Raw genomic sequence first — 57,287 nt, 5'->3', positions numbered from 1 at the left:
CCGTGCCTTCAAAGCAGAGGTTAGGGCAGATTTTTTTTTACCAGGTCAGCCCCACACAGAGTAAAAGCTAGCAGAAGAGCATGGATTGTCACATTACAGAAGTGGCGTGGTTTCTTTTTTTTTCAAGATTTTTTTATTTTTAAGTAATCTCCACACTCAACATGGGGCTCCAACTCGAACCCAGATCAAGAGTCCCACGCTCTACTCACTGAGCCAGCCAGACGCCCCCAAAGTGGGTTTTTTTTTTTTAAGTACTATATTCACGATAATTTTTCCAGTCGTTTTCAAGCTCACCAGCCCTTAAATAACAGAACAGGCAACCTCTACCATTAGTTTCTTGCAATTTTCCAGAGTTATTTATTTACTTATATTTATATATTTATGTATGTTTGTATGAACTTGTAAGCATGTGTACTTACATCCCCCTCACTGGCATACCTCACACATGTGTTCCACTCAGATCATGGGGACCGTCCCACAGCAATACATGTATATCTTCCTCTATCATTTTAACAGTTATTTATTATGCTGTCATACCGGTTCCCATATGTTATTCAAGCAGACCCCTATCTACTGACATCTCAGTTCATTCGGCCTTTTGTCATTAAAATAATGCACCAATGAGCATCCTTGAACTATGTGTTTGGACATGTTTATCTATTGAGTAAATGCTTGGCAGCTAAATGCTGGGTCTTAGTAAGATGCCTTTTTAAATTTTAATGGATCTTGCCAGATTGCTCTCCAAGGAGGCAATTCCAAGTTGCACTCTGACCAGCAACATGTGAAAGTATCTATTTCCCTATACCCCCGCCAATCAAGTCACCATCTAATTTTTCATCTTTGCCAATCTGATTTATTCAACAAATACTTAATCAGCATCTGTTATGTGCCAAACTTGTACTAGGCGCTGGGGAAACTGCAGTGAACAAAAGAAACAAAAACCCCTATTCTCTTCGAGCGAACATTCTAGGAGGAGAGTTAGACAAACAAAACAAGTGTGTTCTTTAGTGTGTTAGAAGGTAATGCATGCTCTGGGGATAAATAAGGCAGGGAAGGAGACAAGAAGTGCCAGGGAGGGGTGTGTGTGTGTGTGTGTGCGCGCGCGCGCGCGCGCGCGTGCTGCGGAGAGGGATGGTGCCTGCAGTTTTAAATGGGGTGGTCACAGAAAGCCTCCTAATATGGTGACATTTAAGCCAAGACTTGAAGGACATAAGCAAGGTAGCTATGATATCACAGGGAAGAGCATTTCAGGGAGAGTGAGACTCTGTGCAAAATCCCAGAGGACAGAGAATAAACTATAGGGTGCATGAAAGAAAATTCTAGGGTCCCTGGAGAGGTGTAGGCCAGGATGAAGAGTAATAGGAAATGATGGAATATGGTACCTTGTAGGATTTTGCAAGGATGCTGGATTTCGCTCCAAGTTAAGCTCCAGCTTGGAGGTGTTTGAGTGGAGGGAGTGATATGGTCTATCTAGATGGCAGTGGGATCCACTAGCTGCCATCTTGAGAAGAAACTGGATGCCAAGGGCTGTTCAGGGAGATGCAAATGGAGGCCATTCTAATGATCCAGGTGACAGACCAGGGAGGTCACCGTAGAACTGGTATGGACTCTGGATGGAAATTGAAGGTAGAGCCAACAAGATTTGCTAAAGGATTGGAAATAGGGTGTGAAAAAAGAAAGGAGTGACTCTAAGGGTTTCAGGTTGACAAGCTGCAACAGTTGACTTGTCATTGATTGAGATAGAGAAGAATGTGGGGGGAGCAGGTTTGCAGGGGTGTGGAGGAAGAGCAAGAGTTTATTTTCAGAAGTGTCAATTTTCATGGATAGTGTATTAATTTTTTAAATGTGTTCCTACACGTGAGTGTGTCCTATTCTGGCTACATCATGAAGCTGAAGGCACTTACCAAATGCATGTTCCCTGACAGGCTGGCTACGGAAGGACAGGAAGAGGGAGGTCCCCTTTGACTTTGACTTAGTTGGGGAGACTGGATAAGGACCCGTGACATAAAGTCAACATTACAGAATAGCTGCTGCTGCCAGGCAGCGCGGCGCTGTGGCATCAAGCCCAGCACCGCATCATTCATCGCTTGCAACTATGGCAGGATGGAGGCTGAGTGCTGTTCTTGACAGCAAACTTCCTACTGGCTGGAAAATCCCTTTGGGAGAATGCACTAGGTTCTAAAATTGGATTTTGAATGTAAGTCAATCCACTTAGGTTCAAGTAGAGAGTGGGTAGAGAGGGCTGCCAAACGTGAGCTCAGCCAGCAAGAAGATGTAGTTCTAGCAGCTACTATTAACTACTGGAGTGGGATTTATTGAGTGGATAAATGAGAGAAGGCTTTCTGCTCTTGGAAAATATAGGTGCTCTGCCCCTTTACTTGCTTTGCTCTTAGACAAGTCACTTAATTTTTCTGAACCTCAATTTTCTAATCTGTGAAATGGAGATGATGAATCTGGCCCTACCAAACCAGAAGATTCAAATGAGATAGTTTGAAAACCATAAAGTTCCTTAGAAATCAAAGTTCAACACTATTGATCAAATCCAGTATAAGCCTGTTGGGCAAATGTTGGTTCCAATATTACTTGGCTTGTCCCTGACAATATTTTTTTACCTCTGCCATGTGTGGGCATCTTTTATGTGGTCTGTTTCAGACAAGATACTTCTAGAAAGCCATGGAACCACATCTGCTTAACAAACATGATCAGGAGGTTAATGCCCTGACTTACTAAGAATCGTGTATACTGTTTGCCTGCTCTAACAATTCTTAATATTTTTCCTTTAAAGTTAAAGTTTTAAAGCTTATAAGTGAAACATTCCTCTAAAAAAGTTTAAATATTACAGCTTAAGTGCCTTTTGGCCATGACCCGCACTCCTGTTCATTTTCTACCTCCTCCAGGGTAAACTTGTTATGAGTACAGTACCAACCTTTTTCCAGACACACTGCACCTGGGTGCCCCTGTGATGTATATTTAGCATCATTGTGTGTGTCGTTATTTTGGGCAGTGTTTTGTTTTAATATAAAAGGTGCGTGTTAATCTGCCAGTTTTTTCCACTTAATAATATGTCTTGGATGTCTATCCTTATTAGCACACATAATACTACCTCATTCATTTTAACTGATGTGAGTATTCTATTTATCAATTTCCTAAGGATTATTATATCTGTGTTCTTGTAGTGCTCATCTTCCTGGAAATTAAATACCCTCATGATTTCCCTGTTTTTTAGTAAATTGGACCTTGGATAGGAAGAACAATATTACCAAACCCTCCAGCTGCAGCTTCCAGGTAGCTGAGACCACGTTTCGGTTGACCCTGTTTCCTGTTTCAGACCTCATTCGCGGGAGAGCAGCGAGCCTTCCTTTTTTTAGAGTGATGCTAGATTGTTTCTACCACCTGAGTTGATGCCAACACCACCCACCACAGACAGCAACATCTGACATTTACCAAGATCCCCTGGGCATCTGATGTCGGGGGAGTAGGCAGTCTCCTGGGGCACATAATGACTCACAGACCCATCAGCTGTTTGTTTTCAAGGCAGAACTGGGGGCCCATGTTGTCAGCTTTCTCCATGGCAGCAAAAACTCTAGCACCTGCTTTGAAAACAACTATCTTCTTTAAGAATTTATTGATGACTCCTGTGAGTTAGAGGCAAAGGCATATGCAGGGCAGGAAAGATTAGAAAATCAAATTCTTAAGCTCCAACAGCACATCATGAGTACATTCCACAGAAAAGCTAGGCTTGCAATGACATAGTTTAAGCTGATGTCATTCATATAGTCATTCAACAAATATTTATTGAGCCAGGTCCTGGGGATGCAATGGTGAACTAGAATGTGGGCTCCATCCATGAAAACAAGGACTTTGTTTTGTTCTTGCAATATCCCCAGCACCTAGAACCGTGCAGATCCAGGTTAGGGACTCAATAAACAGAAGGGAATTCTGTAAGACAGCATCTAGAACAGTGCAGGCACATGGTAGGCACTTAACAAATGTGTTAAAGAAATGTGTGAAAATAGAAAAAGAGCTATTTAGTGAACCCAGAGTTTGCATGAAGTTATGTTTGATTTCTGAAGAGCCCGTTTACGAGCTAACCGTATCCAGTAGAGAGCTAAAGGACACTGTCTTCCTTATAGAAAACAGGTATCTTCTGAGACAAGCCAGTATTCCAAGCTGACGTCAGCATCATCACTCACTCTGAGTGACCCAAGATGGACAGCTAACATGCCTCCTGTCTCTGGAGAAGTCACATCAGGGAGTGAAATCACCAAGGTAAAAGTCAGCCAAGGGTCTCCTTTGGGTCTCTTGTTTCTGTCTCCACAGCATGCCTCAAGTCTCCTCCTCTTTTTCTTTAAGGAAGACCCCCGCTCCGATCCCATGGGTTGGGGATGACAATGAATGTACTGCCCCCATCCCTCAGACCTTAACCTCCAATGAGGGATGGGTGTGTGACCAAGATGGGCTGATTAGACACTCTTCCTGAAATTTACATCTTAAGGACAAGGAGCCAAAGATAGAAAATGGCTGGAGTTGAGACATGTACTATTTTCAAAACAGCATCCTAAAGAAGAGGTCCAACAGCAATTACTATTTAGATGTCTGGAGCTTGCCTGTTCCTGGATTTTCCAAAATTCAGTTGTTGTAGCTGTTTAGTTTGCCCATCATTCTGTGGGTTACTCCATCACTTGTCAAATCAATACTTCTTTTTCTTTTCTTTTTTTTTTTTGCTTAAAGTTAATGAGGGTCAGATTCCATTGCTTTCAGAGCTAAACCCACACAGTCCCACTGAAGAGGGTTAAGAAACAAAAAAGGGGTGTTTGTGCTCCGAGAGAGATTTATGAAAGAACGACTATCTTTTGGGCCATACACAACAGTCCAAAGTTTGATTAAGTCAGGTGAGATTTTTGTCTGTTTCTTTCCTTGATCTCTCCTCCTTGAAGAGAAATAAAGATCCGCCACCCGAGAATCCTTCAGTCATATCACTCTGTGGTTCTCCACAATGCAAAATACTTTCCTTTTTTTTTTTGGTCACACTATTTTTATGTGGTGCCGTCTGCTGATCAATTTCACTTCCTTCCCTCCCCCATAATGTGGACTCTAAGAAAACCTTACTAATCAGTCTTTGCTCCTTCTTCAGTTTCAAGCAACAAACATCTTGGCTCTGTCAAAGTTTAGTAGAGACTCTTGGAAACAACTTCGTACTTAGAATCAGTGTAACCTGCACTCTGTAATGGCAGTGGCTGATGCTCTGGTTCACACATGCTTGTGTGTATCCAAGGAGCTTCTGCCTTCTGGAACAGACCGAAAGGACCCCCCCAAAAAAAGAGCCAGTTCGTGGTCCTCTCAAGGTCAATGCCCGGCAACTCAGACTACAGGGGCTTTCTGCAGGAGGGACTTCAGAATCCCACGCCACCCCCTAAAAACTCAGAGAGGTAATTGATGAGTTCAGCCACATCTACTCCCAGACCAAAGAAGAAGAGAGAAATTATTGCACTGGATGTAAAGGAGCTCTCTCTGAGGCTGAGGGATGATCCTGAACCCCTGCATTAGAATCCCTGGGGATGCTTATGGAAACTCCAGATTCCAAGGCCCTACCGGAGACCCTTCTGAATTGTAAGCTCTGGGCTGGGGCCCCGGACCCTGCTCTTTTACCAGGCTCCCCAGCAAGGATGGTACCAGGCGGAGGTTCATGAGGTGCTTATGGCACAGTAGTTAAAAGAACACTCACTATTGGTGCAGACTCTGTACTTGTACAAACAGACCTGAGAGTGAGCATGTCCTCACTGTTGCATCCCACGCCCCTCACTTCCCAGACCCTAGTCCCGGCCCTACTTCCAAGGCTTGGGAATTCTGAGGCACACTGTTACGGACTGAACTGTGTGTCCCCCTCCAAAATTCATATGTTGAAGTCCTAATCTCTCGTACCTCAGAATGTGACTGTATTTAAAAACAGAGCCTTTAAAGGGGTAATTAAGGTTCAATGAGGTCATTAATCCATTATGACTGGCCTCCTTATAAGAAGAAGAGATTGGAATGCAGACATGGAGGGAAGACCTGGTGATGACAAAGAAAGACCACCATCTACAAGCCAAGGTGAGGCCTCAAAATGATATCAGCCCTGCTGACACCGTGATCTCACAGCTTCCAGAACCGTGAGAAAGTAGATTTCTGTTGTTTCACCCACCAAGTGTATGGTATCTGTTAAGGCAACTCCAGGAAACTGACGCACATAGGACATTTGAGAACCATGAGCAGAGTGGTTAAGAGCATGGGCTCTGGCATCACAGCGCCCCCGTGTGGCTACAGTCGGGATGAGGTGAAATAATACACCGCACAGTTTCACAGAAAATAGGAAGCACTTTGTAAACGTCAGGTACAATTATTGATGTTAAAAAATATACGTACTTATGGGCGCCTGAGTGGCTGGGATGGTTAAGCGTCTTCCTTCGGCTCAGGTCATGATCCCAGAGTCCTGGGATGGAGCCCTGCATCAGGCTCCTAGATCAGCAGGGAGTCTGCTTCTCCCTCCCTCAGCTGCTCACCCTGCTGGTGCTCTTTTGCTCTCTCTCTCAAATAAATACATAAAATCTTTAAAAATAAATTAAAAATTGTAAAAAAATACATACTTTCATCAGATTCTACACCATCCCCTTACACAGCTAATCGTGACCACCTAATTTAACAAATATTCATTGAATGCCAACTTTATAAGCATGGCACTGTGCTAAACCTCTTGTGGAATACAAAGATGAAAAATAAACAGTCCTCAGACTATTACTCAGAGCAAATCTACCCAGAACGAAAATTGCAGAATTATGACACTGAAGTCTTCGGTATTTATCGGTGCCCCAAGGCGCTCAACATTTTGATTCCTACAGTGTGTCCTTCCTTCCTTCACCCCCATCTTTTTCATGTTTAACTATCCTGTACTGCTCCCACAATGTTCCCATCATAACTATATTCCTCTCTCTACTCTACTGTCATTAACTACCCCGCTGTGACACACACTGTTTAGACGCCCAGTCTCAATCCTCACATCTTCAGGGATGAAACTGTTTCACATCTCGGAAGACCCTCCCCTGTAATCCGAAGTGCTCTACAGCCTGCCAAGTCTCCCCAGTATAGCCAACTAAAATTAAACATCAGCCTGGATCCATTAATTATACCACATTTGTTCCTAATCTGATTAAACTCTACTTAATAAACATGTATTAAGCACTTGCTACATGCAAGGTGACACAAAGATACAAAACAGGAGAAGGCATTCATCGTAACTGTAATATTGGAGAATACATGAGCACCATCCTTGGCTGTGCCCAGATCCTGCCAATCTGAGTGTTCATAGATAACCAAATTTATCACAGTAGGTTTTTAGTTTTCCATTCATTTATATTACTTCTTTCTCCATAACACTCACAGAGATACATAAACAGGCTAGAACCCTGCAACTTTTCCACGCAAGTTGTACCCAAGCAAAAGTACCAGCTAAGGGGCGCCTGGGTGGCTCAGTCGCAGTGCGTCTGCCTTCGGCTCAGGTCGTGATCCCAGGGTCCTGGGACCGAGCTCCACATCGGGCTCCTTGCTCAGCGGGAAGCGTGCTTCTCCCTCTCCCACTCCCCCTGCTTGTGTTCCCTCTCTCGCTGTGTCTCTCTCTCTGTCAAATAAGTAAATAAAATCTTTAAAAAAAAAAAGTGCCAACTAAACCTCCCCATAAAGATTTCACTTAAGCCCTCCTATAGTTCTCTGTGCTGCCACCTGGTGGCTGTCCATTGTAAATGAATCGCAGTTTTTTGGGAGATGGACTAGGGATCTGAAATGGGTTCCAAAGATTTCTTTCGCTCAACAGATGGTAAGTTGCTACAGCTACGCCACCTATGTAGACTTAGATCTTAAAGGACCATCTCAGTATTCAAATGCGAGGCTCCAACTGGCTCTAGCCAAATTCTGAACCTGCTAGGGCACTGCTGAACTGCACAATAAGTCCTCTCTTCTTACCAGCATGTGCCACAGATGATTGATCATTGTTTTTCTATTTCATTCGATCTGATTATTGCTACTTGATTTATTAGCTTGATTTACAATCTCATATAAAGGAAGTAATTTAAATAAGTGGCTGAAACTGAAGAGTTTTTGTTTTCCAAGTTTATTATTTATTTTGTTTTTTATCCACTTGGAATAAAAAGTACTTCCAAATCTATCTTGGAAACAACTTGACATAAATTAAAGGGAGGGTGGAAGCAAAATTCCCCAGAAAAAGAACAGTCCTTGGTGAAATGTGTCGATGGGCCATTTTGGCTGTGTAAAAATTCCCTCTGATGAATGAGCTGGAAGGATCTTGTTCTGCATACCAATGGGGGGAAAGCAGGAGTTGGTGTGGGGAGCAAGGATTGGAGAGAAGCCAGAAGGAAGATGAAGCAGGAAGGAGGGAGGACAGTACCAGAGAGCATCCTTTGTGAGCTGTGTGTGAAGGAAGGTGGTAGTGAACCCTTCTGGAACAGGACAGCACCACGCACCAGTACTCTGAAGAGGAGAGAGTCGGACTCTCAAAAAAAACTGATGAATGCTTAATTTCTAAATGACCAAAGCTGAGGCCCCTTTAAATATAGGTTATGAGGGGCCTTTTCAATGGCTTTGTGAAGTTTGCTAGCTTAAGTCTGTAAGCAACACTCCCCCTTCCCTTGCTGAGCCCCACAAGGGTCTTCTCTCCATTAGCTCTGTCTGGGCTGTTTTCAGTACAGAAAGGCCTTTGTCACCAAGGTAGGGATTTGACACAGAGCCACCTCCCTTATCCCTCACATCTTCCCTATGTACCCCATAAGAAGGCAAGGTCTCCTGTTTTTTGTCCATAGGCTATTGTGATTTATCACAAGGATTCTTTAGTCCAAGGGAGACCCATCCTTGTCCAGTTTATGTTAAACAATGATGGTTTCAGGGCACCTGGGTGGCTCAGTTGGTTAGGTGGCTGCCTTTGGCTCAGGTCATGGTCTCAGGGTCCTAAGATCAAACCCCACATTAGGCTCCCAGCTCAGCAAGGATCTGCTTCTCCCTCTGCCCCTCCCCATGCTTGTGTTCTCTCACTTGTGCTCTCTCACTCTCTCAAATAAATAAATAAAATCTTTTTAAAAAAACAATGATGGTTTCTGGTTCATAGAAAATGCATTATAAATATGAAAAGCTGGTATAACAATTTAACCTGAAATTTGAGTATATCTCTTTCATGATTCCTGGCACCACTGATATCCTTGAAAAACGGGTGCATCTTGGCCTGATGGGAGAATGATTTCTATAGGAAAGTGAGACTTACAAATAAAGGCAAAATCCCGAATTGTAACCCAGCGCCCCCCCCCAACACAGGTACCTAGAAAAGGTTACTTTGAAGACCAAGAGAGGAAAAAATTTTTAAACTTGAAGAGAAGACCTCTGGTACCCTTAGCAAGAAAGCATCTGGCAGCAAAAGGGCAAAGCTTCTCAGCTTAGAGAAGGAGCAGACCCTCATCCCTCCACTTAGACACCTCATGTGGCCATGCAAGAAATCTGGTATCACCCATTAGGTCCCCGGGGAAGCAGACTCTGAGATGGAGTTAGCTCTCAGGAGGTTTAGCAGGGAGCAACATGGAATCAACACCTGTAGAAGAGAAGGGGGAAAAGACAGCAGGACCGGGCGTCAGCCCTGTGGGGACTTCACGGGGAAGCCGTTCTGGGTTGGTAGGAGAGGTCTGAGCCTTTGAACCCCTGTGATAATCAACTCTGGATGAGGGCCACTGAGGAAGAGGACATGACCTTGGATGAGGCCACGCTCTCCGGCTGGGGTTGTCCAGGCAGGGGGCTGATAGCTGAGGACTGGCCTCATAACTCCTTTCTTCCTGAGGTAGGATCTGTGTGGCACACCATAGCATCTTTTCCCTGGCAACCCCAACACTGTCCCCGTGCGTGGGTTGTTTTGCAAGCTCAGAATTGCCTCCCTCTGGAAATGCCAGGAATTCTTTTATCAGATTACTTCAGTATAAGATAGGTAGATTTTTTTTTTTTTAATTGTGGGACAATATAGTAAGTCTGCCAGGCATTATCCCTAAAGCCTTCTACTCTTAGAAGGGAACATTCTAGAAATAAGGTTCAAGGAATTCTGTTCACCAAGGGAGGTAATCCCATCCATATTAAATTTATTAAAAATACAAGCTACAATGTAGGTGAACTTCAAATACATTATGGTAGGTGAAAAACAGCCAGACACGAGAGGTCACATATTATATGATTCATTTACACGACGTATCCAAAATAGGTAAATCCAAAAAGACAGCTCATGTGGTTGTTGCCAGGGCTGGGAGGAGGGGAAATGGGGAGCAAGTGCCTATTGGATATGGAGTTTCCTTTTGGGAATGTTTTCGAACTGGACAGAGGTGGTAGGTGCACAACATTGTGAATGTATTCAATGCCACTGAATTGTTTATTTAAAAATTATTCATTTTATGATATGTCAATTTCACTTGAATTTTAAAAAATGAGTTAAAAAGACCTCCTCCCTGAATGCAGTCCGTTGTATTCAAGTTAACCCTTTATTGTAGAAGAAGCCTTTACTTCTAAGTACCTGGATGTTATTAAAATATTGTTACTCTGGGGCGCCTCGGTGGCTTCGTCGGTTAAGCATCTGACTTGATTTCAGCTCAGGTTATGATCTCAGGGTCCACACTGGGCGTGGAGCCTGCTTAAGATTCTCTCTGTCCCTCTCCCTCTGCCCCTCCCCCCATATATATATATAGTTACTCTGTCCTTGGGGTAACTTCATATTATACAAGGTGAGTCAGGTGAAACTATTTGTTTTTAAAATCAATCTCCCTATTCAAGTAGTAGACACTAAATGGGAACAAAATTATACATAATTATACATAACAATAAGCAACTCCTTTAAACATGGGAGACAATTTCTGTTTGTAAGAGTATTTTCCTTCAAAAGGTGTTTGGAGCACCGTGATTCACACGCCATTAAAAGTATGTTGAAACAGGGGCGCCTGGCCGGCTCAGTCAATGGAGCATGTGACTCTTGATCTCCGGGTTGTGAGTTCGAGCCCCACCTTCAGTGTAAGAGACTACTTAGAAATAAAATATTATAAATAAATAAATAAATAAAATAAAAATAACTGATGAAAACCATTCATCTTTTCCTGGTAAAACATGAAGAACTGCATCTGAATATTTTGCTTTAATGTGTTTGCTATTTGGTGACAGAAAGCATAACAATGTGAATATATTTGTTTGAAGCTAAAACGCAGGTGACTTAACTATATTGAAACAAATAACATCCCTACCACCACTCCACCACTATGACCCAGCATCATCTGGAATTCCAAGAGAAATATAACTTTGAAGTAAAAAGAACAGTCCAAAAGCCATGAAACAGTTAAGATACCAGAACCTTCAAAGAAGGAAAGAAAAAAGAGTCAGTTTAAAATATGCAAATTAACAAAAATCCCTGTTTTAGACAACTGAGAGCCAAATCACTACCCCTCCCCCACCCTCTCTGATAAAAAACCACTTCTAAATGTCATTTTTTTTCTTAAAGATTTTTTTATTTTTTATTAGAGAGGGAGAGTACAAGCAGGACCAGCGGCAGGCAGAGGGAGAGGGAGAAGCAGGCTCCCCGCCCAGCAGGGAGCCCGATGCGGGGCTCAATCTCAGGACCCCAGGATCATGTCCCGAGCTGAAGGCAGATACCCAATCGTCTGAGCCACCCAGGTGCCCCAATGTCATTGTTTTTCTAAAGCATTCCAAATTTGAGAATTTTGTATAAAACACTTTCTAAATTTCAAAACACATTTAAGACTTATTACATAACAAAATTAAACTTTTACTGTTTACCTTAATTTTCAAGAATGCAATTTTCTTAATTTTTTTTTATTCATTTGAGAGAGAGAGCAAGCGAGAGCATGGGGGGGGCAGAGGGAGAAGCAGGCTCCCCGCTGAGCAGGGAGCCCCACACAGGGCTCTATCCCGGGTCCCTGGGATCATGACCTGAGCCAAAGGCAGATGCTTAACCAACTGAGCCACCCAGGCGCCCCATGTTCAATTACTTCAGATTGAAAAATTTTAAATTTGACTCATAGCATTTTGAATTCCATACCAGAATTTGGATTTCTGCACCAAAACTAAATAGCTGAAGCTTCATGTAAATAGGATATAAAATAGTGCTTTAAATGGAAATAAGCTACATTTGAAGTGTGTCACATTTATAAAACAAAGATCTATGTTAGGGGCGCCTGGGTGGCTCAGTCGGTTAAATGTCTGCCTTCGGCCCAGGGTCCTAGGATCGAGCCCTGCGTCCCGGCTCCCTGCTCAGTGGGGAGCCTACTTCTCCCTCTGCCTTAGCCTGCCATTCACTCCTGCTTGTGCTCTCTCTCTCTCTGTGTCAAATAAATAAATGAAATATTTAAAAATAATAATGATAAATCAAAAAAAAAAAAAAAACTCAAACTTATTATTCCTCTCTCCAGAGTTCTCAGAATTCAAGGATGCTGGGTCATGCTCATGAACTCACAGGGAATTGAAGTACATGGTCTAGACTTACACAAAACTCTCACAGTGGGTCAACATTCCAATGCTCCAGAGAAGCTCATTATTTCCTCCTAGGCAAAGCTGCACAGAAAATCAAATTTTTAGACTCCTTTTTGGACATGGACTTGGAGGGAAGGCAGTTGGTTTAATGAATTCAGTTCTGAAAGTCTGATGCATCCTCCAAAACAGGTATGTACACACCAAGCAAAGCAAAGGTTTGTAGCCCTTGGGTGGGGCGTGTGTCTTATGACCAGTGGTCAATGGGCCCTGCCATGGTGGCCATGTGGGTTTTTCCTACACTGCCATGATGGACCACTCTCCCACTTTTGAGGGCTGCATGTTTTTCTGCTCACATTCATATTTTAAATCAGATTAAAAGGACCTCTTGCTGTGAAATGACAGGAAATTTGGAATTTATTCTAAGATACTTAGAAATCAAGTAGGGGAGATAAAATTTGGAAAAACATAGATCATTATTAAATCTGGGTAATGGTATTATTATACTATTCTCTTTTAGTGTGTGTTTGAATAGTTTCATTAAAAAATGTTTATATTATCTCTTGATGTCTTGGTGAGATAGTCTGTCTCTCTCAGGATATTGTATTGGTCACAGGCTCTATAGTTAAGACTCTTTTAACTCAAATCCCTCTTCTGCCATTCACTAGGTGAGATCTGGAACAAGTTACTGGGCCTGTTTGTGCCAGTTTCCCCAACTGTAAAATGCTGGTAGTGATGAAACCTACCTCACATGGTTTTTGTAAGGTTAATTTGACATCATGCATGGAAAGTGTTTGGCAGTGTCTGGCATATAGTAATCACTCAATAAATGATTGCTATTGTTATCTACTACATATTGATTCTATAGCTCTGTGAGCAATGTATTTCTGCTCTCCAATTTGAACTCCCAAGTCAACCACAAAGCCCATTTCTATACACACATGCTTTGCTTGCTCAACAAATTATTCTCTTCTGTATCTCACTGAAATCTCCTCAGTTTCATTCCTCCAAATAAAATAGTAAGAACTCATTAGAATTCAATAAAGGCATCCATCCCCCCCAATTCCCTTAAACTCCACCCCAACAACATAGAAGAGAACGGTTGCTCCTTCTCCCTCCCACCAGTCAATCCCACCAACCCCAAATCCAGACTCAATGCTTCACATGGGAATCTTCCTTCAACAAGAAGTAGATTAGTCCTCCCTGTTCAATTCATCTGAAAACAAGAAGCCAAAGAAATTTAACAAAATCAGCTTTGCTACATACAGCCTTCACTTCACAAGGTTAAAATTAAAGGGTAAAAAATTCCGACTAATAATTACTCTGAATTACCCATAGAAATGAGTTCTTTTTTAAAAAGAATCTTTACTACTTAAGTTTCTAGTAATTATTAGCATTTGAGAAAAAGTAATTCTGTTGAGTCATACTTAAAACTACAAATTCTAACTAAATTTGTGACTCAGTGTATACAGATGAAAACAGAAGCTTAATGGTCCAAATAGTCAAGAAAATCAAGGAATATTGTTTTTACTTTCCTTATTTGATTTGTTTTCCCCAAATTTACCTATTGGATATCATTTCCCCATTTAAGCATATGAACTCAGGTATATCAATGTCACTGGAATAATTGGACTATTGTCCCTTTCCTGCAACTCTACATGTTTACCCAACTGGCTTGTGCTAGGGCTGACTGGTAATGCTAAATAACCAGTGTGGGAGGCTGGCCAGGAGCTTGGGTTATGCCCAGTGCCTGCAGGGCAGAATTCAGGCTAAGAGGCAACAGCTTTGTACCACCAAATACATATTCCATTTGGAACCGGCCTTTCAGTCCCTCTACCACACCCATGTACCCCCATGAACCACTGGAGGTCAAGTGCAAACTCTCTCCTGTTTCTCCCAAGTAACCTTTATTTATAACCAACTAATTCTTCCCCATGTTACCCACTAGCCAAGTAACAAATGAGACCATTTTTTATTTTGCAATTTTTTTTTATTTTAGGAATTTCCAAACTTACTCAAAGGGGTAGAGAGAATAGAATTAACCATCCAACGTATAATGTATCTGTCACTGGTCTAAACAATTATTATCATGCTTCCAATCTCATTTCACCTGCTCCCCTCTGCTCCCCAACTTTTCTTTAAACTGGAGTATTTAAAAGCAAATCCTAAATATCATTTCTTTCCTAATAGGGAAGGGCATTTTTTTAAAAAAAGTAACTGCCCTGCTATCATCACATCTAATGACAAGTAATTCTTGAATAATATCTGCTAATACCCAATCCATATTCAAATCTCTCAACTGTCTTGAAGCTGTGACAAGAGTAGTGGTAGAAGCTGGGATTCGAAACCAGGCAGTTGGACTCCAGCAGAGTCTAAAAGCCATAACTCATGGAAGGAGAAAGTCCACCAAGAGCTCTGCAGGAACACACAGGAAAGGGCAAAATAAGCAGGTGGATAAGGTGTAAGGGTTCCCTAAGCAGACAGGTTGTTTGTAACCTCAGCAAAGTGGCCTCAATCAGAAGAGGTTTTCAAGAGGTTTCCTTTTAGGGAACTGACAAGCTCCAGAAGAGCAAGTTTGGAGGCTGCAGATGAAAACGAGGGGAGGACTCACTCGATGAGAGGAGTAAGGAGACCTCCAGGAATGCAGCTCTGATGCAGGTCCCCACCATCTGACTCCCACTGAGGAAGACGTGCCTCTCACTCCAGCCACAGCTGAGAAAGCTGAATGGTGATGCAGCTTGGCGGGGGGCGGGGGGGGAGCAGACACTAACCGACAGGGGGTGCTGGTTACCAAACAAATCATAAATAGCATTGTCCTCAAGATTCAAAATGTCCCTTTGGATACCCTTTGGGGAGGAGAGGTCCTCACCCGAAGATGGAGGTCCCTATGGCTGCAAAAAAGGCCACCCCTCGCCTGACAAGAAATTGATGGAATCTTTGAACATCTGCTACAGGAAGAGAGTGAAACTAGTCATTTGGGGTGGTAGAAGAACCCATGGGAGGAAGTTTCACTTGGTCTCTTCTGATTTGTTTAGTGTATATTTTTCTGGGGTCGTTGTTACCCTGTAAGCATTTTGTTCTTTAATTCATCTATTCTCCTCTGGACAAAATGACAAGATGGAAAAACTCACCTCAAAAAAAAAAAAGAACAAGAGGCAGTACCGACTGCCAGGGACCTAATCAATACAGACATTAGTAAGATGTTGGAACTAGAGTTCAGAATGATGATTATAAAGATACTAACTGGGCTTGAAAAAAGCATGGAAGATACTAGAGAAACCCTTTCTGGAGAAATAAAAGAACTAAAATCTAACCAAGTCGAAATCAAAAAGGTTATTAATGAGATGCAATCAAAAATTGGGGCTCTAATTGCTAGGATAAATGAGGCAGAAGAGAGAATCAGTGATATAGAAGACCAAATGATGGAGAATAAAGAAGCTGTGAAAAAGAGAGATAAACAACTACTGGATCACAAGGGCAGAATTCGAGAGACAAGTGATACCATAAGAAAAAACATTAGAATAATTGGGATCCCAGAAGAAGAAGAAAGAGAGAGGGGGGCAGAAGCTATATTGGAGCAAATTATAGCAGAGAACTTCCCTAATTTGGGGAAGAAAACAGGCATCAAAATCCAGGAGGCACAGAGAACCCCCCTCAAAATCAATAAAAATAGGTCAACACCCCAACATCTAATAGTAAAACGTACAAGTCTCAGGGCAAAGAGAAAATCCTGAAAGCAGCTTGGGACAAGAAGTCTGTAACCTACAATGGTAGAAACATGAGACTGACAACAGACCTATCCACAGAGACCTGGCAGGCCAGAAAGGACTGGCATGATATCTTCAGAGCACTAAATGAGAAAAATATGCAGCCAAGAATACTATATCCAGTTAGGCTGTCATTGAAAATAGAGGGAGAGATAAAAAACTTCCAGGGCAAACAAAAACCAAAAGAATTTGCAAACATGAAACCAGCCCTACAAGAAATATTGAAAGGGGTCCTCTAAGCAAAGAGAGAGCCTAAAAGTAACATAGACCAGAAGGGAACAGAGACAATATACAGTAACTGTCACCTTGCAGGCAATACAATGGCACTAAATTCATATCTTTTAATAGTTACCCTGAACATAAATGGGCTAAATGCCCCAATCAAAAGACACAGGGTATCAGATTGGATTACAAAAAGCAAGACCCATCGATATACTGTCTGCAAGAGACTCATTTTAGACGCAAAGACACCTCCAGATTGAAAGTGAGGGGGTGGAAAACCATTTACCATGCTAACGGACATCAAAAGAAAGCTGGTGGCAATCCTTATATCAGACAAATTAGATTTTAAACCAAAGACTGTAATAAGAGATGAGGAAGGACACTATATCCTACTTAAAGGGTCTATCTAACAAGAAGATCTAACAATTGTAAATATCTATGCCCCTAACACGGGAGCAGCCAATTATATAAGCCAATTAATAACAAAATCAAAGAAACACATCAACAACAATACAGTAATAGTAGGGGACTCTTTACATGTCAGTGGGGACCCTTTAAATGTCAGAGGGACCCCCCCCTCACTGAAATGGTCAGATCATCTAAGCAAAAGATCAACAAGGAAATAAAGATTTTAAATGACACACTGGACCAAATGGACTTCACAGATATATTCAGAACATTCCATCCCAAAGCAACAGAATACACATTCTTCTCTAGTGCCCATGGAACATTCTCCAGAATAGACCACATCCTAGGTCACAAATCAGGTCCCAACCGGTACCAGAAGATTGGGATCATTCCCTGCATATTTTCAGACCACAGTGCTTTGAAACTAGAAGTCAATCACAAGAGGAAAGTCGGAAAGAACTCAAATACATGGAGGCTAAAGAGCATCCTACTAAAAATGAATGGGTCAGCCAGGAAATTAAAGAAGAATTAAAGAAATTCATGGAAACAAATGAAAATGTAAACACAACTGTTCAAAACCTTTGGGATGCAGCAAAGGTGGTCCTAAGAGGAAAGTATATAGCAATACAAGCCTTTCTCAAGAAACAAGAAAGGTCTCAAATACACAACCTAACCCTACACCTAAAAGAGCTGGAGAAAGAACAGCAAATAAAGCCTAAACCCAGCAGGAGAAGAGAAATAATAAAGATCAGAGCAGAAATCAATGAAATAGAAAACAAAAGAACAGTAGAACAGATCAACGAAACTAGGAGCTGGTTCTTTGAAATAATTAATAAGATTAATAAACCCTGGCCAGACTTATCTAAAAGAAAAGAGAAATGACCCAAATAAATAAAATCATGAGTGAAAGAGGACAGACCACAACCAACACCAAAGAAATACAAACAATTATAAGAACATATTATGAGCAATTACATGCCAGCAAATTAGACAATCTGGAAGAAAGGGATGCATTCCTAGAGATGTATAAACTACCAAAACTGAACCAGGAAGAAAGAGAAAACCTGAACAGACCCATAACCATTAAGGAAATTGAAGCAGTCATCAAAAATCTCCCAACAAACAAGAGCCCAGGGCCAGATGGCTTCCCAGGGGAATTCTACCAAACATTTAAAGAAGAATTAATACCTATTCTTCTGAAACTGTTCTAAAAAGTAGAAATGGGAGGAAAACTTCCAAACTCATTTTATGAGGCCAGCATTACCTTGATCCCAAAATCAGGCAAAGACCCCATCAAAAAGGAGAATTACAGACCAATATCCCTGATGAACATGGATGCAAAAATTCTCACCAAAATACTAGCCAATAGGATCCAACAGTACATTAAAAGGATTATTCACCACGACCAAGTGGGATTTATCCCTGGGCTGCAAGTTTGGCTCAACATCCACAAATCAATCAGTGTGATACACTACATAAATAAAAGAAAGGACAAGAACCATATGATCCTCTCAATAGATGCAGAAAAAGCATTTGACAAAGTACAACATCCTTTCTTGATCAAAACTCTTCACAGTGTAGGGATAGAGGGTACATACCTCAATATCATAAAAGCCATCTATAAAAAACCCACAGCAAATATCATTCTCAATGGGGAAAAACTGAAAGCTTTGCCCCTAAGGTCAGGAATATGGCAGGGATGTCCACTATCACCACTGTTATTCAACATAGTATTAGAAGTCCTAGCCACAGCAATCAGACAAAAAAAGAAATAAAAGATATCCAAATTGGCAAAGAAGTTAAACTCTCACTCTTTGCAGATGATATGATACTTTATGTGGAAAACCCAAAAGACTCCACCCCAAAACTGCTAGAACTCATACAGGAATTCAGTAAAGTGGCAGGATATAAAATCAATGCACAGAAGTCAGCTGCATCTCTATACAACAACAGCAAGACAGAAGAAAGAGAAATTAAGGAGTCGATCCCATTTACAGTTGCACCCAAAACCATAAGATACCTAGGAATAAATCTAACCAAAGAGGCTAAGAATCTGTACTCAGAAAACTATAGAATACTCATGAAAGAAATTGAGGAAGACACAAAGAAATGGAAAAATGTTCCATGCTCATGGATTGGAAAAACAAATATTGTGAAGATGTCAATGCTACCTAGAGCAATCTACACATTTAATGCAATCCCTATCAAAATACCATCAACTTTTTTCAAAGAAATGGAAAAAATAATCCTAAAATTTGTATGGAACCAGAAAAGACCCTGAATAGCCAGAGGAATGTTGAAAAAGAAAAACAAAAGCCGGTGGCATCACAATCCCGGACTTCAAGCTCTATTACAAAGCTGTCATCATCAAGACAGTATGACACTGACACAAAAACAGACACATACATCAATGAAACAGAATAGAGAGCCCAGAAATGGACCCTCAACTCTATGGTCAACTAATCTTCGACAAAGCGGGAAAGAATGTCCAATGGAAAAAGGGGGGGAAATCTGAGGGGGAGACGAACCATGAGAGACTATGGGCTCTGAGAAACAAACTGAGGGTTCTAGAGGGGAGAGGCATGGGGGGATGGGTTAGCCTGTGATGGGTATTAAAGAGGGCACGTTCTGCATGGAGCATTGGGTGTTACACGCAAACAATGAATCATGGAACACTACATCTAAAACTAATGATGTAATGTATGGTGATTAACATAACATAATAAAAAAATAAAAAAAGAAATAAAAATGAGCAAAACTCCACATATCCAACAAGCTGTTTGGTTTTGTATTTCAGGATAATGTGCCCATTGTAGAAAGGAATTGTGAAATAAGATAGGTGAACAGAACAAAGAGAAAAAAACAATCTTCAACGTCTGCAGTCAAGACTGGTATAAGACTCAATATTTGTTTATTTCGTGCTGCCTACTTGGCTGTACGGTCTGCCAAATTGTTTCCCTTACATTCTAAGGTCATGTCCCTTTGATGTCCTCTGAGGCAAGTCCCAGCTACCTCCTGAGGTAGGTGTCCAGACTCAAGAAGAGCAATAATTGCAGGTCCACATTTGATTGGGGAGTTATGGCTTGATCATAATCTCCTTTCTTTCCAAATTGCCACGTGGGATGTAGCACTATGGGGTCAGTATAAATATTAATTTTTAGGCCTTTTGCCAATTGAAGAGCACGGGTGAGTGCTATTAATTCAGCCTTTTGGGCAGAAGTATTTATTGGAAGGGCTTTTACCTCAATGGTCTTAGTTAAACTAACTATAGCATATCCGTCTTTTCTTTCTCCCGTATCCACGAAGTTACTGCCCTCAGTAAACCAATTGTGGTCTGCATTTTTTCTTTCTTTTTCTTCTTTCTTTTCTTTTTCTTTCTTTCTTTCTCTTTCTTTCTTTTTCTTTCTTTTCTCTTTCTTTCTCTTTCTCTCTTTCCTTTCCTTCTTTCTCTTTCTTTCCTTCTTTCTTTTTTCTTTCTTTCTGTCTCTTTCTTTCCTTTCTTTCTTTCAAGATATTTGTTTTATTTATTTAGTTATTTGAGAGTGAGAAAGAGCACGGGAGCAGGGGGAGAGTGACAGAGGGGGAAAGAATCCCAAGTAGACTCCCTGCAGAGCATGGAGCCTGATGAGGGGCTCGATCCCACACCACCAAGACCACAACCTAAGTGGAAACCAAGTCAGAAGCTCAACTGACTGAGCCAGGCGCCCCTCGTCTGCATTTTCTTTCTTTCTTGTTTGAGCCAAGCCTTGGGGTAGTGTTGAAAATAAAAGGGGCCAATGGTAACTGTTTTATAGTCACGGGATATAGGCACGGGGCAGCCGTGAAATGCACCCCTTAGGCCTTGGGGAACATAGTTAATTGCTTCTCGGCCCTAGTAGATTAGTAGTTGCTCTTTATATCTGCTATTCCCATATTTTTTTCTTAAGTAAGCTCTATGCCCAACATGGGGCTTGAACTCAGCACTCTGAGATCAAGAGTTGCATGCTCTATTGACTGAGCCAGCCAGGCACCCCAATTCCATTATTCTTTACAAAATTCTCCTTACTTCCTATTAGCCAATCTCTCATTGCTCCCACCCCCTGTGATAGCTCATAGTGACAGATACTGATTCCAGGCAAGAGTTTACCATTCCTGCTCGCAGGGACTCAGGTACTGCCACACTCCAGGGGCTTATACAAAGCCTGATCCATAGGCACAGAATCCCACACAACAGCATCCAATCAGGTGACCCACTTCCCAGTAAAAGGTGTGAGAATGGGTCCCTGACCGTGAAACCATCGATGGTTGCACACACAGTGCTTCTAGAGGGAGCCAGCCCCACAGAGGACTAGAACAACTAGTGCACGCCTGAAGTGCCAGCAACCTTCTGAGAGGATGCAGTACCATCTGTCAGGACGCATTTCCCCCAAGGCTTTGGAAACACTTCTGGGAACCAATGAGTGGAAGAGGGAGTGGTCCTACTTACTATCACTTCCAAAGCTCCACCACGGGACTTGGTGCTTCGATCCATTTCTGGATTCTGCAGCATTGGAAGTCCTGGTCCCAAAGGAGGCAACTCTTGCTGGGGGACCCAGGAAGGTCCCATTGAACTACGAACTATGGCCGAGTCTGGGGCCCATTGGCACTCAGGCACGAGCTGATGAAACAAGGAGTCTCCCTCGCCAGTAGGAGGAGCAGAGCTACTTTTAGACAGTGAGGACCTGAACTAACACAAGCCATGGACGAAAAGAGCAGTGTGTGGGTGGGGGAGAGGTAACGTCCACAAGGGCCACTTGTATCAACAAATTCTTTTAACATGATTAATAATTAGAGTTGTTTTTTCCTCTAGATGTCTTTTTCTTCTTGTTCCATGCCTTTAGCACCATAGTCTTACCTTTTATGGCACTTAGAGCACTTAGGGAGGTTTAAATTTGTATGTGACTTGATTAAGGTTTTTCTTTTTTTTTGTTATTTATTTTTTATTATGTTCAGTTACCACTGTATAGTACAGAATTAGTCCTTGATGCCATGCTCAGTGATTCATCAGTTAAGTATAACACCCAGCGCTCTCTCTCTCTCTTGCTCTTGTAAGCTCTGTGGGGACAAAGTCCATGTGTTTTTTCCGAGTATTGCACACCCAATTCCTACCATAATGCTGAGTACATAGGGGCTCAGAATTATTGAGTGATTAAACTTATTCAGGAATATTTAGTCTACAGCAAAATTTACTAAGTGTAGTAACAAGAGAACATTATTGACAGGACACTATCACGAAATGTATAGAAGTCCTCGGGAGTAGACTTATGATTCTAGAATTACAGATGACAGTCAGCTGTCCAATAATTGGTCTAACAAGAAGATCTAACAAGGAGTGGTAGCTAAGTCTCATGCTATGTGGGGTGGCCTCCACTCCTTAAGTAGAAACAAACACGTGACAACACTGTGGAGATTTATGGGGTTGTTTGTGGTCATTGGCATGAGGTAATTTGAAAAGCAAGCCCTGCCTCTTCCATCTTCCTCACCAACCTATGTTAGGGTTAGCCTGCTCTCTAACGTGGCTTGTAATTCTTAGCAACTATGATATTACCATGTCCAGAAGGTCATTTTAAAGTGTTGTCTAGAAGGAAAAGATTTCTGATCTGAATAGCATGAATAGCATGGACACAAAATATACAGCTGTGCGTGTCCTCTCAGGGGTGACTCTGTACTTGGGCAAATCCAAGAGTGAGCTCCTCTTTTCATGCTGCTCCCCAGGCATATCATTAGCCTCATCCTGGTCCCGCACCCCTCCCCACCACTGTGGGAGCCTGATAAAATGGCAGATTCATGGGTCCCTTCCCAGAGCATGGTAAATTACATACAGCTGTTGCCAACTTAACGATGGTTTGACATGATTTTTCAACTTTACTATGGTGCGAAAGTGACAGGCTTTCAGCAGAAACTACTTCGAATTTTGAATTTATCCCGGGCTGGTGATATGCAGTACATATTCTCTCGTGATGCTGGGTAATGGCAGACAGCCATGGTTCCCAATCAGCCACACAATCAAGAGGGAAAATAACCGATACACTGACAACCATTCTGGTTTTCACTTTCAGCACAGTATTCAATAAATTACACGAGATATTCAACACTTTAGTATAACGTAGTCTTTGTGTGAGATGATCTTGCCCAACTGTTGGCTAATGTAAGTGTTCTGGGCATGTTTAAGGGAGACTAGGCTAAGCTACTGATGTTCAATAAGTTGGGTTTATTAAATGCATTTTTTAAATTTAATTTAATTTTATTATGTTATGTTAATCACCATACATTACATCATTAGTTTTTGATGTAGTGTTCCATGATTCATTGTTTGCATATTAAATGCATTTTTGACTTAATGCTATTTTCAACTAACAATGGGTTTATCAGGACATAACCCCTTTTTAAGTCAAGGAAGATCTTTACTTTGCACTGAGAATTACTGATAAAGAAAAGAAAATATCTACTTGACTTCAAGAGGGAATAAGTCAATTGAAAGAGGTTTAATTAAGACAAAAAATGAATGTACATAATTTATAAAAGACATTTCAGAAGTCAGGACCATTGCCCAAAAAAATCAACTGAAGGCAGAATACTGGACCCTAATACATTTGCATAACTTTTAATTTAAAAATTTCGTTTTGCATTCAAAGGGAGAAACATGAAGAAAAGGGAATACTTTAGATTGGAAATCAAGACACAAATCAAGTACTACCAAGAAATACTGCACATAACTTCATTTTTCTTTTGAATCAAGAGGTTTTATACAAATCTAACTTCATGAACAAAACAAATCATGCATTGATAATTACCATAAAGCTTTATGGATCCAAAAGCATGATATCTACCATAAGATAGGAGTCATTATATATCTCTAGTTTTAAGAATCATCATGATGCCATAATTTAGATTTATGGCCCACCTTTACAATTAAATATTAAAACCTTTTGGGAGATCATGATACCTCTATTATTAATTTGAAATTATTTCATTTTCCAATTATCTTGCTCAGAAATAAAAGGCATAATCATAAAGTAATTTAAGCCCCATTCCTAAAAGAGAAATCTTTAATCACAGGATAACCAGTGTTGTTTGGGGCTTAAACACGCATTATTTCAAGAACAGTTTTTGCATAAGCATAGTTGATAACATTAAAAAGGCAGAAAGTGATTATTCCATTCATATTATCAGCTCCTGGAAAGTACCAAAGTGCGTTCTTGAGATATTAAGGCATTTGGGGACAAAAGACACCTCCAGTTTCCTTAGCTCAGAGCTTGCCTTTAGTCTTGAAAGTCTCCTTCATCTGTTTGACAACAGAAAGGTCCCCTGCCCCGTCAGGCCAGTTGTCATGATCTGGTAAGTGGAAAACCTCATGTCAGTTGCAAATCTATTAACCTCCTTCATCCTCTTAGTTTCCAACAGACCCTCTTCTTATTTTCCCTAATTCACCCCTTTTCTTTTCTCAGCAAAAAAAAAAAAAAAATCATTAGGACAACTAGCAAAGGTCTTGAGAAAATCCTGGTTTTGAATCCCAGCCCTGCCACACATACCAGCCTTTCCAAATTTGGAGAAGTTCCTCCTCCTGAGCCTGTTTTCTTCAGGGGGGTAACAACATCTGTTCTTCTAAAGTTGTGAAAATGAAATGTGACGGCCTATGTAGCGTGCTCGGCATACTGCAGCCACTGCATACATACTATCTTAGGAAGCAGGATGACTTGAAAGCCATGTGCTTACTTTGTACCGGGCACACATAACTGCCTTTCCAGCATCCAGTCCCTCATCCTCTTTCCAAGAGCCTCCAGCTGCACTTGAGAATCCATGAGGTTCTGGGGAAGTGGCCCCACTTTGATCACCAACTGAGCTAAGTCAAGCAGTGCACTCCACTCCTCTGGCTCTGGTTACTGCTTGAGGACGGCCACGCGCATCAGCTCGTCCAAAACAGAGTAGGTCTCAGAATTCTGCTAGAAATACTGTAACAATGTCATTCCCTCCCCTCTCTCTGTCCAGCTGGGTGGGGACAAAGAAGCATGGGGCTTTCGGGTGGCAGGCAGCTGTTCTACAACCAGAAGAGTCTGTCTTAAGATAAAGCCAACACAGCAGAAGCAAAAATAGAGGGAAAAGAAAAAAAAATTGTCCCTGATGAGCTAGTGAACAGATGATTCAAGTCTGACTTGCTGTTCAGTTATGCGGGCCAATAAATGCCTTTCTTGCTCAGGCAAGTATGAGCTGCAGCTAAAAGCGTCCTATGTGATACAGGGCTTTAAATGTTTGTTATCTAATTTAATGCTCCCAACTGTTTACTCAATAAATGCCATAAGTAACCCCACTTTACAGAAAAGAAAATGGAAGCATACAGAAATTAATTTTCCCAAGATCACACAGCTAGTAAGGGTCTAGCAGGGCTTCACCCCAGGCTTTGTCACTCCAGGGCTGGCAATCTTCAAGAAAACACAGGACAGAAAGGCTCAGTAAGTGCTCCCACTCGTTATTTGGGTGGGTGGGGGGGTGTACATATTCTTTTTTTTTTTTAAGATTTTATTTACTTATTTGTCAGAGAGAGAGCAAGAGAGAACACAAGCAGGGGGAGCGGCAGGCAGAGGGAGAAGCAGGGTCCTCGCTGAGCAGGGAGCCAGATGCGGGACTCAATCCCAGGACCTTGGGTTCATGACCTGAGCCGGAGGCAGATGTTTAACTGACTGAGTCACCCAGGCATTCCGGGGGCGGGGGAAGGGAAGGAGTATATTCTTTGAAAAATCGCTGTAGCTGATTTCACCAAAAGCTTATCTTTACACTAATAAATACAGTGTTTGGGGTACTTGGGTGGCTCAGGTCATGGTCTCAGGGTCGTGAGATGGAGCCCTGCATCCGGGTCAGCGGGGAGTCTGCTTGGAATTCTCCCTCTCCCTCTGCCTTCCCCCTGCTCTCTTTCTCTAAAATAAATAAATAAAATCTTAAAAAACAAAACAAACAATGTTGGAATTACAAAAGAGAACTGTTTCACTGGAGTCCTGGAGAAGCAGCTGCCTGGAGTCACTTTCCCTTTCTAAAGGAGAATCGACAAATACCCTCAACACCACCGATGAGAGAAGTAGAAAGTATCCCTTCCACCTTGGCCACTTTAAATACTATCTGAAAACAGTATTGCATAACACGTAGGCATTTCTGTCTTTCTAACCAGGAGCCTTAAAACCATGGTTATCTTCTGCACATCACTACATTGATGTTATTAGTAAAGAAATTAGTAAAGAAATCTAGATGGGAGGGGGCAATAACAAATAATATTAAAGTCCCAGACTAATCATTTATTAATGCAAAGGTCTGAAGCCATGAGCAGACTGTTAGTACACAAAAGAGCAGGGTGAACCTAGGTCCCTGATAGGAAATTGAAATACATGTGCAGGGGCGCCTGGGTGGTGCAGTCAGTTTAGCAGCTGACTCTTGGTTTCAGCTCAGGTCTGATCTCAGGGTCGTGAGATCGAGCCCTGCGTCGGACTCCATGCTCAGTGCAGAGTCTGCTTGAGATTCTCTCTCCCTTTCCCTCTGCCTGCCCCTCCTCCTGCATTCTCTATCTCTCTCACTGAAATAAATAAATAAATCTTAAAGAAAAAAAGAAAGAAATACACATGCATTACATCAACCACATTTTAATTTGCTAGTAGCCACTTCACACTCTTCAGCAACAGTGAAAATACCTTTGAATTTTGTATTTGTGGGCAACATCTATATTTGGTTGAGCCTTATAAAACTGCTGGTTTTGTATATTAAAAATGGTTGAATACAGCTAATTCATATGGTTTCACTCAATATACATCCCAAAGATCATGTAAAATAGTACCACAGCACCCCTCCCCACCTAACAGGTCTGAGTCTTCCGCTGAGATATATAAACCACTTATTAGAGGAACAAAGAGGAATTAAATCTTAAAAATACAGCAACCTCTTGCCTCTTTTCTGCCTCCTCCTTTTACTATATACTCATATTAAGAATATTTTTCAAGCTTAAACTTCCACCAACCTATACACACAAGGCAATTTTTTTTTAATATATAAAGCTATGTGCTATGATAAAAAATATTTAGATATTTTCTTTGGGAACATTTCCTTTAAAGATCCTATCAGGAATATAAACATTTTGTACGTTTTTGATGTTCTGTTAGAGAAAACCCTAATCCTTTATGTAACTGCTTAAGAAATTCTGTGAACTTGGACACCTGGGTGGCTCAGTCATTAAGCGTCTGCCTTCGGCTCAGGTCATGATCCCAGGGTCCTGGGATCGAGCCCCGCATCGGGGGGGTGGGGGGGTCCCTGCTCAGCGGGGAGTCTGCTTCCCCCTCTGCCTCTGCTGCTCCCCCTGCTTGTGCTCTTTCTCTCTCTCTCTCTCTCTCAAATAAATAAAATTTTTTTTGAAGATTTTATTTATTTATTTATTTGAGAGAGGAGAATGAGAGAGAGAGAGAGCACACGAGAGGGGGGAGGGTCAGAGGGAGAAGGAGACTCCCCACTGAGCAGGGAGCCCGACGTGGGACTCGATCCCGGGACTCCAGGATCATGACCTGAGCCAAAGGCAGTCGCTTAACCAACTGAGCTACCCAGGTGCCCCCAATCTTTTTTTTTTTAAGAATTTATTTATTTGACAGAGAGACACAGCAAGAGAGGGAACACAAGCAGGGGGAGTGGGGGAGGGAGAAGCAGGCTTCCTGCTGAGCAGGGAGCCAGATGTGGGGCTTGATCCTAGGACCCCGGGATCACGACCCAAGCCCAACGACTGAGCCACCCAGGTGCCCCAAATAAATAAAATCTTAAAAAAAAAAAAGAAAGAAATTTTGAAAACTTGAACCTGAAAAGGCATAAAGTTAGTGACTGCTCATTTCTTGAGGGCTCACCTGGTACATCAAATATGTGCGTATACAAAGACTGGCCCCCGTCCACATCCACCAACTGTCCAGTAATAAAGGAAGCTGCAGGGGACAGCAGGAAGCAGACCAGCGGGGAGATCTGGAAACAGAAGCACACACATGCACACAGAAAAGCAGATGCTCCCCATTTGGGGCTGCTTCCCTGCCCAAGAAAACACATCTCGAAACATACAACTGTAATATGCATTCTACAGTCTGTGTGTACCATCACCTAACAAAACACAACCAACTGCCTTTTTCTATTTGAGCACCATTAAAAAAAATGTGACTAGTGTGGCAAGATGTGAAGGAGCCTACACCGTGTCAAATAAGCTACACACAGTGAATAAGCTGAAGGCGAACACAGTGCTTGATTTTTCCCACAAACTACCCAGTTCCTTCCACATCTTTCAGTGCCTACCATAACTCACTGTTCCATGCCATCATGTGCCTTTTATGCTTTTGTCCCTGACGTAGTCAATGTGTCTATGGAACAATAAGCTGGCATTCAGCCAGTGGTCCTGCAGGCTGCAAGGCCAGGAACTGAGACTACAGGAGCTTTCTACGAGAGGGGCTGCAGAATCCCGCCGCACCCCCTAAAAATTCAGAGGTAATTAGATGACTGCAGCAACATCTACTCCCAAAACCAAAGAGAGAGAAATGATTTCACTGGATATCAAGGAACTCTCTGAGGCTCTTGGCACAGCCAGATTTTCTCAAAGGGAGATCCCAAACACTGGCATTAGCATCCTTGGGTCCGTTTATGGAAACTCCAGATCCCTAGGTCCTCCTTGAGACCTTCTGAATTTAAAGCTCTGGGGTTGGGTCCCCAGAATCTGCTACTTGAGGAGACTCCCCAGCTGGAGGGAGACTAGGGGGAGGCTAATGAGGTGCTTAGGGGGCAGTATTTAAGGAGGCACTCACTCTCGGGGCAGACCCCGCACTCGTACGACCCTGAGAGTGAGCGCATCCTTAAGTTTTATGTCCATGCCTAGCTTGCTTCGCCCCATTTAGAGTGTTCACTTACATGTCTGTGCCTCATTGAGGCTGTGAGACCCTGGAGGCTAGGCATAGCCTTCTGTCTGTCCTGGTGTCCCTAGAAGCTAGTGTAGACGTGCACTAAACAGAGGCACTAGCCATACGACACAACCCACCTTCTGCACGGCTAGTCAGAACTGAGATGTGCTGTAAGTGTAAAATACACACTAGATTTTGAAGACTTGGTATGGAAAGAAGGCAAACGTATAGAAGAATGTAAAATGATGTTTTAGATATATTGGGTTGCATAAAACCTTATTAATAATAATATATATAATTATTTCTATTATCTATTATATATTAAATTACTACAGCAATATTAATTTCATCTTTTTACTTTTCTTAATGTGGCTACTGGTTAGCTTACAATTACATATGTAATGATTATGATATTTCTATTGGATAGCACTAGTACAGAGAGTTAATCGTTGAAAAGATCCCCCATCCCTGAGGAAACGCAGACAGTTCTGAGCGATGACTGAAAGTAACTACCAGAACTGGTATTAGCCTGTCAATGACAACTCACCGTGTGCACCAGGAAGACTCACCCCAATAAGCTCCTTTCTGAATGCCAGCCGAACAAGAACCCTCTCATCCCAGTAACCGTGACCTACAAAAGTCTGCAAACCCCTAAAACTACACTTGTTCCAGAACAAGAGAAAGAGCCATAGTCTGCTCTGTTCAGGGAGACTGTGCCTGACTAATATTAATGTGACTTTGTGCTGAATTTTGTTTGAAATATTGACTGATGGTCTCCCGTGTTTAGGATAAAATAAGCGCCTAATAATTGTTTACAGAATGAAGGATCTTTATGCATCTCTTCCCCTAAAATGAAGGGATGTTGCATGGCCCAGCTCCTGCTACAGCGTTTTGCCCACAAACTAGGGAACTATGAAATGATACTGAATTGAACTGAAACTATCTGCTAGATAAAAGATAGATAAATATTCATGATACCTGGTTTACTTCGGGAGCTCAACACGGAGCTAAACTGAACTAATACAATTTTTATAATTACCAAATTAACTAGGCACTATTGTGCTATCTCAGATAGAGTCTTCTTAACTTTCATTTTAATGAAATCCATTTGATGGATGGACTTGAAGAACCAAGCCACTCACAACAGTTTTATCAATCAGTAAACACAATTCAAGACTAGCAACTTGTATCCATTTTCTATGTGGGTAACACCTCTTTTATCTGTTTACTTTCAGTTCTGTTTATTAAAGATCACAGGGATTTTAAATAGGCAAGCTGGGGTTTGAATTGCAGTACCATGAGCCATGTATAGCCTTAGACAAGTTATTGCGCCTCTTTGGCCCTTGGTTTCTTAACTTTGTAAAGTGAGTAGGGCCTGCCAAGTGCTGCATTCCTTTCCGAGAGATGTTGAGGGACATCGTGCGGGCTCTGGCTATTCCTTTTAAAACTACAGCTACGGGGCTCCTGGGTGGCTCAGTGGGTTGATCCCTGGAGTCCTGGGATCGAGCCCCGCATGGGGCTCCCTGCTCAGTGGGGAGTCTGTTTCCCCCTTCCTTCTGCCACTCCCCCCTGCTCATGCGCACTCTCTTCTTTCTCTCTCCAATAAATAAATAAAATCTTAAAACAACAATAAAAACTACAGTTACGTTCTGACCCTCCTGTCTCTACCCCAGGGACTGTCACTTATTGTCACTTATTGTCAGCTCATTGATAAGCAGTTCAGCCAATGGCCTGGTGTGAATGTGCTCCCACTAATGATGATTAGCCAGGGTAATAAGAATATCTTGGAAACATGACCAAGGGATGCTAGGACAATCAGGCAGAGGCATCCCCTTGCTCTGCATCTCACAAAAGCTCCCAGCCTCTCTCCTTCCCTTCACAAGCAACTATTGGAAGGCTGCACCTCCAACAGTCAAAGCATGGTCAGTAAAACTCTTGAGCACACCTAAAACCTTTCCAGGTGATTTGCAAGAATAAAACTATGTTCATTATAATACTACCTCTTTGTTTGTCTTTCTCACTGTGCTGACATTTGCAGTAACGGTGCCAGAGCAATGGTGGGCAAAATTGCTGGAGCCTCAGCGCAAATCACAGCAGGAACATGAAACGGAACTAGCGGTCCTTACGGTAGCGGTCACTATCTTCTTCACCAGCAAGTACACATGGGGGGAAAGCCTGTTTCACTTTAGAATGTCCTCAGTGAAGCAGCAAAAATTAGTCATCATACTGATCTTGACCACTGGGTACAATATCCTTTTTAATATCTAGTGATATGAAGTGGGAACTGCACATCAAGCTTTTCTGCTTCATACAGAAGTAACTGTTGTGAACTGAACTAGTCACTCTCTTTGTGAAATACCATTTGTTACTTGAAAGAACGACTAACACACTATGGTTACTCACACCGGGGTACCTGGCAGAGTTTTTTTCACAAACGAACAAAGTGAGAATGTCACTTCAGAGGAAAACAACTTTGGTTTTTGTATTTGTTGTCAATGAAAAGATCTGAGCTTGCAAGTGAAAAGCAGAATTTCGGAAAACTTGCGCTTGTCAACATGAGCTTGACAGTTTCCTAACATTTCAAGATTTTTCTGAAGAGATCAGTGGTGACATTAAAAATGTGACCATTTATTTATTTTTATATTCTTTTATTTAAATTCAGTTAATTAACATACAGTGTATTATTAGTTTCAGAGGTAGAAATCAGTGATTCATCAGTCTCAATATAACACCCAATGCCCATTACATCACGTGCCCTCCTTAATACCCATCACCTGGTTACCCCATTCCCCCACTCCTTCAGCAACCCTCTGTTTGTTTCAAATGGTTAAGAGTCTCTTATGGTTTGTCTCCCTCTCTGATTTCGTCTTGTTTTGTATTTCGCTCCCTTCCCCTATGATCCTCCGTTTTGTTTCTTAAATTCCACATATGAGTGAGATCATGTATTTATCTTTCTCTGACTGACTTATTTCACTCAGCATAATACCCTCTAATTCCATCCACGTTGTTGCAAATGGCAAGATTTCATTCTTTCTGATGGCTAAGTAATATTCCATTGTGTGTGTGTACAGACACACACACACACACACACCACATACCCTACATTTCTTTATCCATTCATCTGTCGATGGACATCTGGGCTCTTTCCATAGTTTGGCTATCGTGGACATTGCTGCTATAAACATTAGGGTGCATGTGCCCCTTCGGATCACTATGTTTGCATCCTTTGGATAAATACATACTAGTGCAATTGCTGGATCATAGGGTAGTTCTATTTTTAACTTTTTGAGGAACCTCCATACTCTTTTCCAGAGTGGCTGCACCAGGTTATATTCCCACCAACAGTGTAGGAGGGTTCCCCTTTCTCCACATCCTCGCTAACATCTGTTGTTTCCTGAGTTGTTAATTTTAGCCATTCTGACTGGTGTGAGGTGGTTATCTCATTGTGATTTTGATTTGTATTTCCCTGATGATGAGTGATGTTGAGCATTTTTTCACACATCTGTTAGCCATTTCTATATCTTCTTTGGAGAAATGTCTGTTCATGTCTTCTGCCCATTTCTTGACTGGATTTTTTGCTTTTTGGGTGTTAAGTTCTTTATAGATTTTGGATACTAGCTCTTTATCTGATAAGACATTTGCAAATATCTTCACCCATTCTATAGGATATCTTTTAGTTTTGTCAATTGTTTCCTTTGCTATGCGAAAGCTTTTTATCTTAATGCAGTCCCAATAGTTCATTTTGCTTTTATTCTCTTGCCTTTGAAGATGTGTCCAGCAAGAAGTTGCTGTGGCCGAGGTTGAAGAGGTTGCTGCCTGTGTTCTCCTCAAGGATTTTGATGGATTCCTGTCTCATATTTAGGTCTTTCATCCATTTTGAGTTTATCTTTGTATATGGTGTAAGGAAATGGTCCAGTTTCATTCTTCTGCATCTGACCGCTCAATTTTCCCAGCACCATTTGTTGAAGAGACTGTCTTTTTTCCATTTGATATTCTTTCTTGCTTTGTCAAAGATTAGTTGACCATAGAGTTGAGGGTCCATTTCTGGGCTCTCTATTCTGTTCCATTAATCTGTGTGTCTGGTTTTGTGCTAGTACCATACTGTCTTGATGATTACAGCTTTGTAATAGAGCTTGAAGTCCGGGATTGTGATGCCACCGGCTTTTGTTTTTCTTTTTCAACATTCCTCTGGCTATTCAGGGTCTTTTCTGGTTCCATACAAATTTTAGGATTATTTTTTCCATTTCTTTGAAAAAAGTTGATGGTATTTTGATAGGGATTGCATTAAATGTGTAGATTGCTCTAGGTATCAAAGACCTTTTAACAATATTTGTTCTCCAATCCATGAGCATGGAACATTTTTCCATTTCTTTGTGTCTTCCTCAATTTCATTCATGAGTATTCTATAGTTTTCTGAGTAAGATCCTTTGCCTCTTTGGTTAGGTTTATTCCTGGGAATCTTATGGTTTGGGGTACAATTGTAAATGGGATTGACTCCTTAATTTCTCTTTCTTCTGTCTCATTGTTAGTGTATAGAAATACAACTGATTTCTGTGCACTGATTTTATATCCTACCACTTTACTGAATTCCTATATGAGTTCTAACAATTTTGGGGTGGAGTCTTTTGGGTTTTCCACATAGAGTTTCATGTCATCTGCAAAGAGTGAAAGTTTGACTACTTCTTTATGGATTCGGATGCATTTTATCTCTTTTTGTTGTCTGATTGCTGAGGCCAGGACTTCTAGTGCCATTTTGAACAGCAGTGGTGATAGTGGACATCCCTGCCGTGTTCCTGATCTTAGGGGAAAAGCTCTAGGTTTTTCCCCATTGAGAATGATATTCGCTGTGGGTTTTTCATAGATGACTTTTATCATATTGAGGTATGTACTCTCTATCCCTACACTGTGAAGAGTTTTAATCAAGAAAGGATGTTGTACTTCGTCAAATGCTTTTTCTGCATCTATTGAGAGGATCATATGGTTCTTGTTCTTTCTTTTATTTATGTAGTGTATCACACTGATTGATTTGCGGATGTTGAACCAAACTCGCAGCCCAGGGATAAATCCCACTTGGTCGTGGTGAATAATCCTTTTAATGTACTGTTGGATCCTATTGGCTAGTATTTTGGTGAGAATTTTTGCATCCATGTTCATCATCTTGTTTCTTGAGAAAGGCTTGTATTGCTATATACTTTCCTCTTAGGACCGCCTTTGCTGCATCCCAAAGGTTTTGAACAGTTGTGTTTTCATTTTCATTTGTTTCCATGAATTTTTTTAATTCTTCTTTAATTTCCTGGTTGACCCCATTCATTCTTTAGTAGGATGCTCTTTAGCCTCCATGTATTTGAGTTCTTTCCGACTTTCCTCTTGTGATTGAGTTCTAGTTTTAAAGCATTGTGGTCCAAAAATATGCAGGGAATGATCCCGATCTTTTGGTACCGGTTGAGACCTGATTTGTGACCTAGGATGTGATCTATTTTGGAGAATGTTCCATGGGCATGTATTTGAGTTCTTTCCAACTTTCCTCTTGTGATTGAGTTCTAGTTTCCAAAGCACTGTGGTCTGAAAATACGCATGGAATGATCCCTATCTTTTGGCACCAGTTGAGACCTGATTTGTGACCCAGTATGTGATCTATTCTGGGGAATGTTCCATCAGCAGTTGGGAAAAATGTGTATACTCTTACTTTAGGATGGAATGTTCTGAATATATCTGTGAAGTCCATCTGGTCCAGTGTGTCATTCAAAGTCCTTGATGATCTTCTGCTTAGATGATTTGTCTATTGCTGTGAGTGTAGTGTTAACAACCCTTACTATTATTGTATTATTATCAATGCGTTTCTTTGCTTTTGTTATTAATTGCCTTATGTAATTGGCTGCTCCCATGTTAGGGGCATAAATATTTATAATTGTTAGATCTTCTTGCATTCAGTTCTGGATAAAGACTGCTCTGAGTGTATAAGGCACAGAGCCAGAAAGTGCAGGGGGCATGGGCTGGTGGCAATGGGAGCGCTCATCTCTATCAGCTGTTGGATAGACCCTTTAATTATGATATAGTGTCCTTCCTCATCTTTCATTACAGTCTTTAGTTTAAAATCTAATTTGTCGGGTGCCTGGGTGGCTCAGTTGGTTAAGCGACTGCCTTCGGCTCAGGTCATGATCCTGGAGTCCCGGGATCGAGTCCCACATCGGGCTCCCTGCTCAGTGGGGGGTCTGCTTCTCCCTCTGACCCTCTTCCCTCTCATGCTCTGTTTCTCATTCTCTCTCAAATAAATAGAATCTTAAAAAAATAAAATAAAATCTAATTTGTCTAACATAAGGATTGCTACCTCAGCTTTCTTTTGATGTCCATTAGCATGATAAATGGCTTTCCACCCACTCACTTTCAATCTGGAGGTGTCCTTAGGTCTAAAATGACTCTCTAAAATGACCAAATATCATATGAGCAGGTCTTGCTTTTTTATCTGATCGGATACCCTGTGTCTTCTGATTAGGGCATTTAGCCCATTTACATTCAGAGTAACCATGGAAAGATATGAATTTAGTGCCACTCTATTACCTGTAAAGTCACTGTTTCTTTATATTGACTCTGTTCCTTTCTGGTCTATGTTACTTTTGGCTCTCTCTCCGCTTAAACGATCCCCTTTAATATATCATACAGGGCTGGTTTAATGATCACAAAGTCTTTTAGTTTCTGTTTGTCCTGGAAGCCTTTTTTCTCTCCTTCTATTTTGAATGACAGCCTTGCTGGATAAAATATTCTTGGCTGCATATTTTTCTCATTTAGCACCCAGAATATATCATGCCAGTCCTTTCTCGCCTGCCCCGTCTCTGTGGATAGGTCTGCTGCTAGTCTCATGTTTCTACTCTTATAGGTTATGGACCTCTTGTCCTGAGCTCCTTTCAGGATTTTTTTTGTCTCTGAGATTTGCAAGATTCACTGTTATATGTTGAGTTGTTGACCTATTTTTATTGATTTTGAGGGGGTTTCCCTGCGCTTCCTGGACTTGAATGCCTGTTTCCTTCCCCAGATTAGGAAATTCTCAGCTATAATTTGCTCCAGTATACCTTCTGCCCCCTTCTCTCTTTCCTCTTCTCCTGGGATCCCAATTATTCTAATATTGTTTTGCTTTATGGTATTACTTACCTCTCGAATTCTCCCCACATGATCCAGTAGTTGTTTATCTCTCTTTTCCCCTGCTTCTTTATTCTCTATCATTTTGTCTTCTATATCACTAGTTCTCTCTTCTGCCTCATTTATCCTAGCAGTTAGAGCCTACATTTTTAATAGCCTTTTTTTATTTCAACTTGATTAGATTTTAGTTCTCTTATTTCTCCAGAAAGGGATTCTCTAGTGTCTTCTCTGCTTTTTTCAAGCCCAGCCAGTATAATCGTATTTTGAACTCTAGTCCCAGCATCTTACTTATTATATCCATACTGATTAGGTTCCTGGCAGTCAGTACTGCCTCTTATTCTCTCTTTTGGGGTGAGTTTTTCCATCTTGTCATTCTTGCAGAAAGTGGTCGCTTTTCTATTTGTAGGATCTAGCAATTCTTCTCTTAGATCTCCGGTTTAGTCTGCAGGTGCTCAGAATGATTTGATAGCTATCTAGCTGAATTCCTAAGGGACCAGACAAACTAAGGTCTCCTACTTCTCACCATCTTGGACTCCTCACAAATGTGATCTTTTGATATTGTATAATGGACTGTGTGTCAACATCTAGAAGATTTCCATAACTCAGTGGACAAGTGATTCCCAAAAGAACAATAACTATGTCACAAAATCATCTGTGGGTGAAAGATGCAGTCAAAGTGCAAGAAAGACCAGTGGATTTTATTTTATTTTTTAAGATTTTATTTATTTATTTGACAGAGAGAGAGAATGAGAGAGACAGAGCATGAGAGGGGAGAGGGTCAGAGGGAGAAGCAGACTCCCCGCAAAGCAGGGAGCCTGAAGTGGGATTCGATCCCAGGACTCCAGGATCATGACCTGAGCCAAAGGCAGTCGCCCAACAAACTGGGTCACGCAGGTGCCCTAGACCAGTGGATTTTAATGTAACAGAGTACAACAGATTCACTGACATGGTTTGAGATCAATCCACATTGCAACCTATCTTTACGAAACAGCCACTTGTCAAATATCAAAGAATATCATCCCCAATTATCTAAAAAGACTGTTAAAAATGTTCCTCCCTTTTCCAACTGTGCATGTACATGAACCTGGATTTCTTCATATGCTTTAAACAAAACAACATACAGCAGTGTATGGAATGCAGACACAGAGGTGAGCATCCAGCTGTATTCTGTTAAGTCATCCATTTGAGATTTAGGAAAGTGTAAAGCAAATGCAAAAATGGTTTTCTCTTGCTTTTTAAAGCACAGCAATTTTTCATTCAAAATGTTATTTATGTTAACATGTAATGCCTTTTTACTATTATTTTAAATGAACTGATAACTATTTCTTAAACTTCTCAATTTTGATTTCTATACAGTAAATAGAGATAATATACTCTCTCTCTCTTTCAAATAAATAAATAAAATCTTTAAAAAAGGGGGGGGAGGCGCCTGGGTGGCTCAGTCATTAAGCGTCTGCCTTCAGCTCACGTCATGAGGGTCAAGGCTGAGATCGCGCCCCGAGTCAGGCTTCCTGCTCGGTGAACCTGCTTCTCCCTCTCTCTCTGCCTGCTGCTCCCCTGCTTGCGCTCTCTCTCTTTCAAATAAATAAATAAAATCTTTAAAAAAAAAGAGAGATAATATAGTTCACATAAACAAAGGGAGTGTTCTGTCCCAAATAAAAATTTAATCATATCATCCCCTTGATTAAAATCTTTTAAAACCCTTCTCAGTTTTCAGAATAGAAATCCAAACACCTTGCTTAAAATGGTCCATCAAATGTCTGATTTAACAGTATCTTCCAAAAAACTTAATATGCAAAACTATTTTACTTCAAGAATTCTAGAAAGTTACCCCTGACACAAGAGTGCACGTCTGTGTTCAAGGATTTCACTGCAGAATTACCACAATATTGAAAATATAAATGGAATCTAAATGTGCAACAGTGGAATCTAATGAAATGTATCATGGTATATCCATAGCATGTTGCAGAATAGCACACCGAGTAGAATCCCAATTTGTAAAAAGGTCAGTAAATACGGGTCTTTTGGGGTATGCCTAGTAAATTTCTGGAAAGACATCAAAATGCCAATGAAAGCTAGTTTAGAAATTAGAAAACATTTTCTTTTAAGAGTTTTATGGTTTTGCCTTTACATTTAGCACTTTAATATATCAGAAAATTATTTTGTATGTGGCATGAGATAGGAGGCCTAATTTATTTCTAATTAAACAGCTAATTGCCATAAGATTTATGCTAAATGGCCAATCCTTTCCTCACAGATTTGAAATGCTGATTTTATCCTATTAAACTCCTCATGTATACATGGTACTGATATAGGACTGCATCTTGTTCCACTAAATTTATTCTATTTCAGTGCCAACACCAGATATCCTAAATAAGTATAGCATTATAATGTATTTTGATATTGGGAAGGTCAACCCCCCCAATTATTCTTTTTCAAAACATTTTTTGACTGTTTTTGCATTAATATTTTTCTAGACAAACTTTAGAATCAGTGTGTTTAATTCCCAAACTATACTAAATGTATGCATTAGTTTAGGGAAACATGGTATTATTTATTTTTATTTTTTATTTTTTTATTAAAGTACAGTTGACATACAATACTACATTAGTTTCAAGTGTACAACATAATATCTCACAACTCTATGTTATGCTATGCTCAGTACAAGTGTAGCTACCCTCTGTCATCAAACAAAGGGAAACTTGATTTTAATAAAATAGATTCTCTCCATTGAGGAATATGACATGTTTCTACTTATTCTTTTTTTTCTGTGCTTCAGGAATAAATTTCTTGTCATTCAGCGCTAAGTTTATGCCAGGTATTTCCATTTTTATTAGTATTGTAGAAAAGATATCCTTTTTTCATTGTATTTTAAGACTGATATTGCTGGCCTTTAAGAAAGCTACTGATTTCTACATACTTAAATCTGGCCACCTTACAGAAATCAAGTATGGAACTTCACATAGCCATCATCACCTGATTTGGCTTAGGGTCCTGTGTACCAGCAAAGGCCATGTGATAAGATAACATAGCTGAAAAGTGCAGTGAAATAAAACCATGCTGTTCTTAATTCACACTGCATTCAGTTCTGGATAAAGACTGCTCTGAATGTATAAGGCACAGAGCCAGAAAGTGCAGGGGGCATGGGCTGGTGGCAATGGGAACGCTCATCTCTATCAGCCAACCAGATTGTGTAAAAAGGATACCAAATGTTCCAATTTTCCAAAGTACAAATGAAAGCAACTGGAATCAATGTTAGAAATATACATTACCTCCTCAGGAACTCCAATTCGCTTCGCTGGGATTCTCATAAAGGAATTTCCAAATAAGTCTTTTGCCAAAGGACCATAGTTGTCGATAGCAGTTGGGGAATAAATAACTCCCTAAGTTTAAGAATAAAAAAAGAACAAAATAAAGTACATAAAACTAAATTTTAAAATGACAAAGACATCAAGGCAGTCATTGACCAATGCCAAAAAGTGGGTTAAGTTTAATTAGAAAAGTCAACATTTTTTTTTCTTAAAGATTTTATTTATTTGACAGAGAGAGACACAGCGAGAGAGGGAACACAAGCAGAGGGAGTGGGAGAGGGAGAAGCAGGCTTCCTGCTGAACAGGGAGCCCAACGTGGGGCTCGATCCCAGGACCCTGGGATCATGACCAGAGCCGAAGGCAGACGCTTAATGACTGAGCTACCCAGATGCCCCGAAAAGTCAACATTTCTAATATTAATTTTTCTCAATATCCTCAAACATGATTACAAATGGATTCTCTGAATGCTCATTTTGTCACCCCTTCTCTCTTAATAGCCAGCCAAGCCCTACATTTTTCCTGAAAATATGTGTTTTTCCAAAAACATAATTAAATGGATAGATGAGAGGGGCACTTAAGTAGGAAAAGGGGGATAGGGGAGTCTATTCTATCTTCCACCAGGTTTCTCTGCTTTATGACAGAAGCCTGGGCTGTGGTTCCGTGAGACTTAGAAAATGCAATGTTTTCATTATGGTGAAATCACAGATAAAATATTTGAATCCAATATAAATAAACTAAAATTTTAATTGTTTGGGAATTCTTTTATTTAGCTTTTACTAGCTTTCAAGTATGTTGCCAAGACATTTTCTCTTCACTTCTAATCAATCTTTAACTTGGAATTAGACCTTAGTTTTTTTCTCTCTCTCCTAATGAAGCATTAATGATACACCAAGAAATAACAAAATAATCTGGCAAATATTCATTCTGTAAAGCAGTGGTTCTCAATCTTCACTGTGCATTTGAATTTCCTGGGTGGCTTTTAAAAAAACAGCAACATCTAGACTCCATAGTTTAGAGTCAAGCTTACATATCAATATTTTTTAAACATTTCATCAATAATTCTAATATATTGTCAAGATTGATAATCATTGGCTTAATGTAACCTTCTTGACAGTCTAGTTGTAAATCAAAGCATACTTCTTTCCAATTTTATCTATTTTTAAAAGCCAATCTTTTTTAGTATGCATGCATATTAACAAATACCTCCATCGACAATACAAATGGAATCAGAAAAGCACAATTTGTCAACAGCTTTCATACGGAACAGTTACTTACAGGGGCAACACAGTTGATCCTTATTCCACTGCTGGCCCATTCCACAGCTAAGGATTTGGTGAGGTTGTAAACCCCTGCTCTGGCAGCTCCACTATGCCTTTAAAAGACAAAACATAAAAATTACAATCAGCTTCCACTGAATGTTTCTCTTGTTAACTAAACTGACAGGTATGTCAGTGACCTGTCAGACCCCCACAGACATATTCTTGTTGAGTCTGTCTTTTGGAGTCCTTGTCTGAACAGTGGGAAAGAAGTGGGTCCTTCAATGTTAAAGCCAAAACACAAAAACACAGCTCTCTGATAGTCAAACAAACCTTACATTACAGGCACACATAAGACCCTCCAAACACCATGACCATAAGAGAAATATTTTGAAGATCTTTTATTATGTAGAAAAAGTAAGAAGTTGGTAATTTTGAGGGTTACAAGTGTGGTTATTTTTTAAATCAATTTTAGATGATAAGGGATAAGAAATTTATATATTGGGCTAAAAATAGTATCAATAGAATTTCTAGACACACCAAAGTTGAAGTAAATTTTAATACATTTCCAGATAAGTTCAAAATAGTTAGGTCTGCATCTAGAGGGGGTCTTATGCACAAGGTACAGATACACTGTGGCTTAGAATTTCTAATTATAAGGTCGTTGGCACCAAGTATGTGAGAGCTGGGGTCAGATCCACCACTCACTAGAGAAGACCTACAGAGTCCAACCTTCTTAAAGAAAACCCATCTCTGTCCCAGTGTTGGCTGCAGCAACCCTGGTGGGACTCCAGGCAGCAGCCAACTATTTTGTCAGAATTACCCAAGTAACTCCATCACCATCAGATGTGGCCACAACTTCTGTTGCTACTGCATCCAGCAGTCCTGAGTTGATCTACAGGACACGTTCCCTTGCCCTGCCTACTGCCACCAATGCTAAGAGGGGTCCCAAAGCAACATTCAGCTGGGAAGGATAATGGAAATTGCCAGGCTTCTCCACAACACAAGGAGCAAGAGGAAGGGGCAGGAACAGACATGCTTATGTAGAAGCACAATCAAGCCCTGACCCTCTTCTGTGAGGAGGACCTAGAGGTGTTTGTCCCCTTGCACTCAGTGCCCTGATCACCAGGGCCACCACATGAGGTCCTGCCTCTCATCATAGGAAAAGGCTCAGCAGTATGTTGAGCCCCTGAAGAAGCAAGTGGCAGACGTTCAGAAACTGGTAACCACCCAAGAGAGAAAGCCACTAGAACTGAGAGACAGCAGTGGAAAACCAGAGACAGAAATTACTGAATTTCGGCATCTGAACCAATTTGTTGAACATGAGCAAGAGGCAGATGAAGAGCAACAGAATATGCCACTCCAAAATATGATAGTAGGAGCTCAGGACATGCCACCCAAAATATGCTGTTTTGATATACTATTTTGAGCTGTATACACTTGAAAATAGCAAATGCAGGGAGAAGCTTTCTCTGAACTCCCCTTATCTGCCTAAAGATAGACTGGGTTCCACCAAAAGGAACTCAATTACCATAAATCCCCTCCCCAAGGGTTTCATCAACCAGGGAAGATTGCCTCTGGTCACAAGTATAAAGACTAGAAGTTGACACCACAACCCAGAAACACTCTGTCACAAACTACCATACTTCCCATCTATTCTTCCAAGGGGCCCATGCATCTTTCCTAAAAATCATTTACTCTCTTCTATGAGGCCTCCATCTCTCCTCCCTTTCCTTACTAAGATAGTGGTTCAGTCTGAGTTCTAAGCCACTCAGGGAAGCTACTTATTTTCCCCTGGGTTTCTCCCACATATACATGATGTATACATATGAATAAAGTTGTTTGTTATGGTCTTGTTAACTTCTTTTATTACACGGGTCTCAACTAAGAGCTCAGAAGGGTAGAGGGAAAATTCTTTTTCCTCCCCTACATAGTTTTCTCAAGCTTCACAGTTGAAGAGAAGGACATTCAGCAGAAACTTAATGCAAACATAACAGCATGTTCAGACTGCATTTCCATACTCAAAGATCTACCAGAGAAGGTGACGGAGAAGGGTGTGATGTCAGAAGTGAAATTGCTGGTGAAGGTCAAGAGCATCTGCAACAGGTGTGAGAGCCTGAGGCCCCTGCTCTCCATCCTTTCCAGTTAAGGAAAGAAGGATGCGGTCTTCCTCCATGGTATTCAGCTCTGTATAAAGTTATTCGAGAACTGAAAGAAGTTCCTCTGGATCCCAAAACAGCAAATCCTAATCAGCTGATCTCTGAGGATAAAAAACAACAATAACAACAATATAATAACCCCCCCCAAAAAACTGTGACATTTGTGAAGAAAAAAGCAAAGAGTTCATCCAAATCCAGAGACTTACAGCTTATCTAGTACTTTGTTCTGAAGGGCATTCCTGGATGGTCCAGGTGGATGAGAAGCCTGAATGGACCAACGGGGTTTGTAAAGACTCCCTTTCCAGAAAGGGAAAGTGGTTCCCATCGGAACAGAATAGATGCTAGACAATCCAGCTTTGGAGTGATGACTAGGTCACATGAAGTGCTGTTCCAGTCACTCTTCTTCTAAAGGAAAAGCCCAGAGGGACTGACATTTGAACTGTGAGTTGACTGAGATTATATGTTACCATTTCCATGACAAGTCTCACAACTGTTCTTTCAATGACCAATTTCCTTAAGTACTAAGGCCTTATTTCTGTATCAGACATGATTTAAAATCTCTTACAATCTGTGCAGGAACAGATTATGAGTGATAAACTGTCTTGAAGGCTGTCACACTGCTTCATTTTCTTCCTCTAATTTATAAACAGGAGGCAGAAGGATGCACAACTCTTCAGTGAATATAGCACTAACCAATGTTTTCAATGCATCTACAACTTAAACACATAAAATCATACAATATACGCTCTTATTCATCAGGCCTTTTTCACTCAGAATAATTATTTTGAGATTCATCCATGTTGTTGCATGAGTTAATAATTCATTATGTCTTATTTCCAAGTAGTAGTCTGTTATATAGATATACCACAGTGTGTTTAGTCATTCACCCACTGATGGCATTTGAGTTACAAACTGTCCATGGGAGACATGAGTTGCTTTTTTGACCTATCTTTTGCCCTCATAATTATTTTTTTTAAGAGTTTATTTATTTATTTGACAGAGACATAGAGAATGAGCACAGATAGGCAGAGCGACAGGCAGAGGAAGAGGGAGAAACAGGCTCTCCACTGAGCAGCGAGCCCGATGTAGGGCTCGATCCCAAGACCCTGGGATCATGACCTGAGCCCAAGGCAGACGCTTAACCGACTGAGCCACCCAGATGCCCCTGCCTTCATAATTACTGACAGTGACCCAAAAGATCAGCAGCTCAGACCAAACCCCCCTGCACAGATGTAATGAAAAATAGACTAGCCTCAGACAACATTAAGAAAAATGTGCCAAGACAGCAATACAACTCAAACATACACACAAGATATCCAGATAGCCTTTCAACAAATCAAAAGATGCTCCACTGAGAATACCATTTCTTGACCATCGGAGTTGTCCAGAAGTTGACAACACACATTTTGGGTCAGGCTCTGGGGAACACGTACTCTCATACTTTGCTGGTTGGAAAATAGCTAAAAGTATGCATTTACCCTTCACCTTCACCTAGCAATCGCACTTCCAGGATCTACCCTGAAGATACAACTCTACAAATATGAAATATGTACAGTGTTATTCACTGCAGAATTATTTGTAATGCAAAATGTAGAAACAATACAAATCTCTATTAAGTTTGAGCTATTACATGCACTTGAAAAGAGGAATATGAAATCTGTAAGTCCATAATAGTGGTATACCAAAAAATTTAATAATAATAATGATAATAATAAATATATAAAGAAGGAAATTTTTGCAGAAAAGTCTTTTTATGGAAGAATATCAGCTAATAAATACAGAAGCAATTATGAAACCAGAAAAATCAACATCTTCTCACCCTAATGTAATAAGTGATTCAGGTAAGAATCAACAATGTTTGCAAAATCACAATGGCAAACAGGATATTCATGCAGTGCCAAAATATCACCCTGCAGGTTACAGATTACATATTACTAATAAAGGAATTCAGGTCACTGTCTTACTTGGTTAACAGGTTATCTCTGGGATGAGAAGGTATAGAGCACTCAACTTTGTACCTTATACAGTTTTATATATATGTAAAAACTAGCATGCTTTGTTTTTATAATGCTAAGATAGGTCTATTTCATAAGAAGAAATATTCTATGTTGGAAAATTTTTAAAAAATTTTAATAAAAAAAGGGGAAGGAATCAGAACTTATAAAAGATATGAAAGAAATCAGCAAAATGAATTTTTTGTAAATCAGACTTTTTAACAGCTAAACGTGTGGTTTTCAAGTAGCTTCCTGGCACACTGTTTTTCTTTGTTCTTTTAGATTATTACTAAAGAATCTACTGAGCCAGTAGGCTAAATTAGTTCACTGATTGACTTTTTTTTTTTAATCTATTTCCAACATAAAAATTTACCAAAATCAGAATAAGAGTCAAATATGTCAAACTCCATTATGGAGTAACAATTTAGCAGTTCTGTCTAAAATTGAAGAGGTATATTCACAGTATTCAAATCTAAATTAATCTAAATTCGTTTCATTTCCACATGTTAACAAAAAAGATCTCTCCAGACAATGATGACCAGTTTAGTGACATCTGGATTAGGGTTACTGGATAAAATATAGGACATTCAGTTAAACTTGAATTTCAGATAAACAACAATAAAAAAATTTTAGCGTAAATATGCCCCATGCAATATTTGGGACAGACTTACAATAAAAAATTAATACGGCCTCTTGTTTTATTTCCTTGGTAAATCTGGAAAGCCTATTATGCATGGTAATGTTTTAGAAGTACATTTTTAAAGTTCAAATAAAGGGCAATGCTAAATATTGAGATCGAAACTCATTACAGGATTAAGGATTGTGACTTATGAAATTTTCTCCACCCTACTCCCCCCTATTCAGAGGACAAAACCCAAAGACATAGGAAAAAATACATATACATTAAGTATGCTTACACAAATCCTGGAAATCCATTTCTAGTAGGGATAATAATATTGACAATAGATCCTCCATGCTCTTTCATCCAGGAGTTGTAAACTGTAGGAAACAGACCAATGACAATCATATGAAATAGTGACATGACTCTCTTCTCATACACTGTCCCAGCATCTTGCTTGCTATTTTAAAATTTTAATTTACATTTCCTTTTTATAAAAAGCCTGATTGAATATAATTGACATACCATGAAACTCATCCACTTTATAAGGTGTACAATTTAATGATTTTTAATAAATATACAGTGTCATGCAACCACTATCACAATCCAGTTTTAGAATACTCCATCACCCCCAAAATGTTCCTTTGTGCCCATCTGCAGCCCAAGCCATCCCCATGCAAACCCTCATCTACTTTCCATTTATATAAATTTGCCTTTTCTGAACATTTCATATAAATGAAATCACACAATATGGGGGTTTTTGTGTCTGGCTCCTTTTACTTAGAATAATGTTTGTGAGGTTCATCCATGTGGTAACATGTATCAATAGTTAACTTTTTCTTGCCGAATAGTATTCCAGTGAATAGATATGCCATATTTCATTTATCTATTAACCAGCAGATGAACATTTGGATTGTTTCCACTGGTGGGGGATGATGAATACAAAGTGTTGTGTAGACATATTTTTTTTTTAGATATTTATTTGAGAGAGACAGAGAGAGAGAGAACGAGTGCACAAGCAGGGAGGAAGGGCAGAAGAGAGTGAGAAGCAGACTCCCAGGGAGCCCAACACAGGGCTCAATCCCAGGACCCTGGGATCATGACCAGCTGAAGTCAGACACTTAACTGACTGAGCCACCCAGGCGCCCCTGGACATGTTTTTATTTCTCTTGGATAGATGCTTAGGGATGGAACTGCTGGGTCATATGGTAATTGTATGTTTAACTTTTTAAGAAACTGCCAAACTATTTTCCGGTGTCTCCACTATTTTACATTTCTACCAGAAAAGCATGAGGGTTCCAGTTTCTCCATACTATTATTGCCCGACTTTTTTTATTATAGCCATTCTAGTGGGTATGAAGTGATATTTCACTGAGGTTTTGATTTGCATGTCCTGAATGACTAATGACTAATGGTGCTGAGAATCTTCTGATGTACTTATTAGCCACTCATGTATCTTCTTCGGTAAAATATCTATTCAAATCTTTTGCCCGTTTCTTAATTGGTTTGTTTTCTTAACATTGAATTATAAGAGTTCTTTTTATATTTTGGAAACAAGTCCTTTATCAGATGTGATTTCTCCCAGTCTATGGCTTATCTTTTCATTTTCTTAATGTTGTCTTTTGGATGTTGTCTTTGAAGTATTTAATTTTGATTAAGTCACATTTATCATTTTTTTTTACTTTGTGCATGGTATGCTGGACGGTGTATCTCAGGACTCTGAGATCCTTAAGCCAAGGTCATAAAGATTTTGTCCTTTATTTGCTTCTTAAAAGTTATACAATTTTACTTTTTGCATGTGGATATCCAACTGTCCCCATACCATCTGCTGAAAACACTATCATTTCCCCATAGAACTGCCTTGGCCCCTTTGGCAAAAATCATAAATGCAAGGGTTTGATCACAACTATAAGGGTTTAAATTTGTCCAAAAGATCTATACATCTATCCTTCTGCCAGTACCACGTTGTCTTGAAATCAAGAAGTATAAGTCGTCCAACTTTCCTGTTTTGCCAAACTGCTTTGGCTATGCTGAGTTCTTTGCACTTCTACATGTATTTTAGGATCTGCTTATCAATTTCTGCAAAAATAACAGGGACTGCATTGAACCTACATATCAATTTGGGAAGAACTACCATCTTAGCCATATTGAGTCTCCCAATTCATAAACATTGAATGTTTTTCCATTTAGTTTTTTATCTTCTTTCACTTCTGTCACAATATTTTGTAGTTTTTAGATACAAGTCTTATCCTTCTTTTGTTAACTTAATTCTTTAAGTACTTTCTTTTCAATTCTTTTTTTTTTTTTATGGGGAGACAGCGGGAGTGGGGGTGGGGGGTGGGGTGGGCAGAGGGGCAGAGGGAGAGGGAGAAAGACTCTAAAGCAGGTTCCACACCCTGCACAGAACCCTACACAGGACTCGATTTCATGAGAGCTCATGACCTGAGCCAAAATCAAATCAGACACTCAATTGACTAAGCCACCCAGCCGTCCCTCATTCTTTAAGTATTTTAACCTTTTCAAAGCCCCAATTGATATTTAGCCATCAACTCTATTCATACAAATCAAGACAATGTCAGATATGTACCCTCAAGATTCACTTCAATAGAAATCTAATTTTTTGAATGTAAAGGCCAGAGAACAATGCAAGACCTATTCCTATTAAAAGCTTAGACAAAAATAAGAACACGTTCCCAGTATTACTTAATGCTTTCCAGTGAATTTCTTACCAGTGCTTTCCAGTGAATTTCTTACCAATTCATAATATATAACAGAAAAAGGAGGTAAATCCACTGGAAAAGAAGACATAAAATATAGTATTTTGGGGCTCTAAGACAATTCTTTCATATTATTTTCACATTGTTGAAACTGGGATATGTTTTACAGTTGGTGGCTTCTTAAGATACCAATAATACTGTTTGTACTTTCTTAGTAGTATATAAAATGATGGTGCATTTCACCAAAGATACATTGAGTGTATCTTTGACTCAATGAAATACATTATTTATTTTTAGACAACATGATTGTGTAGCTAAAACATCTGAAAGACTAATTTCAAAAACTGTTAGATAAAGATACAAATTACTAGATAAAGCTACAAAATCAACTTGAAAAAATAATTCTTCCATAAACCAACAATAATCTAGCTGAAAATAATTAGGGACAGAGTCCATTTAAAAAAGCAGGAGTCAGGGCGCCTGGATGGCTCAGTCAGTTAAGCATCTGCCTTCAGCTCAGGTCATGATCCCAGGGTCCTGGGATCAAGCCCCACATCAGGTTCCCTGCTCAGCGGGGAGTCTGCTTCTCCCTCTCCTTCTGCCCCTCCCCCTGCTCGTGCTCTTTCTGTCTTTCTCAAACAAACAAAATCTTAAAAAAAAAAATAGAAGGAGTCATCCAAAATATCTAGGTATAACCTTAGTAAAAAAAATATGAGAGGGGCTCCTGGGTGGCTCAGTCAGTTAAGCGTCTGACTCTTGATTTTGGCTCAGGTCTTGATCTCAGGGTCATGAGTTCAAGCCCTGTGTTGGGCTCCATGACCAGCATGGAGCCTACTTAAAAAAAAAAAAAAAAAAGATTTGCATGACAAAAACCACAGAACTTTGCCAAAATATATAAAATAAGAATACATTAACAGAAAGATGTGCCATGGTGCAGAAATAATATTTCAACATATTGTCAAATTATTGATAGGTTGAACACAATTCCAATCAAATTCCCCACCAGGATTTTTGAGGAAAAAACCTAAATATAAAATTCATCTGAAAGAATAAAAGGTCATGAATAGCCCAGAAAAGTTTGGAAATGAAAATAAATAACTATGTGCCATATCAAATATCTAAAAAAAAAAAAAAAACCTTTAAAAAAAGAAAAAAATAAGTTTATTTAAATTACCCTACACAGACTTTCTGCTTCTGGTTAAATAGTACTTTATATTAGAACTCTGAAATCAGGGGTGCCTGGGTGGCTCAGTTGTTAGGCATCTGCCTTCGGCTCAGGTCATGATCCCAGGGTCCTGGGATCGAGCCCCGCATCGGGCTCCCTGCTCATCGGGAAGCCTGCTTCTCCCTCTCCCACTCCCCCTGCTTGTGTTCCCTCTCTCGCTGTGTCTCTCTCTGTCAAATAAATAAAAATCTTAAAAAAAAAAAAAAGATGTTAGGGGATATGAATCAATAGGCAGATGAAGAAATACACTGGGCAACGTCCTGAACAAAGAAGCTTCTGCCTCTGTAGAGCTTGAGACTTGACAGGGTGTCCCGTGAAAGTGTTCTGATTTACCAACCCTGTACTTTTATGTTTTTATGGAGGCCTCAGTACGTAGTTCGGACTGATTAAATCACTGGCACTGGTGACTGAGTCAACTTTTAGCCCCCTCTCCTTTGCCTAGAAATCAGTAGATAAGACTGAGGTCCAACTCTCATCAAGGTTGGTTCCCTACCAACTAGCCCACACCCATCTTTACAGGATTTCCAAAAGTCACCTCATTAACATAAACTCAGTTGTGGTTGAACAGGACTTGTTATGAATAACAGACACCCATTTCACCTGTGTGGCCCTGAAGCCTTTTCAGGAATTAAGACAAGAGACCAAATATTATAACAAAAGATTCTCCCATTGCTCTTATTGCTCAGGAAATTCCAAGAGCCTTGGAAACTATGAACCAGGAACCAGAGACAGACCAAAATATATACTCATTACAAATCACAACATCACAGTCTTTAATGATTATGGAACTACCACGTTATCCCTGACTATCTACCTGGACTTTTTATGTGAGGGAGAAACAAACTATCTTATTTAAGTTCCTGTTTTTGCAATGGTCTCTACACTGAAATAGCCAGCCACAACGAATATAAAGCTTTATACTACTAGTTAGATAAAGCTGAAAGCTGGGAATGTCTGCAAAATTTTGACTTAGAGATATTCAGAATATAAAGCCTAATCCATATTAGGGAGAAAACCCTTTGGGTTGGAATTATACTCGTTCTGTGGTTTTCATCATAAAAATGTCTTTGATAGTTTTTAACAAAACACTTGAGTTACTCAACCTCAGGAGTTGAATGTCACCACCTATGAAATATAACTTCCAATCCAATGATATGCATGCATGCTAATTAGTTGTTAGTCAGAAAGAATGTGGACTCTGTCTGGCATTCTCCCTGAAGATTTGACAAGTTAATGAAAAGTCCCTTACAACAGATTTAACAGATTCATTTCTTTAAAACTAAGTGTGAGAGTTGTTTTTTTTTTAATTTCAGGAACAACTTTGTAGCTATATCTTTGTACAGATTCATAATAATTTTCTCATGATAAATTCCTAGAAATAAAATTATAAGATCAAACCATACCCATATTTTACAAATATTGTCAAATTACTATCCAGAAATGCAACAATTTACATTTCTGTGTTGAATGCGAGTAAATCAGGGTAGTACGTGCTGCTGACATGGGAGTTTCTGAGCCCCCAACAATTCTCTTTCAAGATTCTCTATGATCTAGGGGCACCTAGGTGGCTCAGTCGGTTAAGTCTCTCCTTTCGCCTCAGGTCATGATCTCAGGGTCCTGGGATCAAGTCTGGCATCAGGCTCCCTGCTCAGCGGGGAGCCTGCTTCTCCCTTTCCCATTCCCCCTGCTTATGTGGTCTCTCTCTCTCTTTGTCAAATCAATCAATCAATCAATAAATAAATAAAATCTTTAAAGAAAAAAAAGATTCTCTATGATCTTTAAATAAAGAATCTTGACTTTTTGGGGTACTGATCATACTCACCTGCTTTGCACATGTAGAAGGTGCCTGTCAGGTTGGTCTCAATCACAGCATGCCATCCCTTTGCACTGATGTGTTCTGTAGGAGACGTGAACTGGCCTCCTGCATTGTTTACCAAAAAGTTGATCTTACCATAAGTATCTAAGGTGGATTTGACCAAATTGTTCACCTAAATAAGAATGTTAAAAGTAAACTAGTTAATAACCTAACTTGCTACTTGGACTGACACCTAACTCTAGGAGAAGAAAGAACTTGCAGTCTGTCACAGTAAATGGTATCAGTAACAGTAACTGCAATCAGGTTAAAATTAACACTAAGAAATGACTTAAAAGGGGCACCTGTCTGGTTCAGTTGGTACAGCATGTGACTCTTGATCTTGGGGTTGTGAGTTCAAGCCCCATGTTGGGTGTAGAGATGACTGATTACTTAAAAATAAAATATTTAAAAAAAATAGAGAAAAGAAATGACTTAAAGGGGGAAAGGCACAAAAAGTAATCTTGCTTAGACCACATCCTTGCTTAGCTTCCTTGTTTCTTTCCATCCCCTCCCCCTGGAGGTAATACACTCAATAAATCATTAGCAAAAGAATTTCTTTTACGGGATCTGCTTCTAGTTAACCTCATCCAAGACAGCCACCATAGGAACATCTGAAGCACAGGTTTAGGAACCACTCCTGTAAATAAAATGAATGAATAAATGATACAGACATTTTTGCATTACCTCCTCTTCTTTGCGGATGTTGCATTTTATGGGAGTGACCTGAGCCTGGTTGGTGGGGGGCAGGCTGGCCTTCAGTTCATCTGCAACAGATTTTAATCTATCAAAGTTGCGAGATGCAATCACCACACTACACCCTGAAAAGAAAACAGTCCAAGAATAAGTAAATGTGCTTTCACTGGTTGTCCAAAAAAAAAAAAAAAAAAAAGGTCAGGAAGTGTTTCATGTGTACCCATAAAAAAAATGAATCAGGACTTCTGCCTCTGGTTAAGATGGACCATCAGTAACTGAGTTTACCCTCCAGACCAAAACTGGTCTGGACTAAAAAACTGGTCAAAGTATAATGCAGGATGGTTTTCAGGCACTGGACATGGTAGCATGGCACAGCGATCTCAGAGAATGGAGACAAACAATGTGAGCCCTGTGATCATTCCAGCACAGGGAGGAGGAGGAACCCTTTCAGACCCCCAGGAAGAGATGAAGTTGGGAGTCCAGGGAGGCCAAGACAGCACTGGAAATAGTATCCCAACCAGGCAAAACCTTGTTTGAAGGGGCACTGGGTAAAATACTCAGAAGGGCATGGTCTCAGTAGTGAAGCAAAATTAGCCCTAGATGAAAGGCCGTTCAGGTCAACATTTAACATATAAAGTATCAAACTGCTTCCAAGTAACTTAATAACGGAAGTAACAACTTCTGTGATGCAATTAACACAGAACAAAGCTCAAGAATATTTAAATGAATATAAAAATAACCAGCGTCCAACAAGGTAAAATTCAAATGTCTAGCAGTCATGTAAAGGAGCAAGTAAATACAACCCATAATGAGGAGAAAAGTCAGTTAATAAAAACAGAACCAGAAATGGCAATGATGATATAATTAAATAAACCAGTGATAAAGAGAAAAATATTAAAAGTCTTCCCGCGTTTCCTCATTAGGTAATACACATAGGATGGATTCATTTTAAACACAACTATAAAGAATTCCATAGCATGTTTCCACAGGTCTCCTTGTTCCCTACCTCGAGCACGTTATCTTTGATTCTAAGTCTTCCCTTTAGTTTACAAACAGTGGTTTCATCTTTCAACGTGTCTCCAGCATTTCTCAGAAAGAACTCTTCCTTTTCCCCCGCGGTTTCAATGTCGCCCACATGTACAGAATCTTGGCTTGGCAAGTCCACGTCTCCCAGCCCTGCCTAATACCTCCCGGCTCCCGACCCCAGGTCACACCGGTGTGTGTCTCTGCGGACCTAGGATCTAGGTAGCCTGACCCAGGGGGGCTGCTCACGTACCCAGCTGCAGGAGCTCTGTCGCGATGGCCTTTCCGATACCCGTGGCCCCGCCAGTGACGATGGCCAGTTTGTGCCGCAGCAATCCGGGCGCCAGGAAGCTCTTCCACTCGCCGCAAGAGCCCATGTCGGCCGAGGGCCTGAGTCCGGGAAGCGCAGAGGTCACTCAATCTCTGCGGCCCTCCTGGTGCGCGGGACCAAGGGCCCTGCCCACGTGACCGCCGGGGGCCCCGCCCCGCCCCCCGCCCCGCCCCCCGCCCCGCCCCGCCCCGCCCCCCGCCCCGCCCCGCCCCGTCCCGTCGCCCCGCCTCGCCCGGTCGCCCCGCCCTCCCGCCGCGGCAGGTTCCCATCCTCCCGGCGGACGGCTGCTCCCCGGTGACGGCTGCTAGGCTCGGTCTGGATCCTCTGCCAGACTTTGTCCCCGGCATGTGTAGGTGAGATCCCTTGTTCGTTGGGGTTTTGTTTTTGTTTTTAAATTTCGAGGCCATTGTGGGGACCGGAGGAAGGGAAGCAGACAAAAAGCGGGAGCGTGCTCGATTTCTAAAAATCCTCAGTGCTATAGCTCTCATGGTTAATTAAGATGAATTCTCCAGGGCATCTGGGGAAAGAGAGGCTGCGCACGGGAGCCGTACTGCGCCCGCCCGCCGCCTCGGACGTCGGGAGATGCTCTGGCTGCAGTTGTGGTGCGCCTCTGGCTGGGAAGGAAAGGGGCAGGCTTAGCTGAGGGGGAATAAACCTGGCCTCCAGATCCTTTCCGCCCCTGGAAGGGACGCTGGGCGCTGAGAGGTGTGTGTTTGGGGGGGGGGGGGTAGGGTGGAGGAGGGGAGGATGCAGTTGTCCCTTTCCCCGCCCAGGAATGAAGGGAAGAGACTATCTTTACCAGATTTGAGATCTAATCCATTTCAACCGGGCTGCATAAACTGATGAATCCGAGGGTGTGTGTTTCATGCAAGAACGCTAATGTAGGTGTGTGAGATCCTATCTTCTAGTTCATTCCTTATGTAGGGAAGCAAGCATTCTGAGGATGGGGGGGAATTTCTCATCCGCAGTTTGATGCCCAGTAGCGGTGAGTTATTATTCAGATTCTCCTCCATATTGTTCATCTAGCTTCATACTGTCAACCCACCAGAAAGAGCTTACACCTGGACTGGCCTAGGGAGACTTGGCCTAAGAATTTGGCAGATCTAGGGAATGTGGGTGGTGCTGTGGTCTTAACAATCCAGGGAGGATGCTATTTCTGTCTGCTGTCAAGAGTACTGTATTTTCCCCTACAAGGTATTAAAATGATGTAAAAGCAAACAAATGCCTTCATTCTTTTGTTGGGCCCACCCACCAGCTAGTTACTCACAAAGTGAATTAGAAATGGGTCTTGTTAAAAGTGGAATCAGACATCACTTCCTCTCTGATCTTCCATCACCTTACCCTTCTCTGATCTCCTTTAAGAAATACTTGCCCTGGGGCACCTGGGTGGCTCAATCGGTTAAGCATCTGAGTCTGTTTCGGCTCAGGTCATGATCTCAGGGTTGTGGGCACGGAGCTTGCTTGCGGTTCTTTCTCTCCCTCTCCCTCTCCCCCTAACCGCCCCCTACCCTCCTGTGCTTTTTTCTCTCTCTTAAAAAAAAAAAGAAAGGAAAGAAAGAAAGAAAGAAAGAAAACTTGCCCATCTATTTTTGTTGATGACAGGTTCCAATCTATACTCATTAAAGAAAGGAAGACATCTCTTCCACCTTCTGCTTCCCATTTGCTAGATAAGAGCTTTGAGTCCAGTGATAAAGTATTTTTTTTTAACAGGATGAGAAATAGTGACTCAGTTCTAAGGGCTTTCTTATTCCAGAAAATTCCGTGCTTTCTTGAGAGCAAAGAACACTCTAAGTTTCTTTTAAAGATACTTTTATCAAAGATATAATTTAATGTGGTTGTGATCTGGTCTAGACCTGTGGATTCACAGAGCTCTGCCAGGGTGGGTCAGTGTGGGCCTGGTTCTACTGTAGCCTTTGTATGGCAGCTGAGGACTGAGGGATTCTGCAGTCCTCCAGTGAAAAGATGACTGGGCTGGCTTTAAGCAGGTTTTGGCTGCTGAGTATGACAAAGAGCCATTCCTTGGCTGCAATGAAGTTACAGTCTGAACAGTCAGCAAGGCTCTTTCTCATAGTCCAGAGATTCTGTGATTCAGAGAGATGTTGGGGTCTCTTTGAGAGATCCCTTAAAATGAAAAGGCATGTGCTGTTTGCCCCGTCTCTCTCGCCTCAGTCAGGGTTTGAAAGTCTGCTAACCCCAAAAGCCTAGAGGTACGGCAACAGAGACTCCTTGTTTCTAGATTTTAATTCTGGTTCCTGGTTGAGTCATCACTTCATGAGGTATCCACGCCATGCTACGTTGATGTTCCTTTGGCCGAATCAAATGCTACCCTGCACTCTGCATCACTGCCCCCTTTGTCCCAGGGAAAAAGGCATCTCCTGGGCCAGGATCCTTCCACACTCCCACTCTGTCATACCCTATTAGCACAGACTCCCTTCATCTTCTGGGATGTTCTTGCTGCTCACCCAGCTTCCCACCCCTCCCCCACTCCATCTGCCTGGTAACTTCATTTTCTTCCTGCCTCAAAACAGCTGCTGGCTCATACTGACAGGGGCCTGTGAGATTCTCAACATTCAGCCTCACTGAGTCTTGGTGCTAGAAGAATGTCAATGAGGCATCTAGCCACCCCCCACACCCCCACCTTGAAGTAAGAGCAGTTCGGAACTGAACCAGCTCACACAAACAATTCCATACCACATGCCAGGTGCTGTTCAAGGCATGGAGGATACAATACAGTGGACAGTACAGTTAGCTATCCTTGCCTTTTTTTTTTTTAAGATTTTATTTATTTATTCAAGAGAGAGTACACGTGCGAGCATGAGCAGGGGGAGAGGCAGAGAGAGAAAGGGAGAAGCAGACTGCGGAGCAGGGAGCCCAACACGGGGCTCCGTCCCAGGCCCCTGCGATCATGACCTGAGCTGAAGGCAGACGCTGAACTGACTGAGTCACCGAGGCGCCCCTGTCCTTGCCTTTGTAGAGTTTTTATTCTAGCATGTAGGTATGACGGGAGTGGGAATAGGGCCACCCTTATTCCCTATAAACAAACAAAAGATCAGAGAGTGAAGATCCAATTTTACAGCTCTTAACAATATGGAGATGCTCAAGTTCCTTGTAACCCACTACCCTCGCTACCAGGAACTGTTTCCTTTGTAGACAAGCCAGATGCTTCTAGATGATGAACCAGGCTCAATGTGAGAGCCTTTCAGGACAGGTAGGTTGAGCAGTGACAAAGGAGATGCTGCTCACAGGACCATGAAGGAACAGGATGCAGTCTAACTCATAACGAATTCACAGCAACTGGCTAGAGGTTGGGAGTTTTAAGTTGCTGTTCCATCATTGCTCCAATCACTGACATCAGCCCGGGCCAAATTCCCTTCCACCTTTACATTGGTGAGACTGTCTTCCTGAGAGGGGCTAATGGTGATTTTCGGTGGTTAAAATGGTAAGCATTTTATTTCCTTGCTGGCGTAGGACATCTCATGGTGGTAAACCACAATGCTATTGGAAGAGTATGGCCACCTCAGATAGGTGATATGTGGCCCTTTGGGTGACAGATACACAAATGAGAGAATTGAAAGAGCTGTAAGGCAGGAGCAAGGCACAGTTCACTGTAGCAATAGTAATAGTAGTAAGTTAACTTGAAAATGATCATACTCTACCCTTCCAGCCCCAGTTCAGGTTCCTTGGAAGAGGGAGATGTGACCATATGGGTAAAGGTACAAAAAACAACTCTGGGGCACCTGGGTGGCTCAGATGGTTGGGCGTCTACCTTCGGCTCGGGTCGTGCTCCCGGGGTCCTGGGATTGAGTCCCGCATCGGGCTCTCTGCTCCTTGGGAAGCCTGCTTCTCCCTCTGCCTCTGCCTCTCTCTCTCTGTGTCTCTCATGAATAAATAAATAAAATCTTAAAAAAAAAAAAAAAAACTCTGGGGGGAGTGGGGAATTAAAAAAAAAACAAAAACAAAACAAAAAAACCAAACCCCTGATTGTTCTGAAATCAATGGCACAGGGCACCATATGATCACACCTGATGCAAAGGATGCTGGGAAATGTTATCTTTAGGAAGGAAGTCATGTGACCAGCAGAACCCTCCATTATTGGAGGAGAAAATAGATAGAATTATACC

The 57,287-nt window shown here is 41.0% G+C and overlaps 1 protein-coding gene and 1 pseudogene across 2 annotated transcripts; one reads left to right on the top strand and one right to left on the bottom strand.

Moving 5' to 3' along the window:
* Positions 1–23,986: 23,986 nt before the first annotated feature.
* On the bottom strand, positions 23,987–53,296 carry PECR (peroxisomal trans-2-enoyl-CoA reductase). Of its 2 annotated transcripts, XM_028112113.2 has the most exons (8): positions 53,089–53,296; positions 51,804–51,937; positions 51,087–51,252; positions 45,621–45,702; positions 40,570–40,666; positions 39,256–39,366; positions 27,821–27,932; positions 23,987–24,290 (listed from the first exon to the last, which is right to left on the bottom strand). In XM_028112113.2, the coding sequence occupies exons 1-8, from the start codon at positions 53,210–53,212 to the stop codon at positions 24,205–24,207; spliced, it is 912 nt and encodes a 303-aa protein (XP_027967914.2). In that variant the 5' UTR covers positions 53,213–53,296; the 3' UTR covers positions 23,987–24,204. The 2 variants fall into 2 exon arrangements, with proteins under 2 accessions (XP_027967914.2, XP_027967915.2); XM_028112114.2 differs by lacking the exon at positions 27,821–27,932.
* On the top strand, positions 41,164–42,833 carry LOC148164670 (tripartite motif-containing protein 75-like; annotated as a pseudogene).
* Positions 53,297–57,287: the final 3,991 nt, after the last annotated feature.

The sequence above is a fragment of the Eumetopias jubatus genome, unplaced genomic scaffold, assembly GCF_037043125.1.
Source record: "Eumetopias jubatus isolate StellerSeaLion01/CBP00866 unplaced genomic scaffold, mEumJub1_p1.0 scaffold_3, whole genome shotgun sequence".
In the NCBI taxonomy this organism is placed as follows: domain Eukaryota; kingdom Metazoa; phylum Chordata; class Mammalia; order Carnivora; family Otariidae; genus Eumetopias; species Eumetopias jubatus.
The sequence above is the reverse complement of the archived record's forward strand: the minus strand, read 5'-3'. Positions and strand labels throughout refer to the sequence as shown.

Bases quoted from the DNA above. Each gene is read 5' to 3' on its own strand.
- PECR (XM_028112113.2), bottom strand. From the start codon at position 53,212: ATGGGCTCTTGCGGCGAGTGGAAGAGCTTCCTGGCGCCCGGATTGCTG. The intron at 51,253-51,803 runs GTAATGCAAAAA...ATTCTTATTTAG, and splicing joins ACATCCGCAAAGAAGAGGAG to GTGAACAATTTGGTCAAATC. The intron at 27,933-39,255 runs GTAATGTATATT...TTCTGTTTCCAG, and splicing joins GAATTGGAGTTCCTGAGGAG to ATCTCCCCGCTGGTCTGCTT.